This window comes from Ctenopharyngodon idella, chromosome 13 (assembly GCF_019924925.1).
Source record: "Ctenopharyngodon idella isolate HZGC_01 chromosome 13, HZGC01, whole genome shotgun sequence".
NCBI classification, from domain to species: domain Eukaryota; kingdom Metazoa; phylum Chordata; class Actinopteri; order Cypriniformes; family Xenocyprididae; genus Ctenopharyngodon; species Ctenopharyngodon idella.
Window position 1 is genome coordinate 2,131,356 of NC_067232.1, and position 72,089 is coordinate 2,203,444.

At 36.3% G+C, this 72,089-nt stretch overlaps 1 protein-coding gene and 1 long non-coding RNA gene across 12 annotated transcripts in view; both read right to left on the minus strand.

Moving 5' to 3' along the window:
* Positions 1-20,051: 20,051 nt before the first annotated feature.
* On the minus strand, positions 20,052-34,060 carry LOC127525095 (uncharacterized). The gene is made up of 3 exons (XR_007933250.1): positions 33,867-34,060; positions 32,522-32,631; positions 20,052-20,856 (listed from the first exon to the last, which is right to left on the minus strand). It is a non-coding gene; the product is annotated as an uncharacterized LOC127525095 (long non-coding RNA).
* Positions 34,061-46,632: 12,572 nt separating this feature from the next.
* The window catches only part of LOC127524980 (probable E3 ubiquitin-protein ligase HERC1), a 75,775-nt gene continuing 50,318 nt past the window's right edge, over positions 46,633-72,089 (minus strand). For 6 of the 11 annotated variants that reach the window (XM_051917098.1, XM_051917099.1, XM_051917100.1 and 3 more), the window contains 30 exons: positions 69,885-70,134; positions 69,512-69,728; positions 67,998-68,260; positions 66,600-66,727; positions 66,319-66,443; positions 64,936-65,151; positions 64,726-64,853; positions 63,936-64,135; positions 63,208-63,322; positions 62,862-62,993; positions 62,675-62,776; positions 62,380-62,553; positions 60,259-60,564; positions 59,844-59,909; positions 58,746-58,871; positions 58,512-58,650; positions 57,292-57,473; positions 57,055-57,210; positions 56,833-56,955; positions 56,150-56,252; positions 55,839-56,008; positions 55,588-55,726; positions 54,944-55,110; positions 54,511-54,680; positions 53,086-53,251; positions 52,917-52,993; positions 51,799-52,051; positions 51,555-51,707; positions 50,022-50,327; positions 46,633-48,207 (listed from right to left, as the gene is read on the minus strand). In XM_051917098.1, coding sequence (XP_051773058.1) covers positions 48,022-48,207; positions 50,022-50,327; positions 51,555-51,707; positions 51,799-52,051; positions 52,917-52,993; positions 53,086-53,251; positions 54,511-54,680; positions 54,944-55,110; positions 55,588-55,726; positions 55,839-56,008; positions 56,150-56,252; positions 56,833-56,955; positions 57,055-57,210; positions 57,292-57,473; positions 58,512-58,650; positions 58,746-58,871; positions 59,844-59,909; positions 60,259-60,564; positions 62,380-62,553; positions 62,675-62,776; positions 62,862-62,993; positions 63,208-63,322; positions 63,936-64,135; positions 64,726-64,853; positions 64,936-65,151; positions 66,319-66,443; positions 66,600-66,727; positions 67,998-68,260; positions 69,512-69,728; positions 69,885-70,134 — 5,038 coding nt within the window. In that variant the 3' untranslated portion in view covers positions 46,633-48,021. Of the gene's footprint in view, positions 48,208-50,021; positions 50,328-51,554; positions 51,708-51,798; positions 52,052-52,916; positions 52,994-53,085; positions 53,252-54,510; positions 54,681-54,943; positions 55,111-55,587; positions 55,727-55,838; positions 56,009-56,149; positions 56,253-56,832; positions 56,956-57,054; positions 57,211-57,291; positions 57,474-58,511; positions 58,651-58,745; positions 58,872-59,843; positions 59,910-60,114; positions 60,169-60,258; positions 60,565-62,379; positions 62,554-62,674; positions 62,777-62,861; positions 62,994-63,207; positions 63,323-63,935; positions 64,136-64,725; positions 64,854-64,935; positions 65,152-66,318; positions 66,444-66,599; positions 66,728-67,997; positions 68,261-69,511; positions 69,729-69,884; positions 70,135-72,089 lie in introns of those variants that run through there. The other 5 variants (XM_051917105.1, XM_051917095.1, XM_051917103.1 and 2 more) reach the window with 3 other exon arrangements.

The window sequence follows — 72,089 nt, forward strand, 5'->3', positions numbered from 1 at the left end:
GTCCAGTGGTGGTGTGCTTTACACCACTGCATCCGACGCTTTGCATTGCACTTGGTGATGTAAGGCTTGGATGCAGCTGCTCGGTCATGGAAACCCATTCCATGAAGCTCTCTACGTACTGTTCTTGAGCTAATCTGAAGGCCACACAAAATTTGAAATTTGGTAGCTATTGACTCTGCAGAAATTTGGCGTTTTCTGCAGACTGTGCGCCTTAGCATGCACTGATCCCGCTCTGTGATTTTACGTGGCCTACCACTTTGTGGCTGAGTTGCTGTTGTTCCCAATTGCACTTTGTTATGATACCACTAACAGTTGACTGTGGAATATTTAGTAGTGAAGAAAAGGATTCCAACAATATAAGACACTTGAGCCTACACCTAACAGTTCAGGAGTTATGAGTGATTTCATACTTTTCACCGCTAAACCGCCCCCTCAGGCCGATCGGGGTGAGTCTAGGTGACAGACTGGGTGAGTACTACCAGCCCTCGAAGTTTCAAGTCTCTATGACTTACGGTTTGGTCACTTTTAAGGGAGAATGCTGATCCTTGGAAATTCACAATTACAGTAGGGTTTCAGCGCTATGCGCTGGAACCCCTACATACATTTATTTATATTAAAGGTACACAAAAACAAAACTGCATGAATTTGTGGAACAACATTGATTTGGTTGTGCTTTGGCTCTTATGTACACAAACTCCGGTGAAAACCATCCCGACAGGTCTAAAATAAAACACTTATTATAGGCTTACCATAGTGAATCAGGGTATGACAAAATACATCAATTCTTCCTCCAAAATGTGTTTGACTCATTTAAATTCTGTTAATTTTTAACAAAAAAAAAAAAATTGTGCCTTTAAATTCCTTTTTTTTTCTTAAGCTGCTATTCATCAGAAAGAACAACCCAAAACCCAACATTTTTATCATTTATTAATCAAAATAAAGCGTTTCACTCATAAACACGTCACATGGAAGTAAAATGGGTTGTGAAAGTTTCAGACATACACACAGATAGATTCATTATCGTCAGAATATGAATATTTATAGGAATGCTAAAGTATCTCATCTGAATTTATGTGGATGTAAATAACCGCTGGCAGAAAGTGAATTAGCGTTAGCCCCCCTCACCACCGATAAACACAAGCCCTTGATTTATTGGTTTCCAGTGCAGCTGAAGGTTACCTTTGTGTAATGGAGGATGCCGCTCAGTAATCTTGTGTCAGGTGACTGTAATTGCATTATTTCATAATAGCTATGTATCGTAGATAGGGGGCTTTGATAACAGGAGTGAATTAAAAAAGATTCATATCTCCAGATGTATGGGCTTATACATCGGAATTTCATTACGGCACTGTCAAGACCTTGATATCAATTTATGCAGTTTCCTCCAGCCAATCACATTATTAAAGTTTATTGAATAACAGAGGTTGCTGGGGAAATTGTTTGGGGTTAAAACATTAAGCATGATAATAGATGAAACAACAATTGTTCTTAATCAAAATACAGTATTTTAGTAGTTAAAAAATAAACGCAACACCTCCGTTTCCATTTTATTTTGGTTGCATGCATTTCAAATATTAAGTTTAAAACATAATATATAAAAAGTTTAAAAGATTTTAGATCATTTCGGTGGCAGAAATATCGGTGGTCCTGCAAAAAACTATTCCATGAATTTTGTCAACGAAACCTGCATGCTTGATAATAATAATACATCTTTAAATATTAAAATGTGAAAATTCTGTCTAGAGGAGTTTTAAGCTAACAATTAGCAGTTGCATTATAAACTTAAATTCAAATCAATAAATGGAAACAAATATTTGAATCAACAAAATAAGACCATCACAGTACAAGACAGTATAAAGTATACCTTTAGTGATCAAATTAAATTTAAGATCTAATTACTGTTGTCTCTGGACTTTGTGGCTTAGGCCCCCAGTCAAATTCAGTAGGTTTGCTCTAGAAATTGCCTGTCTAAAATCCTGATGTGTGGGTATTTTGTTCAGGGAGACTTAAATGATTTTTTTTTTTTTTTTTTTTTTTTTTTTTTAAACAAATCTTATTTTGGCTTATTTTTTAGGACAAAAATGCCCTACAACAAATAATGCCAGAAGTTTTTTTTTTTTTTTTTTTTTATGTTCAAAAATAATTATGATGGTCTATACAACACTGGAAACATAGCTTACTAGGGAAACATATTTCTTTCTACTTTTTCCCTGCGTGTTGAATAAAAACACACATTATTCTTTATCACAAAATTCCATACTTCTATTTTTAAAGATTTTTTTTTGTTATGAAAGCACGATGAACACATGAATTAGGTTTTCAAATGAGGCAAAAAGATAAATAGATCTCAGATATCTGATATCTCAGTTTAAGCCGGATACTAGTACAGTCTGAAAGCAGAACTCATGCCTACAGCTCTCAAGGTGACATTCTGCTGTGAACACACCAGTTTGCTCACTGACAGAGGTAGTTTTGTCCGCTGCCCCACTGGGAGGCTCTGGTGCGGGCAGCTGGGTTTGGATACACAGAAGGTGTATGAGGGAAATGGATGGGTTTGACACCAATGAAGGGCATCTGTAGAACAGATGAGGTCAACTGATCAGTTGACCAACTTAGCAATACAGGAAAACTTGATTTGCATTTTCACTGCTAGGAAAAAGCAGTACTTCCAATGCAGAAAAAATGTTTGACACAAGTTTAGATGTTAAGCTTTGGTTCTGTGTAAAATAAATGCTGTATCCAAGCCATTTTTGCTGTTGTCATGGCACAACATGCATCCACGCAATTCAAAATGCAACACTGGTACTGTATCTTTTCCAGTGAAAAATGCAGATATGACAGTTCAAAAGGTGTACGAAGAAAAACAACTAATCATAATTCAGTATGCAAATAAATGCAAGAAAAAATACCAGTTGAAAAGCAGATTGTGAGCATTGCACACTATTAGATTTTGAATGCTGAACATTCAATGTAGCCTAAATCTGAATTTAAAAATAAATTAAATATATTTCTTTAAAAAAAGTGACATTTAAAAACTTTATACAGAATAAAAATAAAGAATATTTTAATACAGTGCTGCCTTTTTAAATTGTATTTTTCCCATATTATAAAAAATCTACTGCAGAAGACAGATTTTAGCATCAGATACTTTTAATTATTTTGAATAAGTTTTTGTTTGTATTTTCCATTTTCATTTTAGTTAAAGTTTTAGTAATTTTCTTCTGTTTTTGTCAAATAATTATTTTTTTTTTTTAAGAAAAATGTCTGTATAGTTATTAATTTTTATCCCAGTTTTAGCTTTAGTTATTTTATTTTATTTATTTTTTTTTTTTTTCAGTTTAACACGTTATTTCCCTCATCCTTTAGCTTGCGTTTAGCAAGTTTAGCTTTAGCAGACCGTTTTGAGCTCTCTCATTCGCACATGAACAGACAAAAACACAAAATTCCATCAAAATGCCTGTTTTGTCGGGTATCCTCGTAAAGCACAGTCTTAAATGAGTTTAATAAAGTGAGAAAATAGGATGCAGATCTGCACCATGTGTGGCAGTTCTTAAAGTGACGGCAGCCTAATAAACCTGCTACAGTCTGCCATTAATGTTAATCTAAAAACAAAAGAAAAAGAAAATCACTCTTAATAACTTTTGTAGCTTTAACAAGAATTAATCAAATTAATCTATATTTTAATATAGATTATGCAGTGAAGACTGAAGTGTTTGATAACTTTTTTCAATTTCTGGATATTTCCTACCAGTTAGATCAAATATTTAAAATATGCTGTCTTTATGTTGTTTCTGTATTAATTTGAAATTATTACAATATAAAAACATATTGAAAACTTTAATGTTAGGTGTGATTAATTGCAATTATTACAGAAAACGTGCGATTAATTAGTTCTTTTATTGATTGACAGTCATTATACACACACACACACATATATATATATATATATATATATATATATTCTCGAGGTGTCATACATCAACTAAGCCTAAGCTTAGTTTCTGATCCTCACATCCTAACTAGCATTAGTTGCACCAGAAAGACCTGCCATGACCTGTGCTATGCCAGGGCTGTGGTTCAGTATCCGTAAAGATCATGCTATAGTGCCCTTCTCATCCAACAGCATGTCTGCACTGCAAGAGAAAAATGCAATACAGCTAGAGAGCTGCCATCAACAAAGCTGTGCATCGAAAGGCACGTTGATTGTAATGGGAGCTTTTAGTTTTGCTGCATTATGTTGCAATCTCAGTTTAGACGAGGTGTGAGAGGTTAAAAGGATATAGACAGCATTGATTTTAACAGGAAAAAAAGTTTAATGCAGCACCAGCAGAACATCAGACATTCTCTTGAAGCTTCTTCAAAAAGCAAAGCCAGTTCTGATCTCCCATACTGAGATTTCTCTCATAAGCATACTTTTCTTTCAGCATGGCTTTCTGTGAGACGTTTGCTCCATACTGGCTCTCTTAATTAGCTGGAAAGATGTTTCTGTGATCACTGCTTTATATGTCAGACTCATTAGTTTCTGCCTGGAGATTTGTTCTGCTTGTGAAATGCATGGTTACACTTTTCATATCTCTGTATTTTATTGAGAAACAGCCGGAAACGAAATTAGCAGAGAAATATCAACATTAAGTTCAATAGGGATGTGTGAGACTAGTCAACTAAATGATACTGCTACTGCTAGTCGACAATGGAAATACTAGTCTTACTTATGTTGGCTAAATTTTATTTGTGGAATTCTTTTTAAAAATATTGAGTTTGTACTTACTGGTCTTGCACGGCCTATTGATTCAATTGATTTTAATAAACATGTCTATATTGGTTAATGTTGATTAAAGGTGCAGTATGTAGGATTTTTGTCCGCTAGAGGCCTATTCAAAACAAAGGCGTAGCTTGATGACAGCAAGTTTGAGCGCGGAATCTTGGGATATGTGGTCTTCACCTCAACGAAATAGGGATAGGACTCGGGAAGAAATCATGTTCATGTATGCGATTATTAACGTTATTGTAGTATGAAGCAGAGCAGGACCGAGTGTTGTGGGAGCTGAACGAGGCCGCTGGAGCAATTGCGCAACACACGCCTCACAAACAGCGAAACTTTTGTTATGTCACAGTTGCCGGCGCCGCTTCCACTTTTCCGGTCATGAGTATGAGGTAATGCAGCTCTGTTTATTATATTAGATACATTTGAGAGTGTTGAAAATGATCTTATAACGTTACTCTGTGTGTTCGCTTGGCGGCTGCTGTGAGACACTTGTTTGAGACACACTGCATTAAGATAGATCGATTTTAGAATGACATATTAAATACTGGATGGCTTGTGTTGATAAATGGCGTGCAATTCATTTTAAAATGTATTGTATGATGGAGAAAATTCTGTATTACTGTTACTAAAAATAAAGCTGCATCTGATTATGCTATGTTAAACATTTGGGATATTGTAAGTACTCAAGTGAACAAAATATATAACACTGGCCTAGTGGTTTTTGGATATTTTACTGCAAAAATCTTACATATTGCACCTTTAAGTGAATGCTTAAAGGGATAGTTCACCCAAAAATGAAAATTACCCCATGATTTACTCACCCTCAAGCCATCCTAGGTGTATACGACTTTCTTCTTTCAGCCAAACAGAGTTATATTAAAAATATCCTGGCTCGAAGCTTTATAATGGGAGAGATTGGAGGATGAGTTTTTGAAGCCCAAAAAAGTACATCCATCGGATCATAAAACGTAGTCCACATGGCCTTCTTAATAAAGGCCTTCTGAAGCGAATCGATGTGTTTGTGTAAGACAAAAATCCTTATTTAAAACTTTTTAAAGTAAAATAACGAGCTTTTATATAAATACAATATAGGTTGGTCTAAATCTGAGTGATCACTTATATCAATGTGATATATTTCGTCAATGTCAGGAAACACGATTCCTGGCTGCATGTCAATATCCATGGATCAATGGATCTTTGGTTAGTTGTAAGGAACACTATATCACGTCCAACCTTTAGTTTTAACTAATAATTGTTTGTTTTACTCACTATTTCAAATTGATTGCTTATACAGACTGTTTTTTGACTGTCTTCTCCAATTTTCATTTAAACATTATGGGCATTAGTCGTGGCACACTAACTATGATCCATCCAAAATGTGGATTTAATTAATGCCAAAAAGTGGAACATCACAAAAACCATTCGCAATTAAAGCAGCGATTTTAACCCATAAAAGACAACAAAATCGTCACTTCTGGAGGAAACTGATGCAAAATGAAAATAGTAATGGGTGTGAATTTAAGACATTTCCTAAAAGCTAAGTCTGTTCAAGGAAAATATTGACCTGCATTAGACTAATAGATATTTATTGATTGTGCTTCATTTTCTGTTATTTGCTCCAGTGGATATTTAAAAGCTCAACCTCCTCTCTCACTCAGAAATTTGACACAAGGTTACTCCACATGGATCCATTTCCAGATCTTGAAATGGAGTCCTAAGCAATTTTTCAGGTTTCTGATTTTTAGCACTATTGTCGCATAAACGGATTTCCTGTAAACAAAAGAACTAGTCTATCCCCAGAGCACGGTGTGGTGTTCCTCATCCATCTCGCCCTTTTCTCACTTCACTGAATTTGGCTTTTCCTGGAATTTATCTCACAATTCTCTGCGGAGTCATTGTAGAATCTTGGAGACCCGGAGCAAACATCTTCTGTTATTAAAAGTTCTGACCAAAGGCACTTTAAAGTAGCACAATAAGCCCAAGAAATCTGGCCTGTCTGCTGAGATTTAAAGATTTGAAATGCAACTCATAGCAGGAAAAATAAATAGCCTGTTCTCCAAAAGAATGACCACTGTGGACTATTAGGAGTCAAAACACCTTTCTAGCAAAATGGTTTATTTAACTGCATTGCTACTATGGAAGTTGCTATGGAGAAAAGTGTCTGCCAAAGGCATATAAAGGTCTAAATTACCACTGCATACTGTTTATAAAGTGAAAATGGGCCGTTTGGGAGTAATGGTTGCAAAAGGAGCTATTTCTACATGATCAATGACTTTTGTCATCAGGTTAAAATATTCAAATGATATGTTGATTTGAGTAAATAATATTTTTTACTAGGATAAAATCAGGTAACACTTTATTTCGATTTTATAGATTTATACTAACTATAAGTAACTTTGCAACTACATGTCAACTAACTCTCATTAGAGTATTAGTAGACTGTCTGCTTATAATATCTGCTAACACTTTATTTTGATGCTTCAGTAGAACAGACATTCTACTGACTATAAGTAACTTTCCAACTACATATCAATTTATTCTACTAAACCAAACCCTAACAGTCTACTACAGTCTTTTAGTAATACTCTTAGTTGACATGTAGTTACAAAGTTACGTTTAGTTAGTAGAATGTCTAAAGGGGATCATCAAAATAAAGTGTTACCTAAAATAATTTGAATTAGATGAAATGCAATTTTTTTAGGTTATACCTGAAAAAATGTTTCCAGGTATAACAGATCCTGCAACCTGGATGTAAGGAATCAGGGAGCATTCAGGAGCGTGTTGGAACCAAGCTTCCTATCGAGGTAAAACCAACTCAGCAGATATGTGCTTTATGACTTCAGCAGTAAAATGACACTCTTCATGTGGTGGAGGCATCAGGTTCAATAGCTTCTTCGTAGGTCATGTAGGAGCCCTGGTTCCCTGATCTCTGTCTGATAATGAAGTCTGTGGAGAGAGATAAGTCAATCAAGATTAGCTCTATGAGACTCTCAGCGCCACCAGCCAAGAGCAATTCTCAGGGCAAAGAGCACAGAAGGAACGAGAGGTTTGTTTGTGATTCCCTCAGGGTTTTCTAGTAAAGTGACTCATCGTTCACAAGCTAATGTGAGACAAGAAAATTATATATTTATCAAGGTACTAAGGGATTGTTTTTGAGTCAGAAGTTTGGAAACGCCAACTCATTCTTTTTTACTATTTTTTTTTTTTTTTACACTTTTTATTTTTATTATTATTTTCTTTGTTTTCATGTTTTATGGGGATTTTCATAATGACATAATGATTTGTATAGTGTACAAACTGTATATTTTAACCCTAAACCTACCCCTGAACCCATCACAGAAACTTTCTGCATTTTACATTTTCAAAAAACATCACATGATTTATAAGCTGTTTTTCTCATGAGGACCAACAAATATCCCCACAAGGCCAAGGATTTCAGATATTGCCATCTTTTTGGGGACATTTGGTCTCCATAATGTAGGGTTTACATGGACCACACACACACACACACACACACACACAAATGATCAAATGAGGAACAGGTGTAAATAATTAATGAAACAATGAGCAACCCAATTCAGAGGCTGCATTATTCGAAGTCCACAAAGGGCCAACCGAGCGTTGTATAATGGGACGGTCTAGCCTATGGAAGATTGCTCTTGTCGCTTAGCAAATGTGTCAGTGTAACATATATAGTCAGTTTTGGTTTTGTATTCATTGTGTTCAGTTCCTTCGCTGGTTTATCTCCATGGTCGTTGATTGAGTTATGCAGGTGTTCCTTGTTAAATTAATTATCTCTGTGTGTATATTAACCCTCAGTTCTTTGTTCATCAATGTTATGAGTGGTTGTGTTTTCTCAACCTTCACCTGAGTTTGCTTTGTGGATTATAATAAAGACAACTGCTTACATCGTGCGTTTGTTTACAACTGCTTCATCGTGCGCTTCGTACAGCCACAGTTGCTGACAGTCGACTGCCGTTGACGAGCGGCAGTAACGTTTGTACTGAACTTTTTTTTAAGTTATATTCAACTGTCTGAAATCAAAACAGGGTGTACAACTTGTCTAAAAATATATGTTCAACCTGGTCTATTTACAATATGTACATAATAAAGAATATAAACTATATAAAATCGCATCTTAGTAAGATATAAGTCAACATTTAAACCGATTTAAAGGTTTTTATTTTTACATTTGTATGATATTCAGTTCAGTTTATTTATAAAGCACTATTAAAACAACAGAGTGTTGACCAAAGTGCTGCAAAATATTACAATCAGCGTTGGGGGTAATGCATTACAAGTAACTTGAGTTATGTAATCAGATTACTTTTTCAAGTAACTAGTAAAGTAAGGAAACACAGGAAGTAGTAAAGTAAAGTAGGAAACACAGGAAATGACAATAACAAACTAAACGTACTTGATAATGAAACAGAAGACACTACAGTATCGTGACATATACATACATACATACACACATACATACAAGCAGAAGCCTTCAGATCAGGGGTGTCCAAACTCGGTCCTGGAGGGCCACTGTCCTGCAGAGTTTAGCTCCAATTTACTACAACACACCTGCCTGATAGTTTCCTGTATGCCTAAAAACCTTGATTAGCTATTTCTATTATTAGGTGTGTTTAATTGGGGTTGGAGCTAAACTCTGCAGGACAGTGGCCCTCCAGGAGCAGGATTGGACACCCCTGCTTTAGATCAAAAGGTTTCTAAGACCATGATAAATATAAATTCAGTCAAGTGTGTCCAAACATTTGACTGGTAGTGTATATGAGAAAAGAATTTCAACCTTTTACCTTATGTGCTTAAAAAAAACACTTTAACGCTCTAATGAGGATCCAATTAGCTTCAAAGAGTGGAGAGTGTTTTCATCTTTGTAGAGTAAACACATTTTTTATTCAGATGATAAATGGGTAAAGTGCTACAAGGTTAACTAAAGGTGTACCGATTTAGAGAGATGAACTGAGACTTCGATTATATTACAAGTGTGATAATCAATTTCTCTTCTCTAGTGAATAGTGTTCGTGTCACCTTTACTGAATTGACCTTAACAGTACTAAGAAGAAGCACTTACTCCCTTAGAGTGAAAATATCCACCTATTTAACCCAGTGACACATTTACTCCTGTTTGAAAGGTCGACTAACAGGGAATGTTCTCAAATCTTTGGCTAACATTCTCGTTAAAGGATTAGTTCACTTTCAAATGAAGATTACCCCAAGCTTTACTCACCCTAAAGCCATCCTAGGTGTATATGGCTTCTTAGATGAAAAATCATATGAAAAAAGTCATATTGATATTTTATCACATTGATAAAGTATCCACTTTCACTTAACTAAGACTTAATTTTATTATCCCATCTGCCTTCCTGAACAAATTTTTACAAATGCTGACACAAAGAGACCTGATCCCATTCATCCTAAAGCTATTTTCCTGTCTCGCATTAATGTGTAAAAATAGCATCCACCAAAAACAAAGGAGTCTAACATTAAAAAGCTTGTCAGGCTATTGAAATCACCTCGGCTAATGCAAAAGAGGTTAGATTAAGATGTTCCAGTGAGGCAGGCAGGAGGGAGATATTTAAAGAGAGAGTAATCAGTGAAAATACATCCAGTCACCTGGAGGCAGGAGAACATGGTGTCTCTATTTGAGACATCATGCTAGCTTGTTGCCTAAAATACATTAAAAATACATTACTAGCCTCTTTTAGTCAAAACACACCCTGTTTCTCTGATTCACAGGGTTCAGGGACTTATCATTTTAATCAGCAGTAGCCATTATCTCCTCTTTCTCAGTAATTATGTTTGTATCAAAATTGTGTGGCAATCAGAGCATGTTGTATAAACTCAAGCCCTTATGTCTGAGAAAAAGCACACCGTTGTACCGCATCAAGATTTGAAATAAATATAACTAAATTGCTGTCTGTTTTCAACAAAAAGCTTCAGAAAAATTAGAATATTTATTTATTAATTAAATTAATTTTTTATTTAAAGGGTTGAAAATTCTGTCATTAATTACTCACCCTCACGATGTTTCAAACCTGTAAGACTTTTGTTCATCTTTGGTACACAAATGAAGATATTTTTAATGAAATCTGAGAGATTTCTGTCCCTCCACTGACAGTCTATGAAACGCTTCAAAACGTTCATAAAGAGATCATAAACTAATCCATATGAATTGAGTGATTTAGTCCAAATTTTCTGAAGAGATTTAATCGCTTTATATGATGAGCAGACTGAATTTATATATAAACTTTGATCAGCGAACATAAACAGAAGCTCAACCGAACCTGCTTGATGCGGGAGAACAAACCTCATTGGTTCTTGTGAAAACTGATGTGTGAGTTGATGAATGTTTATATGTGAATAAAAGCCTAATTCAATCTGTTCATCATATAAAGCAATCGTGTCTCTTCAGAAAATTTGGACCAAACCACTCAATTCATATGGATTATTTTTTACGATCTCTTTACTGACTTTTTAAAGCGTCAAAGAGGTAGTTGCATAGATGTCAACGGAGGGACAGAAATCTCTCAAAAATATCTTAATTTGTCTTCTGAAGATGAACGAACGACATGAGGGTGAGTAAATGATGACAGAATTTTCATTTTTGGGTGAACTAACCTGTTAAATAGCTTGATTGCCCATGGTTCCCATCCACTCTCTTTATATTAAAAAGAGTGGCCAATTACAAAAAATTCACCTTTTGTATTCCAAATAAATGACTGAATTTGAATTTTTGGGTGAGCAGCTATACCTTTAAAAACTAAGAGAAACTTCTAGTTTTGCATAAGAAGCACATTTTCTTTTCCCCTTACAGTCTTTTCTGTACCATCTGTCAAGTCTGTGCACCTTTCTACTTGTTTTTAGCCATTTTTGACATGTATATGCTTAATTACTCTGCCATCTGGATATGCCAAAAGCAATAATTCATAGCATTCTATACAGCTGTATGTAGATGTATGCAGCATCACGTGCAGCTGCAGAGCTAAACATGACAGTTTATAACAGCAGCCAACTGAGTGAACCAGCGTGGAGGTGCAGTGCTAACCGTGCTGAATACCCTCCGGGCTGGCTGGGCCATTTTGCCTGGTATTGATTTATTTTCCAGTCCATTCAGAGCCAAATACAACTAGAAAGGCTGCATAACAGCACGACTCCTGCTTGTGGCAGTGATGGATGCTCGGGAAAACAATGAGTTTCATATAAGCATTTTTTCACACACAAGGAAAATATACACTGTGACTTATCATGAAATATCAAGCCAATTTCACTTAAAATACAACAAATCAAAAACAAAACTTGAGTCTAACCTAGTAAATCACTGTAATATATTTTCCCCTGGGTACTTTTTACAATCTTGACACAAAAGCTCCACACCGACTACTTTTACAGGAGTACTATGGTGCAAAGATGATATAAAAAGGCATTAGCATAGTAAAAAATGACTGACATTATTATTCATGGTAGTCCATGGCACATTAAAGAACACCATGCTTGAATACTGTTTGTTAAAGGGGGCATATCATGAAAATCTGACTTTTTCCATGTTTAAGTGCTATAATCAGGTCCCCGGTGCATCTACCAACCCAGAAAACATGAAAAAAGGACAACCTAGTAACTTTGTTTTGGTAAGCCTTTCTCTGCAAGCATGTGAAAAAACGAGCCACACAGATTTCGCTCCCCTGTAGGAAGGGGATCTTATTATAATATTACCGCCTTTTAATCTGCATGTTTCCACCCACGGCACCGCCATTTTGTTTTCGAAAGTGAGGCAAAGCTGCAGATGAAGAAAATGTAAGTATTTTTAAGTAATGCAATGTGTTTCTTCGCTTTCCCTTGGCCTCCATACGCTGTATTACTTTATGCTAGCACAAACAGAAGTTGTGTTTGACAGAAATGTATCGGTGTTACTTATGACTCACCAACAAAACGGCTTATACTACTAATGTGATGTCATTTTACGGCGAACTGCTTCACAAACGAGGGTCAATTCAACACTGGATTTGCACAAAAGATTAACTTGACGGCACATGCTAATCGATGAGTTGAATCAACTCCACAGCAACTACATAAATTTATCCACTAACCATTCAGAAACATCCAGTTGAGTCCATCCATCATTGTCTGACTCCGGTTTGAACAACATAAGGCTTAACACCATTACTGACAATCGTCATTTTGGCTGCATGAGATTCTCCATCTTTGTTGTTGTTGAGCAACCAAAGCGCGAGGTGTTAAAGCTCCGCCCTCTTCTGGAAAGGGGGCCGGGAGCAGCAGCTCATTTGCATTTAAAGGGACACACAAAAATGACGCTCACAACCAAATAGAGGCAAATTTGACAAGCTATAATAAATGATCTGTGGATTATCTTGAGCTGTAACTTCACAGACACATTCTGGAGACACCAGAGACTTACATTACATCTTGTGAAAAGGAGCATAATAGGTCCCCTTTAATATAATATGATGAAATGAAATGAAAAGACAAACCAATCATGTAGACAAATCACAATGTCACTATTTAAAATCTAAATGTCATTAGTTAATGCTCAATTGCTGTCCATTCAATTTCGTAGGTCACTTTCAAGAGGACATGTGACATTGAACGCCAGCTGCATAATGGTGAATAATCCAGAGTTTTAAGTGCCCTGAGATTATGGCTTTATAAGCACATGGGCTTCATGGGGTTTGTTTTGGTTTCTTTGACCAAATCGGTGATCCTATAATTTGGTTGCTTCCTAACAGAGCTTCCCCACAGCTGGCGGTTTTATTTTTTGTTAAATATGATGATGATGATTAATTTTCCTCCTGTGTCTGGGCTATACAGAGGATTACGCATCTGGTCAAGACCGCAAGTCAATCCCCAGAGGCCTAATCTCAAAAAACATGAGTCAAATTTAAAGCTTTATACGGCCTTTCAGCTTATTGTCCACAAGATGACTTTTAAATTTGAATAAAGAAATCGAAAATATTTAAAATATCTCAACCTATGAGTATTCAAGGCAATGTCTCATACATGATCACATTGACAAATTAAGCTACTAAATATAGTGGGGTATGAGACATCAAATTGTGATAATATAACTTGTAATTTATTACAAGAACAAAAAAAATGCAAAATAGAAGTAAAATATAAAAGCAGAAATATTTTTTTTTCTATTTTATAATGTGACACATTTCTTGTACAATTCATACTGACAGCACTGACAGACATTTGCATATTGAACAAATGCAGCAAGTGTTAATTTAACCTGAACTCAGTCAAACAGCAGAAACAAGCCTCTGCTAAATTCAGTTTCTTATTTTGAAATTTAAATGTAATGAAAAAGACAGAGGAACACTACAAATTAAATAATAATTAGACGCTTGTGCATAATAATTAAAGCAATTAAAGACCTGTAGGCTTGAATTAAATGGTGACTCAGTAATGAGTTGTGTGTTGCGTGTTGAGGACTTCAGCGGCAGCATCTGTCTGGATTTAGCTGGCATTAGTACAAAGCTAAAGGAACTGCTTGTTCAGTGTGACCTAAACTGCACTATTAAATACATGTTCAGGGTTTCCAGGTCTGTGCCAAGCCAACCTCAATGACATGCCAACATACGCAATACTGCTGTTTTTTCTTTTTTTTTTTGTCCAGATCACATGACCAACTAAAAAGAGTGGTACAGCAATAATGTATGGAAACAAGTTAACTTTTTTAGCACTTTGGTTCCATTGTCCATCGGTTTTTGAATGGGTTTTTGCCTGAAATAAGGTCTGTGGTGAACACAAGCTCAAGATAGTTTCATGTTTTATCCTATGACACAAAAAATACATTCCCTTGGGATTTTTTCCAAAGCTTTTACTTGTCTTTTTACTTGATTGCTAACAAGTGTCTAAATGGGACTACAGAGGTTGTTGGGGACATTAAACATCATCACATCAAACAGTAAAACTCAGTCACGACTTTTTCAGCGACATTGGTTCTGGAAGTATTTTCTCCATTCATTTCTCCCATAAGGATTTCAAAAAATTATTTTTTTTAAAGCGTTTTAAGCCATGAACCAAACAAACCAGCTATGAAGGGAATCATAACATTACAAACTTTGCAAATTTGAAGCAAAAAAGTATTTGAAAATCAATTTGAAAATACAAAGGTACAAGACTGTGTACTTAACGGCTGTAGTGATGGGAAGAACTACAATCCCATGAAGCATAGCAAGCAGCAAAGTCAAATTAAAAACAATAGAGAAATATGCAACTTCTCATTTAAAATATGCTGATTAAATATGTAAAAACAATATATTTTAAGTTTATTGCATATAAATTCAAATATTTAAGTATCTTGAGAGCAGAGGTCCCGTCACTGTCCGTCATTTTGATGGACGGGAGAGTAAAAATTCCGTCATAATCAATTATTACCCGTCATTTAAATTTTAATGAAATTAAGACTTTTAATAGTTTATTTTTTCGTCCACATTTTCATTTTTTTCCACGAGCTTACAGGATATGCAAACAGGCCTAGGCTACGCATTTATTTATATTATGAAAAGAAAGTTGAACGAAGACTGTGCGTCACTTCAGTTTTCATCTTGAACAGTTGTCGCGGATCGTAAGTAAACGCGATCATCCCTTCCTCTTTAACGTTACTACTTTACAGAACGAAATAAACATGAATGAACATCAGAAAATATGTTGCAAGATAAAGTAGCTTACCGAAATCTGTATCACGTCTTAATCAGTTCAATCAGTGTTGGAAACAATGTCACGTAACATTATACCTCAGAAGAGCTATTCGTTGACCATAAACTTGATAGTCAGCAAGAAAAATAACTGAAATAACTAAACAAATTCATCATTTTCATTTTATTCTGGAGACTGAACTCGCGCTCTGCTGCCACACTGGAGCGAAGTCACCACCAACTGGACAGGGGTGGGAATTACAGTTACAAATTACATTAGCCTCAGTGCAATCTGTCAAAATGACGGACGGCCTTCAGATTTTTCCATCACTGCAACAAACAAAAAAAACAAAACAAAACAAAACAAAAATCTGTCAGTAACGGAAAATTTTCGGTTAACGCGACCTCTGCTTGAGAGTGTAGACCCCTGTAGACTTCATTGGAGCTAACAAGATCTTTTGGCACATTTTGCTTCTTTCGACTCTCTGATTGATGAAATTCCCTGTACAGCATCATGGGTAATGTAGTTTTTCACCACAAATTTAGCTGTTAAACATGATATTTTTAAAACTAAGTTGAAATAATGCAGGCTAATAGCTTTGACAGAAGCAAAAAGTGTTGGTTATCAACCTCATGGCTCACAATAAAGATGTCTTTAAAGGCAGGAACACACCAAGCCAACGCCGACGAACTAGTGGAGATGAAAGCAGACTGCGGGGTTGGCTTACGTCGGCAGCGTCTGGGTCCAAAGTTGGCCTGACACACCAAACCAACGCTCGACAGCCGACGGCCAAGTAGCACGTCCGTTCTGCGCCTGCGTAAGATGAAATGCCTTTCTGTACCAGCAGGTGGCAGTAGCTGAACAGCCAATCAGAATGATCAGATGGCCCGACGGACTGACTGAGCTCAGACGCCGATTCAACATGTCAAATCGGCCAAAAAAAGGACCAACTTCAGCCGACGGTGCGGAACACACTGAGAAAACTTAGTCAGCCGACGAACAAAAACTGCCCGACGGACGACCGTCGGCTTGGTGTTCCTGCCTTAACGGTTTAGAAGCTATCATTAAAAATCAGTTACCCTGTGAGTTTTTACTTTCGGAACCCAATTGTTGCACTCTATATTACTGGACACTTGTGCTCAGGGAATAAATTAATCATCCCAGAGCGCAACATAGTGTGGCCCAGATCCGGCCCACATCTGGTACATGTGGATTACACATGGACCAGATGTGGGTCGGATCTGGGCCGACACTATGTTGCTGTCAGGGATGGCTGACTGCAAAGAGCAAATTTATTCAATGCCATTGGTAAATAAAAACACTGCTTTTGTGCTTAGTCCAAGATGGCTGCCATACTGATACAGAAGCAACAAAAACACTGTATTATATTATTTCTGTTGTGACTGAATTTGCACCATGTTTTTCAACATGAGCTAAAGGTTTAAGACTTAGTTTTTAGTGACCTAAGAGCATTGCGTAATTCCGTCCATCGTGCTTTCATTGTGATGATCTGTAGTGGTTTGATTACAGTTTGGATCGGTAGGAGGATTGAGCTGGAAGCCGGTGAGTCTGGCTCTTGTTTTGACAAGGATTAAAGGCTAACGTTTACATGGGCTGAAATAAAAAAAAAACCTGTGGGGTGGGGGGTGCATAAATGCATTTGATGAAGATTAAAAAGATTACCCGAGCATAAAACCCGTAAATTAGCCTGTACTGTCTTTTGCAGCCGGTGCTGCCGTCCTCACGGCTGTGCTCAGAACGCTGCAAATTCACATGAAGTGTTTATTAAATTGCTTCCTCTTGCTCACAGAAAACTATTACATCATGATGAAATCCTTGTTAAGGAATGGCTGAAAATCTGCCATTTTAATCAGCCAATGGCAGACATCACTCTGAAGCAATATGATACCTTGTATAATTGCCAGGATGCTCCGCACTGGCTTGTGCAGCACTGAGGGATATTAATCATGTAAGTGAGCAGTAATGTTTACCTGATGATTTAAGCCGTTTCGTGACTCCTGATTATTAGGACATACATTAACCCTGTGATGACTGAATGATTAAACCATAAAGGAAAGAAAATGTTCCAGTTATTTAATAAGAACAGAATCAATCCCAAACGATTTTGGTAAAATGTATGAATTATTACACTAAAAAATAACAAGAAAAAAACTATCCAAGCATATAATCATAGCAAAATGTACAAATTATAAATAATAATATTGCCTGTTACCATCAACACTGTAATTAAGCATTTTGAATATATGATGACATAAAAATATGAATTAAGAAGTTAATATTATAAATGGAAAATGTATTGAAATATTATAAATGTCATATAAAAATATAGGGGCTCCAAGTTGACCAATAAACACAAAGGGAATCCATGGTGGTGTGGATGTCACATGATTAAAAATGTCAAATACATATCATGCATTAGAGGATTTAAGCATGGTAGAACAGTCTTTGTTTGGCCACCAATATACACATAAACACATCATTTTTAAACACAGCTGATGTTTTTATAGATTCTATAGTAAACTGTTAAATGTGTTTTCTATATAGATGATGCAACGGAAAAACTCCTGTATTGAAATCAAACCACCCAAGTTTCCACCTTCAACACAACAAAATGATGATGAACAAATAGATGCTGTTAATTATGGAAATTAATGCGTAAGGCTTAATCCACAGCCATTTCATTTACTTAGAAGATTGGCAAACAATTACTGTTACTGTGGCCCAATCTTAGCCCTTACTAACACAGATGTTAAGAGTAAAGGTGCGTTCTCACACTGACATCAATTAAATAACTGGAGGTCACAGAGTCTCTGTATCACTGCTCATTTGCATAAAGTTAAACTGTGTGCACCTTGTCACCATGCCAACGGGTGCTACACTCTAAAAAATGTTGGGAAATGGGACAAACCCAGAGATTGGGCTGTTTTAACCCATGCAGTGAATGGGTTGGTTTAAACCTGCTGAGTAGTTTTATTTAACTCAACTATTGTTTAAGAATTACTGTATTTCTTGTGTTGTTTTTAACCCAGCATTTTTTAGAGTATAATATTTCTGGATACTAACTGAAAATTGGTCGCTGCAAATCGCTATCTGTACCATGCGTCAATCTTCTGGTCTCTCTCTTGAATCCAACACGGAAGTAACTTAAACTGCAATTCATTGACTGGCCACTAGAGACAGGCTCCAAAATGGAGTCAATCCCATAGACCCCCCATGTTAAAATGCCCAACTTTACAGCAGAAAAAAAAATATGTTTACAGCCTGGTACAAAAAGTGATTTTGGTCTATATAGCTCATTTCATGACAACTGTGAGGGGGGTGAATTTTTTTATAACTCATCTGTTTAAATTATATTAAGCCTTAAAGTTCTGCATAATTAAGGGTGTGGCCACTTGAGTGACAGGTGGATTGCCGCTGCTCACTACTAGCTGTTTGTCTGTTAGCCGTCACGTCACCTCAGATAATTCCCGCCTCTTTGCCCATTTTCGGTTATCCAGGAGTGACGTGCGGCCAAGATGGCGGCAGCCAGCTCAGCCCACTTTGGGATTCAAGAATGCTCTTCAGAAGCCTATGGGTGACGTCACAGAAACAACGTCCATTGTTTTATATAGTTTATGGTCTGTACATATGCCCCTTAGGTGCATGCTTGCACTAAACAAATAAAAGCAAGTAAATCAAATGAAGTCATAGAAATGTCTAAACTAAATTACTAAGGTGCCTTTTACACTAAAAAAATGATCTGTTCAAGTTGGGTTGAAAATGCACAAACCCAGGAGTTGGGTTGGTTTAACTCAGCGGCTGGGTTAAATGTTTGCCCAGCCTGCTGGGTAGTTTTATTTAACTTTAATTATTGTTTAAAAATTATTGTATTGCTTGCTTAAAATGAACCCAAAGTATGTTAGTAATTAACATTTATTAATATGTTTAATAAATGAACATTTGTTAATAAGTTTAATGAATAATAACTAATCAATAAACATTTATTAAATTGCTTATTAATAAATATTCAGCTTTTGATTATTATTGTTGCCTCTAGTAGTAATTATGTGTCTGATTTTTAATTTCCAACCTATTTTGGGTTAATTTTAAGCCAGCCATATAGTAATTTTTAAACAATAGTTGGGTTAAATAAAACTGCCCACCAGGTTGGCCAAATATTTAACCCAACTGCTGGGTTAAAACAATGCAATCGCTGGGTTTTTCCATTTTCAATCCAACTTGGGTTGTTTTTAAACCAGCACTTTTTAGTGTAGGTTACATTTTAATTTGAGAGTCCACTTTAGTCATTCTACTAACTATAAGTAACTTTGTAACTACATGTCAACTAACACTTCTTAGCATATTTGTAGACTGTTAGGTTAGTAGAATAAGTTGATATACATATAATGTCTTTTGGGGGACCATCAAAATAAAGTGTTAGCAGATATTAAGCAGACAGTCTAATACTCTATAATGACTGGTAATTGAAATGTAGCTGCACAGTTACTTATAGTTAGTAGAATGTCTAAAGTGGATCAGTGAAATAAAGTTTTACCCATGCGTTTTTAATAATTTGCGAAACAGGAAAGTATCAGAAAAATTGTATCTTCTCCCATTTTCCACAAAATTGTATCTAGATTCCATTGCAATTGCCTTTCATTTGTCTTCAAATGGTCTGTGTGAACCTGTGCGCTTCAATAGAGCCAATCCGGGTCAATCGTTTTGGGTTCAATATAATGGCACCTTCTAGTGATCCATAATAGTTTATGAAAGCCCGGCAAACATGGTTTTGATAGGATTGAAATGTGAAAGAAATTACCACAATGAGCTCTGTTTATGGAGAAAGCTTTTATAAATCTGATAGAAGCATGCATGCTAACAGAGCGTGGAAAAGCGTCCTGCGCTGGTCAGCAAAGCCCGGAGCATTCATTTCCAGTCCAAGCACGTTCAAAACCCCTCTGATCAAGTCCAGGCTCAGCACTCCACTGTAAACCTGCAGGTGCTCACAGGTTCGTTCGCATGCATGTATTCATGTGAGGCTGCACTGATTTATGCAGCCCTTGCAGGAGGTTCATTGTTCAAATAGTTGTGAGCAGGCAGCTGCCTGGTCAGATAAGCCATTAGAGATGAGAACTCGGCCGAGGACAACACGGACACTTTTCTGACTAATGCATGAATTCATCACTTCTCATTGCACTGATGTATTCAAAGCCAGACCTGAGAAAGAGCTGCGATGCTTTTCTTCCCCATCCTCTCGATTGCTTTCCTGTCATGACATTCCCAGGGAACAGAAATGAGTAATGTTCTTAGGAACTGACCCTGCCTTCACATGCTCTGTCAACCACAAACGTCATCATACTCATGTGGTTTGATACAGCAGCTGGTTAAACGGCTGAGTCAGCTGAGGACCCCCAAATGAACTGCAAGAGAAAGAGCAAATTGGGACATTTCGGTAAAAATGGCAGTATTTGGTTTTGTCAAATAAATAAATGGAAAACAGAGATGGAAACACTTCAGCCAAAATGGCCTAATCTATTTCAACCATGTTTCATTTTATTTGTACTATTGCATTATTTAACATATTCTGTCTAAAGTACAGCCATTAAATACATTATAAAAATAAATGAAAACAAAATATTCTGTCCTTTATGCAATAATTATGGTATGATAGATGACTTTGGGTGAATAATTTACGACTGGTCACCAGTTAATGTGACTTCATGTCAGTGTTGAAAAGTAAATTTATATTATCCTACTTTATTTTCTGACTTACATGCAATAACTTAAAGTAAAATACTTAAACAATAACTAATTACTATATACAATAAAAATAAAAATAAAGAAATAACTTAAAGATAATAATAATAATAGTTAAACATTAACTTACTATAAATAATATTTTATTTATATATTTAATTATTTTCACTTGGTTGACAGCATATGAAGGCGGGGTGAGAAAGGGCTTCACCAGACAAGAAAACTTCCAAACATTGCAGATGACAAACATTTTTCAGAACAAAAACAAATTAATGCCTTGATAATAACTGCAAGCGAGGAAACAAGATGACTGAGGGCGAAAGCCGAGATTTGAGATTCACGCCGGCACTGACTCTGGTAGTTTGTCACTTGGGTGTTCCAGTTTACGTTTTTCCTTTGGGATGGATGGGATGAGTCATTTTCTATTGTATTTATAGCCTGCTGTTCGACTTGCTCAGCAAGGTATTCTCTCAGCTTTGCTGAGTTGGTTACAAATGTAAGTCCGATAACAAATGGGATTTTGTGTGTTAAAGTAAATCACCCTCCCAGTGTTTAGATGCCTATGGCAAAAGGCTGTCTTCTTATAAGATAATTTTAGAAAATTCCACTCAATGATAGTGAGCTGGCTACCAATACCAAAGGCTACTGAGTAACTAAAGCAGTTCAATTCAGTTGACTTAATGATTTGACCCCAAGCAACCAAACTTGAATGCAAAAGACTCTGAAGATTCAGAAACAGAAACACTGTGGTTTCTAGCCTTCTGTTAGTTGTAAATATAACTCTGCCATCACAGTTTTATGATGAATGGCTGCCTTCTTTGCAGTGTATATTATACAAAATCAGATCAAGATTGTAAGACTTCGTTCGAGATGGTGAGATCTAAAGAATTTGTATGAAATGGCGACTAAAAAAAAATTCACACGAGATGACAAAAGTGTAAGAATTTCTACAAGATGGCAATATCCTAAGGATTTGTAAGTGATGGTGAGATCGAAATAATTTACACGAGAGGGGGAAATCATAAAACTTCATATGAGATAGCAAAATAGTGTTAGAATTTGTGTGAGATGACGACATCTAAAGATTTTTTTCTACAAGAAGGCGAGATCAGAAAGAGTGGAAGAGATGGCGAAAGAGTAAGAATTTGTACGAAATGACGAAATTGTAAAAATGGTGAAATCGTAAGAATTGCCAATATTGTAATAACTTGTACGAGATTGAAAGAATTCATATGAGATGGCAAAATCTTCAAAATTATGAGATAGCAAAAAAAGTTGACGAGATCTAAAGAGTTAGTTCAAGATGCCAAGATCAGAAAAATTTTGAAGAATTTGTACAAAATGGCGAAATCGTAAAAATTTGTATGAAATGGCAAGTGTAAACATTCATATGAAATGGTAAATTCTTAAGAATTTCTACAAGATGACAATATCATAAGAAGTCATACGAGACAGCGAGATAGAAAGAATTCATACGAGACGGGGAAATCTTAATTCGTATGAGATAGAAAAAAAGTTAGAATTTGTATCAGATGACTAGATCTAAAGAATTTGTACAAGATGGCGTGATCTGAAAAAAAAAAAGTTATATGAGATGGTGAATGTGTAAGAATTTGTACAAAATGGTGAAATCGTAAAAATTTGTAAGAGATGGCGAAAGCAAGCATTCATATAAAATGGTGAAATCGTAAGAATTTCTACAAGATGGCAATATTGTATTAAATTGTACGAGATTGAAAGAATTCATATAAGATGGAAAAATCTTTAAAGTTCTTGAGATTCTTGAATTTGTGTGAGTTGACGAGATCTAAAGAATTAGTTCAAGATGCCAAGATTGGAAAAATTCATGAGATGATGAAAGTAAGAATTTGTACGAAATGGCGAAATTGCCATACAGATATACTGTATGTATGTACACACACTTACCAGCCACTTTATTAGGTACACCTTAGTACTGGATTTGACCTCCTTTTGCCTTTAGAACTGCCTTCATTCTTCATGGCATAGATTCAACAAAGTGCTGGAAACATTCCTCAGAGATTTTGGTCCATATTGACATGATAGCATCACACATTTGCTGCACATCCATGACCTATTGGTGCTCTATTGGATTGAGATCTGGTGACTGTGGAGGCCATTTGAGTACAGTCAACTCATTGTACAAAATACAATGTTCAAGAAACCAGTTTGAGATGATTTAAGCTTTGTGACATGGCGGCTTATCCTGCTGGAAGTAGCCATCAGAAGATCGTCCACTGTGGTCATAAAGGGATGGACATGGTCAGCAACAATACTCAGGTAGGCTGTGGTGTTTAAAAGATGCTCAGCTGAATGTTGCAGCAGAAACTGAGACTCATCAGATCAAGTAACATTTTTTTTTTTCTAATCATCTATTCATCATCTAGATCAGCAGTTTCTGAAACACTCAGACCAGCCCGTATGGCACCAACAACCATGCCACGTTCAAAGTCACTTACTTTAAATCAGCTTTCTTCTCCATTCTGATGCTCAGTTTGTCTTGACCATGTCTACATGCCTAAATGCATTGAGTTGCTGCCATGTGATTGGCTGATTAGATATTTGTGTTAACAAGTTGAACAGGTGTACCTAATAAATTATAAATTATAAATGAATAAATTATTATTATTAGATATCTTACTTCATTTAGCTCATCAACCAAATGCATGTCAGTATTATTCACATTATGGAAAATATTTACTACTGCAAGTGTTTGGACTTAGCCCATAGCAAACCTAGTCATATCTACAGACTAGAATATCACAGACACTTTTTACACAAGCAAGGTTCCCGCATATTTTCTTCAAACTATGAAAAAATCAAGCTACATTTTCAATTAAGTTTGCTGCCTCTTGTTGTAGTGAAACACACACTGCAGCCTCAACATGAAGTCATTTTAATAAGGTAGTCAATGCTCTGGAGTAAACGACTGAAGGTATTCACAAACATCAACACTAAATGTCTTTTTCATGCACTGAAGCTCGCTCTCTCATTTCTATAGATGTAATATGCATTTTGGACTGTCTGGCCTTTCCGTGGTAAATTTAGAGACATGTCAGAGTGTGGTGTGAAGTTTCAGCGGGGCCGTGTTATGGATTAACCTCAGAGAGACACATTAAAAAATGATAGCATGGGGTTTGGCAAAAACGTCAGCATTATATAATCAGAGTAAGAGAGAGAGAACTGAGAACGAGAGGAAAGAGTGGAAGCCCAGCGGCTCGAAACTTCACCTCTCTCTCCAACCACCTCCTAACATCAAAGGATTCGCTTTATTACTTCAGCTTTGATTAAATCTGAGTGTTTTTTAAAATTCCACAAGGATACTTTAAGCATGTGTGTGTGTTAACATAAGAGAATTTCATGGATTTTATTTGAGAAATTAAAATCAAAGTTATGTTTTACAGTATGTTCAGTGCAAGTTTAAATCAATCAAGAGCATTTGCTAAGTTTAAAATAATTTTGACCCTTGTTTTCTTAAAAAAAAAAAAAAAAAAAAAAAATTGGTGGCAACTTTGGAGAATCCAAGCTTATTTTATACAAGCACAAAAAAGGTAAGCAATTTTTTTTTTCACACCAAAATCAAATTAACACATATTATTTACATCTTGTGGTTATATTAGGGCTAGGAATTGATTGCAAAAAAAAAAATAGAATCCTCGATTCCGAGGCCTTTAAAATCGAGAGTCGATTCCAAAGGTTTAAATCGATTCCATCAAGGGGAATCAACTCCTCAAGAGCCTTTTTCAGTACTACAGAGCTAATCATTAATTCGCCTTTCACTCGATAATAGTGTTTGGAAGTCCGATTCATTTCCACGAACAGTTTCTTTCTGACTGTTTCAATGAACCAGTTCAAAAAAAAGATTAGTTTATGTCATTGCGTAATGACGACACTAATGACAAATATTGAGTAACCTATATCTTCCTATATTTTGCACCCAAAGCACAAATATTGACGCACAAACATTGATGCACTGACGTGGCAAAGTCTATACAGAGCCAGCGGTGCAACAGGTGGGACCACACCGGGCTTGAGGGGGCCCCGCGGCGAACGGACCATTATTTAGCTTAAAGGCACAATGTGTAAGATTTTTGGATTAAAATATCCAAAAACCACTAGTCAGTTATATATTTTGTTGACTTGTGGACTTACATTATCCCAAATGTTTCCAAGAATGTTTAAATCCAGAGAAATAAGCAATTTTAACCAGGACACGGACTGTGTCCGTGCGTCGCCTATCAATGACATACCTGCGTTACCCTCGATTTCCGATTTTTTATTTTGTAGAAACCATGGAAACACCAAAGACACTTTAATATATTTAATATATGAGTTTTTAGTCAGGTGAGCAGCTGTTTGGATACATTCATCAATCGAAAACTAATCATGTTATATAGCTCAACACAGTATGTCTTATTCTTTAAATCACATTTTCTTGATTTACTGTGAGTACCATGTTTTACCATGAATAATATCGATCTAGCTTACTGCAGTGTCTCATAGTAGCCGCCAAGCGAACGCACAAGGTAGCATTATAACAAATTTCAACATACAAATGTGTCTAATATGATAAAACAGCACTGCGTTACCCCACATTGAGCTTAATTTGCAGCCAGAATATTCCTTTATTATAAGTTTCTGGCCTTATTATAAACAATTAATCAGTTATATATAAAGAAAAACTGTTATAAACAAAATACATCATTTCTGGGAAAAAAAAAAACTTTTTTTTTCTCCTGTCTCTCACTCTCTCAGTCCCTCTTGAAACCCCATGGTAGGGAACATATGATCACTCCGTAGGGTGCGTTAATATAAAGCTGTGTAGGAGTAAAAATAAAGCAAAAGGAAGGTGTGAATTCCCATGTTTCTATGGGTTTTGCAGTGTTTTTTTTCTTCTAATCAAATCTGGGTTGTTATGCTTCTGATTCAGAGGTTATTTGTGGAAATGTACTTAAACAGTATGATGAAAATGTCCTTTCTTTTGTACTGTAAGTATTACATAAATAATCCCAGTACATTGTGGGTAGGTACATGTTTCTTTATACAGTACGTAAAGGCACATACGTAATTTTGGTATTTTTCCCCAATGTTTTCTATCTTCACATCCTCTCTCGTTTGATCTGATTTTATTCCTTTGCTTCTCGATTTGAAAGTGCTGTTCCAAAAAGATTTTCAGCTCTATGAGCACTTCCTGTCGCAGAGAACATTACAGAAACACTCACTGGAGCAGCATGATTCATATAATGGCACAAACAATTTCACATTAAGGAAGACCACCATTAGTTTTTATGACATAATCATAAAGACAGAAATGAAAGTATTATTATAATAAATAAAATAGAAATATTTTTTAAATATTACATACATATGATATTAGATATATACTTTTATATAGCCCATATATACATGTTATATATTATCAATTAATTCTAATTATATACATATATATATATATATATATATATATATATATATATATATATATATATATATATAAATGTGTGTGTGTGTGTGTGTGTGTATATATATATATATACAGTTGCAAGAAAAAGTATGTGAACCACTTGCAGAATCTGTGAAAATGTGCAAAATTTTAACAAAACAGAGAGATCATACAAAATGCATGTTATTTTTTTATTTAGTACTGTCCTGAGTAAGATATGTTACATAAAAGATGTTTACATATAATCCATAAGACAAAAAAAAATAGCTGAATTTATTAAAATAACCCCATTCATAAGTATGTGAACCACTGATTCTTAATACTGTGTGTGGTTATCTGGATGATCTACGACTGTTTTTTTGTTTTGTGATGGTTGTTCATGAGTCCCTTGTTTGTCCTGAGCAGTTAAACTGAGCTCTGTTCTTCAGAAAAAATCTCCAGGTCCCAAAAATTCTTCAGTTTTCCAGCATCTTTTGCATATTTGAACCCTTTACAGCAGTGACTGAATGATTTTGAGATCCATCTTTTCACACTGAGGACAACTGATGGACTCAAACACAACTATTAAAAAAGGTTCAAACATTCACTGATGCTTCAGAAGGAAACATGATGCATTAAGAGTCGGGGGGTGAAAACTTTTGAACAGGATGAAGAGGTCCAAATTTTTCTTATTTCGCTTGAATATCATTTTTTTCATTTAGTACTGCCCTTCAGAAGCAACAGAAAATACTTGCATGTTTCCCAGAAGACAAATTAAATACAATTTACTTTGATCTTCAAATTCCAAATGTTTTCACCCCCATCTATTAATGCATCATGTTTTTTTTCTGAAGCATCAGTGAATGTTTGAACCTTTTTTAAAAGTTGTGTTTGAGTCCCTCAGTTGTCCTCAGTGTGAAAAGACGGATCTCAAAATCATTCAGTCACTGCTGTAAAGGGTTCAAATATGCAAAAAATGCTGGAAAACTGAAGAATCTGCAGGACCAGGAGGATTTTTCTGAAGAACAGAGCTCAGTTTAACTGCTCAGGACAAACAAGGGACTCATGAACAACCATCACACAACAAACAAACAGTCGTAGATCATCCAGGTAACCACACACAGTATTAGGAATCAATGGTTCACATACTTTTGAATGGGGTTATTTTAATAAATTTAGCTATTTTTTTGTCTTGTGGATTATATGTAAACATCTTTTATGTAAAATATCTTACTCAGGATAGTACTAAATAAAAAATAACATGTATTTTGTATTACCTCCCTTATTTTGTTAAAATTATTAACATTTTCTGCAAGTGGTTCACATACTTTTTCTTGCAACTATATATATATATATATATATATATATATATATATATAAGTTGTGTCCACTCAATTGTGCTCCTTCCTGCAAAAAAATAAAAATACCTATGAAAAATTTCAGTCAAGATTCAGGCCCCACCATTGCACAGAAACTGCACACGTTAAAATTACAAGTGAGTGACTTCAAGCTTGAGACCAAGGCTGCATCTCAGTGCTAGTTTTGCTTGATCTTAGCGCTGCGTTCAATACTATAGATCATACTCTTAGATAGACTACAAAATTACACTGGTATTCAGGGACAGGCATTAAGGGGGTTTAGATTGTACCTTTCAGACCCTTATAATTTTGTTTATTTAAAAGGGGAATTATCCAAGTTAACGTCAGTAAATTATGGAGTGCTGCAAGGGTCTGTGTTAGGCCCTCAGCTATTTTCAATATACATGCTGTCCCTTGGTAATATTATTAGAAAACATGGAATTAGAGACAGAGAGAGAGAGATTTTAGAGAGCGTGTGAAAGAAAACAATGAACATAATGTGCTTCAGGGCATTTAAAACAGTAAAGAGTTTGTGTTTCAGACACTGGGGCTGTAATAAGTTCAAACTGTTCTTTCTTTCCATCAATTTGTTGTTTCCTCTCTCTCTCTCTCACACACACACAACTTATACACCTCCGCACAAACCTTTATAAATAAGAACACACTTACAGTCTCGTATATCGCTGACTCAGAGTACTTTTCGAGCAGATGGATTTGATAAAGCACAAAAACTACCGAGTTCATCCAATATACTTGTAAATAGGCAGAAGGATTGACAGAGCAAGAGAGAGAAGATATGACTGGGGATGTGTGGAGGAAAAACCACTACCACAAAGTGCAACAAAGGCAAAATGTGTGAAAGGAAAATAAAGAAATCAATAAAGCCTTTATAGCAGACATTCAAATAAAGCTTGAGAGTGAAAGGAATTAGGGAGCAATCTCAGCCCTCACACTTAAACACTAAAGCAAGAAACAGCAGCTGTAGGAGGCCGCCTTGCCACATTTAAGAACAGACACTGGAAAACAATTTGGAATGAAGCGTATCTGCAGCAGAGACCTGCCTCGACAAAACGCAGAACGCACATCAAAAAAGAATATCGCACGGAAGGGAACATTAACACTGCGTCCTCCATCCCTGGTAATTTCATCATGCTGAGAGAGAAATATTCAAAGCCTTTCCAATCAGTCTGCAGGTACATGACAGAAGACTGAACTGTGGAAAGTGCTGACTGTGATCAAGCAGCAATTTTTACTTTAACAATCTTTGATAAAGAGGAAAGCTGAGGGTTGTGAGTGAATCTTGAGTTACTTTGGACCAAACAGAGGGGTCATCCTGAGGTCAAAGATCGAGGTGAGAGGTCATGACAGACCAAAACAAATGCTGAGATAAATCTCATTACAACATTTGATTAAATTCAAAAACACAATGTGCTTATTAGAGATTAAACAAACTACCATTCAAAGGTTTAGGGTCAGTAAGATTTTTTAATAAGCCTCTTATGCTCACCAAGCCAGAAATTATTTGATCAAAAATACAGTAAAAACAGTAATATTGTGAATTATTATTACAATTTAGAATAGCTGTTTCCTATCTGAATATATGTCATTTATTACTTTGATGGCAAAGTTGAATTTTCAGTCTCATTATTATAAATGTATGTTGATTTACTGCTCAAGAAACATTTTTTTATTATTATTATTCCATTGTTGAAAACAGTTGTGCTGCTTAATATTTTTGTGGAAACCGTGATATGTTTTTGTCAGGATTATTTGATGAACATCCATTTATTTAAAATAGAAATCATTTGATTTAACATTATAAATGTCTTTAATGCCAGTTTTGATCGAATAAATGCATTCAAATATTATTTAAATATAATTAATTAATAGTAATTATTGTTATTTAATTTAATAGTTATTATAATTAAATATGAATTATTATTTAAATAATATCATATATTCTTACATCTAACATCTTATTGACTTCAAACTTTTCAACAGTAGTTAGTAGGCAAGAACTAAACTAAACTAACTCATATTGATCAGCCACAAATATAAAAATTAGACCATTGGGTATTTAACTAACATTAATAAATTGACTCGCTATGGTAATTCACCATCGTTTCCATGATCTCACCTATTAGAAACATAATTTTCTATATTATCACCATATAATGCAATCAAATATAAAAATGAATATTTTAGGAACTTGATAAAAATGTTCAAATTGAAATCACACTGACGTATGTTGTAGAAGTGTTTACCATCATAAACTCAAGGCAATGTTCTCACTAAATCAATTTTGAATGGGATTTTTCATTTGGAGATCAAATGATCTCTTCAGGAAGCTGTATATCAGATGGACCAGAGTCAAAGACAGAAACACTCATGCGTTTGTGCAGGATTGATGTGTCCAATTTCCAGTCGGTCAGAGTGGCGATCATCAGCAGTGCTGGATCAGACCCACAGGGATCAGAAGTCTGTCACGCTCGTACCGACAGCACCGTCACACTCCAAAAAATTCTAGACAACAAATCCTCACAACTCACACTCTGTCTATGATTGTGCCATATGATGATAGATGAAACTTTAGGACAGAATCAAACTCCAGAACCACCGCAGAGCTGCTTTAGGGTAGTTTTAAAGGGTTAGTTCACCCAAAAATGAAAATAATGTCATTAATTACTCACCCTCATGCCGTTCCACACCCGTAAGGCCTTCATTCATCTTCGGAACACAAATTGAGATATTTTTGATTAAATCCGATGGCTCAGGGTAGAACCACTGCACTCACATGAACTGTTTTAAATATGTTTTTAGTACCTTTATGGATCTTGAGAGAGGAAGTGTCATTGCTGTGAATGGAGGCCTCACTGAGCCATTGGATTTAATCAAAATATCTTAATTTGTGTTCCGAAGATTAACGAAGGCCTTACGGGTGTGAAACGACATGAGGGTGAGTAATTAATGACATTATTTACATATCACATTTTTGGGTGAACTAACCCTTTAAGCTCATATGTCAACAACCACAAACTGTTACATACAGTATATTCACTGACCATCCGATGCACATACTGCACACAAAACTTAGCTGAAATAACCAGTTCTCATTGGCAACTAGAGACACACAGGGATTTTATAAGTCTGTCTGGAAACAAAGTCATTAAAAAGTTAGTCACATTGTTAACAGTTTATATCAAATCTTAAAAAGAACTACTTAAAAAAAATGGATTTTACAATATTTCTACTATAAATTCTTACAATTGAATACACATATTAAATACATTTAATCCTGTGCGACATAAAAAATATTACATATATGAATAAATCTAAACATACTTATAATTATAAATCTTCACTAATATAATTATATATTAATTATTCATATAAAATATAATTATATATTATAAATTATTAATAATCATTTAGATACATTAAAATACATGGATATTTAAATAATTTTACTGTGAATTTATATATATATATATATATATATATATATATATATATATATATATATATATATACATAAATAAAATTCACAGTAAAAGTATTTAAATATTCAGGTATAATAAAAGATTATTAATAATTAATATATAAATATATACATTAGAATATTTAAATATTTTACTGTGAATTTTATATATATATATATATATATATATATATATATAGTCATTGAGGAGTATACAATATATAATTAAAAATGTGTAAAAATGATATATATATATATATTAATTACAGTTAATAATGAATTATTTCTAATTATATACATTATATATTCTTGCAATATAATCATTTTAGATATATTAGAATACATGAATATCTAAATATTTTACTGTGAATTAAATAGAGAATAAATTAAAAAAAATTTAATTCTGAGTATCACAAAATAAATTATAGAAAATATTTATTGTTGATCAAACAAATTCTAAAGTCTATATATTTTCTGCTATTGTGGCAAATGATTTCAGATAAATGGCACATAAAAGCAAAGCTGTAAACATGTTACATGTCCACAGTCTTTTGCTTTGTATTTAGAGGGTTTTTGCCCATAGATTAGGATGCAATGTGTACCAGACTAGATACTGACAGACAAAACTTTGCAATGTTTTGCCAAATTACTAGGATTTAGGGTGACTGAGTGAGAGAGGGGGAGATTCATCTCTTTCCCTCTTCTCTCTCTCTCTCTCTCTCTCTCTCTCTCTCTCTTTCTGTGTTCCCCTCTTTTATTTAGACCCAGCGGGAGAGAAATCAAGTTCACCTTTAAAACAGCAAGACTTGTGGCCTCAAAGCGTGCGCTGCACGCCTATATATATGCCAATAACAACCCCAGCTAACAGACACGGCCTCAAACTACACGCTCACTCTCATACGCACACGTCATTGTAATTCAGTGACCTTTCCTAACTCATTTCAGTGGTTCGTACCTCAGCCCATTCTTTTTCCACACTCAAACAGAAAATAATGCTGTGGGTCAAAGACATGCAAATTGACTAGTGCTGGAAATAAAGTCTGTGACTGTACCTTTAAACACAGCTGTGTGATCGCTGCCTGACGCTGGTGTTTGCTGAGGTCAGACTCATGCAGCAAACGGCACAGGAAACTCTGAAGGAATTCTAATGACATCCCAGGAACTGTGGGCACAGACCATGATGAATAAAATAAATAAATAAATAAATAAATAAATAAGAAAGCAATTAAAACATTTTATTCAATATTTATTTATTTATTTATTATAAAAAATATATTCAACTTACGGAACGACGCAACTTAGGGAAGGCGTAGGAAATACAGCATAAGCTATTTGAAGAATACGGAAGTGCGGTTTTGGCAGAACCACTTGAAGGCGATCATTTGTTTATATAAAGCGCATACATTTACAAATTTTTTAGAAAATGACTGATCGTTTCGCTAGATAAGACCCTTATTCCTCGTCTGGTATAGTTTAAAGCCCTTTGAAGCTGCACTGAAACTGACATTTTTACCTTCAACCGTTTGGAGGCCATTGAAGTCCACTATATGGAGAAAAATCCTGGAATGTTTTCTTCAAAAACCTTAATTTCTTTTCGACTAAAGAAAGAAGGACATGGACATCTTAGATGACATGGGGGTGAGTAAATTATCAGGAAATTTTCATTTAAAAGTGGACTAATCCTTTAGGACCGCACATGCGTATTGGCTCGTCCAGCCTGAAAAATAAGCTTTTCAAACGCGAGTTGAGCATAAGAAACAACATTTATGGGACAGTTCATGTCCGTTTTCGTCGCTGATTTGAAATATATTATTTATTTGTGAGTTCGCCAAGCAGTTTTTGAGATTTCAGGATTCCCCCATTCAAATAGATAGGATTGGTCTTGAATGCCCGAAATAGAAATATGGCCGCCGTGAACAGACTTTCCTTGAAAGGGACTTTTATTTAAATAGGCAAATGCTGAAGAGTCTATGCTTCGGTCATTATTGCAGTGATTATTATGTTCCTAGCATGTTATATGTGTTACCGTGCCTGTTTAAGAAATCATCACAATCCAAATTTCATTACTGACAAGACCAAAATTATTGTCCGTCACTTTTCTACGAAACCCAAGTAAGCAGGTGTAGCTACATGTAAACTCAATGCGGAGCAAATGAGGTAAAAGCCCACACGGGGATCCTGACAGCTGTCATGAGGTAACAGGAGATGGAAGAGTCATTTGTCAACATCAGAAAGAATGACAAATGGAGACAGAGAGCCGGGAGAGGTCAGTCCACCTGTCAATCACTACAGTAATTATCCCAGGGGACAGCGAGGAGTGGGTGGAGCTCAATAATATACTGTGGGAGATTTCTCGTATTCCTTTTTTTTCTAGCTCAAAAAGCTTTGTAACATCACCTGCTTCATGTTGTCTAATCCATCTCTTTTCATTCTCTGGGTACAGCAGATCCAGTGGGGATTAGGTGAACCAGAACCTGCCTAGCCAATGACAGCGCGGAGAGAGTGAGAGACGGGCCGTGCGAACAGTCTGTGACCTTGTGCTGGGAAGAAACACGCACAACTGCAGCGCAATCTCAATCAACACACTGGCCCCTACTGGAAAGGAGAGGTACAGCAGTGATAATTGCTCAAACTGTGAGCTGTTACACACTTTCATTATTCATGCTGCAAGATGTTCAGATCAAGAATGAAGAAACACCAATAGTGGCAATATATAAGAGGTGACAAACAGTAAATCACACATACATAATATTTAATATAAGCTAAACATTATGTGCGATGAATGTTGTGATAGTTTTTTTATTGTCAAGAACAGCAGCTTCATTGCTATGACATATCAGGGTCATGCACAAAAATAAGCATACAAAAACATACACTTACAGTATATATGCCTATGTTGCATATTCGGCAAGTTAACTATAGGTTAATCTATTGCACAGATCCACATATAGCACTGTAGTGGGTGATATTCTGATAAGCAGAATGAAATATGATGCTGATATATTCTATACAAATAAATCATCAACGTCCAAATTAATATATACACACACATTTTCTATTTCTGGCCCTCTGTGCATTCTTGCCGCCTCGGCTCTATAAATAAAATAAGGAGTTCATTATGCATTCTATGGGAATATCTTAACAGTTCTCAGCAGGAGAGTCGACAGAAGTCATAAATCTGGTCAGATCTCAAACACACACACATACTGGCACATAGTGGACACACCGTATTTTATATATAAAAATAAAAACTTTTTTGAGAGACAAGGAAAAATTCAAAAACAAAAATAAAAACATACGTAGTATGGCCCAAATGGGTCACGTGAACACTATGGTTCTCAAATTAAGATATTTTTGCTGAAATCCGATCAGGCCTGCATAGACAGCAATGGTACTTCCTCTCTCAAGATCCATAAAGGTACTAAAAACATATTTAAATCAGTTCATGCGAGTACAGTGGTTCTACCTTAATATTATAAAGCGATGAGAATATTTTTTGTGCGCCAAAAAAAAACAAAATAACGACTTTTTAACAATATCTAGTGATGGCCGATTTCATAACACCGCTTCTTGAAGCTTCGGAGCTTTACGAATCAAATAAGTGGTTCGTACAGCGCCAAAGTCATGTGATTTTCAGCGGTTTGATACGCGATCTGAATCACTGATTTGACTCAAAAGATTCATAACACTCTGAAGCAGTTTTGAAATCGGTCATCACTAGATATTGTTAAAAAGTGGGTTTTTTTGTTGTTTTTTGCCGCACAAAAAATATTCTCGTCGCTTTATAATATTAAGATAGAACTGAACTCACATGAACTGATTTAAATATGTTTTTAGTACCTTTATGGATCTTGAGAGAGGAAGTACCATTGCTGTCTATGCAGGCCTCGCTGAGCCATCGGATTTAATCAAAAATATTTTAATTTGTGTTCCGAAGATGAACGAAGGTCTTATGGGTGTAGAACGACATGAGGGTGAGTAATACATGACATTATTTTAATTTTTGGGTGAACTAACCCTTTAATAACTTGTATATTGATAAATTTGCGAGTCTGAAATCGGTTCTCAACAGTGTTGGGGGGTAACATATTACAAGTAATCCGAGTTATGTAATCGGATTACTTTTTCAAGTAAAGTTACGCATTACTTTTAAATTAACAACAAAATATCGGAGTTACTTTTTCAAATAAGTCACACAAGATTTCCCATTTATTATCATTTATTATTAATTATTAGGGGTGTAAGAAAATATCAATGCACGTCAATGTCGCGATATTAAGTTTGGCGACACTGTATCGATATTTATTGTTTTATTTATTTACTTACTTATTTACTAGATTCGTGGCTTTGTGTTCGGTTTAATCCCAACCGCTAGTCGCTATATGTCAGTGTTATCTCAGAACGTAAATTGACGCGGAGAAGCACAAGGCGCGTGCATCACTGGCGTTAGCATTAGCAAACCCAGCTCACAAGACGATAGAATTATTCTGGCTCCCGCCGCGGTGTACAGAGCTCATGTGGACTCATTTTGGTTTCAGCTATAAAGAAACCACAAGGAGATCGACAAGAGTCATGTTGCTTGCGAAATAGGCCTTGTTAAAATCCACTACTCGGGAAACGCATTGATTCTGAGAGCTCACTTAACATCCCGACGCCATCCACGCTGCTGAGAGGCGTTTCTATAGAATATGTACTGCACGCTGTCCTCTCAATAACAAAATAAACACACAACAAAAATGACAGCAGAAAGAAAGCATCTGATCATAGCGATGTGCATGTGTTTGCACCAGCTCTGTTCAGCACTTCAGTGAAGGCACGTTTATTTAAATAGCACTTTATACAATAAGACTGCTTTAAAGCAAGCAGCTTTACAGTATTAAATATGAAAAAGTCATGCAGTCATGGAATGGACTATGCACTTTCTGTTGTTAAATACTTTAGAAATTAAAAACTGCTATTCTGTGAACCTTTAAAACATGCACACCTGAATAATCCTGCAGTCACTTTACTAGGCTATTTTCCCTTTACTTAGATTGCACAAAATAGTGATTTGTGATATAAATGCAAACAATACTGTCTTGATTAAACAAAATAAAGTTTTTTTTTTTGTCAGGTTTTATGCATATGGTGTTCTTTATGACAGTTTTTTCTAAAATTAGATCCTCTTTCTAAAAAACAAGAAATATCGCAATGTATCGCCTTTCTTACAGTATCGCAATATATCACAATATATCGTATCGTAACCCCTGTATTGTGATTCATATCACCAGATTCTTGGCAATACACAGCCCTAACGCCTCTCCTGTCTCTATGTTGAGAGAAATTGGGAGTAAGTGCTCCAGATGTCTTTGCTGCATGACCTTTGATGATCCAATTCAACCATACCAATAAGCAAAATGACTTTAGATAAACATCACATTTTTTTGTTTGTTTTTGTTTTTATTGCTGAAGTGTTGAGCTGCGTCCAAAATCGGATACTCTTGAGTAGGTACGTATTTTTAGTAAGTAATTACTTCACAACTACTAAAAAAAAGTATGTTCTGTATGAATATAATCTGGACGTACTACATTCACCATGTTGCCATCACATGACCTACAGCACCAGTTGCGTCGCTTCACCGCCATTCACAGTTCCTCTCCCGTGGCCTCATGGGATAGTAAAGTGTCCATTGTATGCACACATAAGAATCTCACAGGAAGTAGTACATCATCCAGGTACTTTTACATACTCTGTGAATTCGAACATACTTCTTTTGTCACATGTTTTTCGCCTACGATATAGTAGGGAAGTTTGTGATTACGGATGCAGTCCCAAACTTTCTTCTCCTGCATGCTATATACATTGTTTTTCAACGCAGAAGTAAGGTGTTTTCTGTGAATGTGCAAGACTTCCGATTAAGAATATCAAAGTGCAGTACACTGTAAAACTGTTTGTGCTACAAACCAACATGTTTAAAATTAAGACAATACATTAAAATAATATGGTAAGAATTAAGAAATACCAGTTTGCAATATCAAGTATAGCATAACGAGCCACTGTTACCTGAAAAATTCTTCTGCAATCCTGGCAGCTGAAAGGTTTGTTTGAGCAGCACCCTCTACTGTACAGGTGTGAATTTGCATTCCCTTTAGCTTGAGGTTTATTCATTTCACTTATTGTGTGAAAAGGCCTTTACATTTGCCAAAAATAAAACTTTTACTTAATTCATTTAAAAACAAATAAGCCCAGATGAGAAAAAGTAACACAAAAGTAACGTAATGCATTACTGTCCATAAAAAGTAACTAGGGCTACATTCAGACTGTCAGTCCAAATCCGATTTTTGTGCATATCTGATTAAAATCTGATCACATTTAGGAAGTCTGAATGGCCAAAAATCGCATGAAATCCATTTCGAGCTACGTTCATTTGTGGTTTTAAATCCTACTCAAATTGCATTTCTGGAAATCTGTTTCAGTCTGACCACTCTGATTGGATTTTGTGTGGTTTATGTGACTTTCTCACGCCACGTAACGTAAATGTCAAACGTTGTTATACTGTAGGAAACATGCTGAAAGTCACTACAGAAACAAGGTTTTGTAGTTTCAAAGTGCCGGAAATAACAATATAATAGAGACATGTTTTGAAACCAGCAGAGACGACTGCATAGAATAAAGCCACGCATACCATAGGGGAGAACCGGGACGAAAGTAACAAAGCGATTTTTTCAGAGCTCTGACTACATTTGCATTTCAAGTAATGACAGCACGTTTAGCACGCAACCCTTGATGGAGCTGCCAAATATCATGTGATTTCGTCATCGTTTCCCGCGGTTAGGTCCGGAAAACAGTTTGAGTATGGTAAATAAATTGCTGAAGCGGTCATTTTTTTTCTAATTACAAGTTGTGTTTCTCATTTCATGTGTCACAATAATGATCCTGAACACATCCTGAAGTTTGACTTGTCAGTATTTTTCAGTATGAAAGTAAATCGGGTTTAAATGTCAGATGTTCCTGTCAGGACGGAAGTAACACTTGTTACTTTTGTCCCGCTGCAGTGGCAACAAGAGTTTATTTTGTCCCACTGCTAATGTGGTGGCTTTCTCTGCGTTGCAGCATTTATTAAAACATGTTCATGTTGTATTGTACTAGCAGAATATGCCAAGAGTGAGGATCAGAAAGACAGACAGAGGTCTGATTCAGCCAGATGTTTATGAGAGGGAGTTTCTGGACATATCTGTTGCTGATTTCTGTATGTCACCATTTATTCACTCAATCTGTTTACATTTACCATAGTCACATTTAGTTTTTAGCCATACCTTAGCTTTTCCACACCCACCTATGTATTTGCAGTGTTTCTATTTAGATGTTTTTATGCATATTTTGAATTTATGCATAAAAACAGCTGGATTGGAAACAAGACTACTGCTACATTATGTTGAGAATTCATATTATGCTAATTTAATTTAATTTTCATATTGTTCAAACTGTTGAAAAAATGTTTTATAAAATAAATTGACATTGCCCTCCAAAAAATATTCTAAACAATTCAAGTTTGTACTGTCGGGTTACTTTTGAAACATTTGATGAAACTGAAATTCTCAATTTAAAATAAAAATGTAATTTAATAATTTTTTTTCCAAAGATAAAGGACAAAATATGTTTGCAGTTACTTATTAACAAGGTGATAGTCAGGTATATTTAATAAAAACAAGACTAACACAAAAAAAATCTAGCTTGTATTGTTGTGTTACTTTTGACCCACCTGTGTGTGTTACTTTCGTCCCACCTGATGGGGTCGAAAGTAACAATGTGCAATTTATGTTCAAAGTGAAATTATACTGAAGCCGTTCTACATTTGTACAAAATACCGCCTGGTATTGATAGACCACACCTGTGAGTTATTGACCACAGCAAAAATATATTGCTGTCTAAAACATTATCTTTTAAAATGACATTTTTGTGAAAAATGGTACTTTCGTCCCTGCTCTCCCCTACCACATAGCCATTCATAACGCAGTAGTCCAGCGCACGGTGGACTCACAATATCATGTTGTAAATAAGACAACATCTGTATTGAAAAGTTGCAAACCCCTCCATGCTGCGGTTGTTGTTGTTTTTGGCGTATGCCTACCAACTCAACGTCATTGATTTCTATGGCAATGCAGATATCCCTGAAAACGAAAGAGCAGCATGGACACACAAATCGGATCTGAAGAGTTGCGACACACAATGTGGACGTCAATAATTTTAGATCAGATTCCAATCAGATACACAAATTATCAGAGTTGGACTGACAATGTGAATGTAGCCTAAGTAACAATAGTTCCTTTTTTTTACAGAGTAACGCAATATTGTAATGCATTACTTTTAAAAGTAACTTTCTCCAACTGGTTTTGGTTCAGGCCCAGATTATTCATTGATTAAGTTGCCAAGTTGTCTAGCATACAAAATAGAATTTTGATATTTTTATGGTCTCTGCAGCCAATAATTCACCTCACAAAATACAGTGTTTGACGCAAACCATGTTTATCCACCTTGCAAATAGTCTGGCTCATATTTTCAATATCTTGCATCACTGTGCTCATGGTTTTTAATTTTTCAATGCTGGAATATGCTTAACTTGACTAGCTTCTACTAAGTGAAAAATAAATTCACACCAAAAATACAGTTCGTATAACAAAATATATGTAAATGTTTTTTTCTTAAATAATTAAAATTGCTTCAAAAAGTTATTTTGCTATCCTAACTACGTATGAACAACTAAATGGCATTTTATTATTTGCATTTAGCTTTGTATTTTTGCTTGCAATTTACAAGCCTCAGATCAGACCAGTTGAGAGCCACTGCCAGATTATCTGATACATTATTAGTTAATTTATGTAACAATTTCGGGTGTGCTCAGACAACCACATGATCCACTGGTGCACAATACCAACAGCAGCCATCATCACATTCCCACAGATCAAGAGTGACATGCACGCACACATGCAGTTGACTCCCAGTGCACGGGTCAGTTATGATGCATCCACTGTAAAGGCTGAATGCAGCTTCTTACAGTGCATATAACAGAGCAAATGCCAGACTTCATTTCTCCTGCACGCACAAGACTTTCCATTATAACACTGATACATGTGAATGTTTATTATGCAAATGCATATTATCTGAGTGCTCTTGTGCATGCTGCAGTGGTGAGCATGTGTGGCAGAGATGATGATGCATTCAACATTTCACAGCATCTTCTGCAGCAAGTAAACATTAGCTTATGTGACCGCAGAGAGTATCAAATCACCTGCGTCACAGCGGACTGTGTTGCCTTGGAAACAATGGGAATGATGATGTCACAAAGACATCACAGTTCACATAGTGACCGCTCGTAGCACCATCCAGTTGTGGCCTGTTTTTTAATCACAACTTGCACAGAACAAACGACAAAGTCATTTGTTACAAACAACCAACCACATAATCCCCTTCATCTGTGCAAATAAAATACAAAGCAAATACAACTTAAAACTAGTTTGAAGTAGTTTATAGGGAACCAAACAGTATGTTCAGCAATGCCTAAAGCACTGTAAACTTGACCAAGAGCTCTTCTGCAGTACTGTACTACTGGAAATGTACTTATTTAGCTGCAACATATTCTTCCTTCCAAGATTCAATGCCACCTTTATAAAGAGTACAGTGGCAGTACCATGGTATCAGATGGGAATACAATGGTACTGTATGATTACCATAAATGTAATTTAATTACATTTCAGATAGAACTATGATGGTTGCAGCATTCTTTGCAGTCCCTTGTAGTTTCATCTAAATGCTATATGGTGCATGAATATTAAACTTTCTATGTAAGAGTACTGATAATTGATGGATGAATGGATGGATGGAGTGAATGACAGAACAATAAATGATAGAGTGAAAAACGATAGATAGATAGATAGATAGATAGATAGATAGATAGAATAAACAACAGATAGATAGAACAGATAGAACAATAAGCAAGAGTGAAAATGATAGATTGATAGAATGAACGACAGAATGAACAACAGATAGATGATCGATCGATCGATAGATAGATGGAATGAACAACGGAGAATGAACGACAGATAGATGATCGATCGATCGATAGATAGATGGAATGAACGACAGATGATGGATGGATGGATGGATGGAATGAACAACAGATAGAATGATAAACAATAGAGTGAAAAATGATGGATGGATGGATGGATGGATGACAGAATGAATGACAGATAGAACGATAAATGATAGAGTGACAAACAGATAGATAGATGGAATGAACGACAGATAGATAATAGATAGATGGACAGAATGAACGACAGATAGAACGATAAATGATAGTGAAAAACGATAGATAGATAGATAGATAGAATGAATGACAGATAGAACGATAAACGAGAGTGAAAAATGATAGATAGATAGATAGATAGATAGATAGATAGATAGATAGATAGATAGATGGAATGAACGACAGATGATGGATGGATGGATGGATGGATGGATAGACAGAATGAACAACAGATAGAATGATAAACAATAGAGTGAAAAATGATGGATGGATGGATGGATGACAGAATGAACGACAGATAGAACGATAAATGATAGAGTGACAAATAGATAGAATGAACGACAGATAGAATGAACAATAGATAGATGGAATGAATGACAGATAGAATGAATGACAGATGATGGATGGATGGACAGAATGAACAACAGAATGATAAACGATAAAGTGAATAGATAGATAAATAGATAGATAGATAGATAGATAGATAGATAGAATGAACGATAGAGTGAAAAACAATAGATGGATGATGAATGACAGAATGAACGACAGATAGAACGATAAATGATAGAGTGACAAAAGATAGATAGATAGATAAATAGATAGATAGATGATCACATTTGCATCTCTCAATCAGGGACAGCTGTGATGAGCTCCTTCTAAATACAGTATATGGTCACATGACAAATATTAACGGTGGAACACATCTTACCCCACTATCCCCTATGCTATACTGTATTTGCATTCAGTTTATGCAGAACTCTGAACTCGGATCCTGTAGTGTGTATGATTTAGAAATGACTCTGATATGCTGGAGTGAATTCATTTCTCTCATCTGTATAATTGGGAACTCACCCAGTTCTGTTTCCCCGTGTGATTTCAAAGTTTCATATTCCTCAGCGTTATACGCTGCTTTACGGTACGCGGCCTCTTTCGGTCAAACGTGGGGCTGACTGCCGAGGGTTGGATCACAGATTTGATTCAGACACCCTAATGAAACTTCTTTTTCTTTCTTTTTCTTTCTTTCTCTTGTCTGGTCTTTCTTTCCGTGCAGTTCTTGGTCAGCAGTAATATTTTGGTTTGACATTCTCCAATGCCCTTTCTAAATTTGTGCGCTCTGCCCGTGATAGATGAATGACCCTATAAAAACAGCCCTGAGTTGACGACTCCACTATCCCTGGACCAGCTGCAAGGCTGCTGACTGCGGCGGGAATCTCTCACAGGTACATGCATAAAACAGATGCCTAATAAGGTCAGCCAACACGCTTTCCCTCTGCACACAAACATTCCTGAGGAATGGGCTTCATGGATGCTGATTCAGCAAACTGGGCATACATTAAGTCACAGTGATAGCGGTACAATTAGGAGTTGTGCAGGGTCATCAATTAACCAATGACTATGTAAGCTCATTTCCACCACTGAATAAAATAAAAAGCGAATTGCGACTTTTTATCTCACAATTGCGAGTTTACATCTCACAATTTTGACCTTTTTTCTCAGAATTGCGTGATATACCTCGCAATTGCGAGTTTATAAAGTCAGAATTACGTGATATAAAGTCAGAATTGCAAAATATAAACAATTGCAAGTTATAAAGTTTGAATTGTGATATAAACTCGCAATTGCGTTTTATTACGTCAGAATTGCATGATATAAGGTTGCAATTGGACTTTATAACTCTCCATTGCGAGTTTCTCTCTCACAATAATGAGAAAAGTCAGAATTGTGAGTTTATAACGCGCAATTGTTAGTTTATGTGTCAGTAGTGTCAGGTTTAGATGACAGTTCCAGGAATGTCTCGTGCATAAATCCTTTACCTTTAATATATATATATATATATATATATATATATACACTAAAGTAAATTGCAATTATCATTACAGATAAAAATAAAGACTTTGTTTTTTAAATTGCAAAATAATTGAAGCATGTTAATGTACAGTTACACTTTCCCCCATTGGCAGTTGCAATGCCTGATTACTGAATTAACCTCTGCACAGATTTTGAAAATGACTTGAGTCAGCACACCTTTATAGCTTTACTTATTAAGGTTAGTACACAATAGACCAATTAAAACACGAATCAATCCAAAGTTATAACTAAACTGTCCAAAACCCCTCTTTAACAAGCACCCACAAAACCCTAGCATATTGGCATTAAGTTTTGCTCTGACATTTTGTTGTAAAAATGTAGTTGGAATTATGACCATCTGCCTAATATGCTGTTGGTCCTCCATGTGCTGCCAAAACAGCGGCAACCTGCCGAGGCATGGACTCTACAAGACCCCTGAAGGTGTCCTGTGGTCTCTGGCATTAGCAGCAGATCCTTCAAGGGTTAGTTCACCCAAAAATGAAAATTCTGTCATTAATTACTCACTCTCATGTTGTTCCAAACCGTTCATCGTTCATGTTCAGAGCACAAATGAAGATCTTTTCGATGAAATCTGACTGTCCCTTAAGTTGTTTCACAACTGGAACTTTGACGCTTCAAAAGGTTAATAAAGAGATCATAAAACTAAATCCATATGAAGTGGTTTAGTCCAACTTTTCTGAAGAGACTCAATCACTTTATATGATGAACAGATTTAATTTAGGCTTTTACTTACATATAAACATTGATCAGCGAACATAAACAGAAGCTCAACCGAACCTGAATGACGCAGTTCTCGTATGCGCCAAGCAAACATGCTTGAGCTTCCGTTTACCACAACTGATGTGTTCATCATATAAAGCGATTGTGACTCTTCAGAAAATTTGGACTAACCTGCTCAATTCATATGGATATGATCTCTTTATGAACTTTTTGAAGCATTAAAGATCCAGTTGTGAAGGCTGTCAATGGAGGGACAGAACACTGTCAGATTTCATCAAAAAGATCTTCATTTGTGTTCTCTGAAGATGAACGAAAGTCTTACGGGTTTGGAACGACATGAGAGTGAGTAATTATTAACAGAATTTTCATTTTTGGCTGAACTAACCCTTTCAAGTCCCACAGATGTTCAACTGGATTGAGATCTGGGGAATTTGGAGGCCAGGGCAACACCTTGAACTATTCAACATGTTCCTCAAACCATTCCTGAACATTGTGTGCAGTGTGGCAGGGTGCGTTATCCTGCTGAAAGAGGCCACTTCCACCAGGAAGTCATGAAGAGGTGTACCTGGTCTGCAACAATGTTTAGGTAGGTGGTACATGTGAAATTTACATCCACATGAATGGCCGGACCCAGGGATTCCCAGTAGAACATTGCCCAGAGCGTCACTGGGCACACCCAAATAAGGTTCATGACAGAGTCTATTATTTGGTTGTACACGTTCGTTAAGTAGGTGGTTCTTGGCGATAATAAAGGCTAGTTTATCCTAACAAACACTAAATTTCAATGGTGGTTAGGCTGTTGATTGCTGGAACAGTGTGAACTAGCATTGTATAGACTAGATTGTATGTTATTAGTCAGAAGTCTGGCTACCTCCAAATTTGTTGATCTGAACACTGAAGAGCTTCACATAACAGCAAGTTAAGATCTCAAGGCCATGTCATCAGCAGAAGACCGAGATGATGATGATGATTGAGGCTCTTCAGGATGGTTCTCCAATCGTCTCTTTAGACCTGCATGAACACAAGCACTCTAACACATCAAAGCAGTTGAGATCAGTGTCTCTCCCTCCTCTTTCTCGCTCCCTTTGATCCTCTCAGTCATCAGTGGCGGGTTTCGCTTCCTCCCATAATTCATTGGAGCAAGTCAAGGATGCTCATTATCACAATCGCTTTCCTCTTGTCTCAGAGGATGGGTGGCATGCTCAATTTATCAAAACGATAGCATCTCCGGAGAACGAAATGCCCCTCTTTATGCTAACGGTGGTCTGCAACTTTAGAATGGTTTGGCCCCTCGTGCCTGCGTTTTCCACTACATTTAGCTTGATTGTACCGCTTCAATACTAAGAGTAATCTGATTAGGTTTTGTTATGGGATGCATATGAAGAAAGATGGAGATAAATGATTTGTTTGTCTGAAAACAGTATTGTAATTGAGTAAAGAAACTAAAAATAAGCTTGCACTCAACCGAATTATCGCAGCATGATAAGACCGAGCTCAGCTGGATTCCATTCGGCCATCTGATAGACCCTGCTGTTAATTGAATATAGAGTCGAGTCAGTGGCAGGGGGCATTTTTACAACCCCATTTGTCCAAAAAACCATGGGAGGATGGAAACTGTAAAAATCTCATATGCATTACTTAATTATATATATTGGTAAACAACGAAAGAAAAAAATTGAGCTTAATTGTCACAGATTCTTTGAAGAAACCAAAACCTATGAGTGAAGAAAGTTATGATATACTGTTTTACACTTTGAAGGTTTTTTGGTAACATGAATTTTAAGGTGACATAGTTACACGTTACAAGTACTTACTATAGTAATAACAGTAAATTATGCATAATTACAAGTAACTAACTCTGACTTTCACTACTATCTAAAATATTGGTGTCATACCTGCTTGTTTTTGTTTCATGGCTGGTAAACATAGTTTTGGCCGGTAAATTTTCTTAAGTCACCGGCCATTGGCTGGTGTGAATACAAGTTAGTTTTAGGCCCTGTATATATACTATATGTGTGTATGTATATGTATATGTATATGTATATGTATACACACACACACACACACACTTCACATGCATCCAATCCTTCGGATGAGTAGATTGATTTAGAGAGGAAACGCAGGCTTTTTTCCCCTTGTCTTGTCTTTGGAAATGAGAGACAAAGATTGCAACAGAACATCTGGAATATAAACAGAAAATCATGGCAGACATAAACAAAAACTAGCCTGTGCATAATCAAAAAGAAAACATTTACAACCAAATTAAAATGATTTACCAAGCTGACACAAAAGTCTGTACACAAAATTTAATTTACAGTACAGTGCATCTTCCATCTGAGAGGCCATCGTCAGAAGATATCATCCAGTTTAAGGAGACTTTTTGAATCATTCCTGTTTTATGGCTTAATCTGAAATTTAAGCATCGTAAAATGCCACCATATCATAGCCTAATGAATCAGCCTTAAAGAAATCTTTTGTTGTTCAAGTTAGTTCTGGATACTTCAATAAAAACAATTCAGCCAAGAGCTTTATATCAGTAGTGACTCAGGATAAGAGAATCTCTAGATAAAGGAGTTTGAAATCTGTAAATATTGTAGTGAATAAGATTTTCCTCTTATGCTAAAGCGCAATGCATACAGGTCTAAAGTGCAAAACAACGCAACAGCCCTCATTCTTCTCTTTTCCAACACAAAAAGCTCACTCAGATAAATATTTTCGGGGGAAAAAACAAATAATAATAATTTAGCAATACTGTAAACCACCACATACAGAAGTAGGAGGGAATCTCCTCTGTCAAACGCATGTTCACCATATGAATAAAAACAGTCAAAACATGTTTTACATCCAGCACTGAGGCACACAAGCCCCAAAACACATAACACTGATGATCAATCAGCATAGCGTAACATAACCAGCACTCTTGCTCTGTGACAATGCACAGACGAACACAGAAATCACCAAATGTCTCCACACGCTGTTTCACAGTTGCAAAAAAAGGCTAAAATTCATTAAACCCTATTTAATGTACAGCATCAGTACAGTATTTGGCAAATAAAAGTAGGGTTGAGTGCACACGTGCATGGCATTTGCAAGTATACATTCATTTAAGATACAAGCTAGCTCCACACAAACACCCCAGCGCCCCAAACGACGATTGCTCTGAGGCTCATTTCCCAGACTAACAGTACTTTTCTCCCCCTCACTGAGTCAGAAGGTATCATGTATAGTACAGTACAGTAGTTTAAAAGCCTTTGGCATAAACTGGGACAGGAAGCTAGCTGCCAAGTGCTCACCCACAAACCGACCCCAGTTTTTGTCGCTAACGCCAAGAGAAACCTCGCGACCATTCCAGGCACAGCGCTTGTAATGGTGTTAGTGTAATATTTTTTAGAAATTCGTTTTTAGGAAGTTTCCTGCAACATTCAGAGACACGAATATGATACAAAAATGAATAAATAACTAAATGAATTGCTTAAATATTCTCCCTTTGACCTGGTGGAAGAACTGGCGTTTGCAGTGCATTCTGGGTACTGCAAAGAGTACGTACATGAGGCTTTATGACTGAGAATTGTATTGCATGTATGAGGAAGAAGTACAGCCGGAGGCATTTATGATATTGTTATTTTGTTGTGTTTTTTGTGCTTTGTAGCATGACAGCGTCTGTTTTTGCGAGCACCGCCTCAGTATTCTGTGTCAGAGCCGTCCGCTGGGTCAGTGTTGCGTGACAGCATGTAGTTGTCCATGTCTATGGAGGGGCAGTTGTGAATGGAGTAGCGTAGGCGCTCGGCTAATATGGCCTGGCTTGTGTAGGGAGGAAGGCGGAGCTGAAAGAAGCACGTCTGGGCCGTAGGAAGGCCGTTCATAGGCTGTTGAAAGAACATAAAGAGAAAGTAAAGACTTGGGCTTCATCTTAATGCACACACTACTATTAGGCATGGCAAGTACATACAGTATGCTGACTACGCCTTCCAGACTGAGCCAAGCTGATTAATCTGGCGATATCTGCCAATATTATCAGTGGTTAATAACTTTAAACCTTTCAGTAACTTCATTTTAGTTACCAAATCTACTGACAACCTTTTCATATAAACAAACATTAATAATAATAATAATAATATAAATAAAAATAAATCAATTAAAAAATGTAATTCCTTATATATATTTATACAACAGTTCTTTCTGGTTCTCCAATCTCATTGGCTGAGAGCAGTACAATATTCTACTGATAACAGCACTCCTACCTTTTCACCGTTTGTATCACTCCACTTGAAGTGACTGTCATGGCGGCCGAGCAAATCCACCATATTTTTTTTTACAAATACTACACTTGTTGTACCACGAACTGTAGTTTTAAGGTGAGAATGTAGTTGTTTAGACCTAAAATTTGTGACTCATATTTAATCATAGCGCCTATTTTACAATTTGTTTAGACGTTTTCGGAGATGCGAGCTCCAGGCCGTCAGCGGCTGTTCAGTGCTCGTGTACCCGCTGAGAACAGCTTCATCTCAGCCAGTGCTTCGGGGATTCGCCGCTGTCTCTTATAGTGGTTAAACATGAGATATAATTCATTTTTGGTACATAAAACAGGCAATCTTTGGTCTTATTAATCTATTATTTGTTCCAGAGCAAATCGAACTGGGCTACGTTAAATTTAATAATATTAAGGCAATATTTAACTTACGTCCTGTAGAGCACTGCTTTTGTACATTTGACTGAATTGTACAATTGTGTTTAACTCCTATTGTCATTTATAATGGCTATTGTTGTTCATTTAAATATTGTTGTTCAATAAATATTATTTTATATAAATAATATGTTGTATTTGATATTGAGAAAGCAAGGGTCTATTAGAGCGTAATATGGATTGAGTGAAAGTTACATTAATACGGCATTAAATGGCGGCAAACTTTACAAGTGAATGAGTCAGTTGCAAGAGACTTTATAATTGAAAGGGACTTTTAAAAGGACGTTGTTTTTGCGCTGTTAGGGAAAATTCCCTTAACTGTAAAAAGTACAAATGCAAAGATCGCTTTCCTCAGCGGACATTTAAACAGATTTTTATAATGGATATAATATTATGGACATCGACCTGAAGAATGAATGTTATATCAGACACAGGTAATGCTCGCTCAGGCGATCTCTCTCTCTCTCTCTCTCTCAATAATACTGCACAAAATACAATGAGTTTCAATAGAGGGTCTCAACATTCCTTCGTTACTAGTTCTAAAGTGACATTTTAGTAACTGAGGCTTGGTCAAACTGTCAACTTGAGATTTGAATCCGTGGTGGAAGGAAGTAGTTCTGCACAAAAGAGGGTTTTAAAGACACTCCGTTGTTATTTCTTATTTATTTACACACTCGTGCCGTCGAACTGTTGTAGAAATGCAATATCACACTCGTAGCCGTGCATTATGGCTATATATCAGCACGCTGTGATTACTGAAGGATCATGTGACACTGAAGACTGGAGTAATGATGCTTAAAAAATTCATCTTTTCTATCTCAGGAATCAATTAATTAATCATTTTAAATGATATTAAAATAGATCCAAATCAATAAACGCATGCATAAGACACTTATTTCAAACAATCTTACTGAACCCAAACTGTATATATTTGAACAAAATATTTAAATAAAATAATATTTAATTATAATACTGTATACCTAACAGTGGCCTTACCCGATCAACTTTGATGATCTGAAACTTTTGTGTGATGTCAGCCGGGTTGGATGGCAGTCTGGAGCGTCCGGACACAAAGCGCAGGAACAGGACTCTCTCTTCATTGGTGAATTCCTCGAGGCTCTGCCACAGCCAAACAATGAGTTGGTGGCTGTCAGTAACGTCACGGTATCGTACCACCTTCTTCAGCATCTCCACAGAGACCTCGGGCAGGCCGCACACCAGCTGTTCCAGCTGACGAGCCGTGAGCAGGGAGAGCAACGGGACAGGGATGATGGAGGACATGCCCTCCCTCACTGCTGCCACCTATATAAACACAGATTGCTGCATTACCATTGCTTACGCTCTGTTACCATGCAAGATCAGTTTATTGGCATTATTACATACTGCAAAGCCACTAACACTGCTTGATGGGGAGTTAGTTGTTCTCATTTAACTCTACACTCAGAGAGAGTCATTCTTTGAGTTTTTGTGGCTTTTAGTTCATGTCTGTTAGCTTGAAGATTATCTATATGCTAATATACTCCAAATATTGACAAATTCCCTTTTAGCAGAAAAGTGCACTCAAAAATGTAGACATTTCCAGGAAAAGGACAAAATAATGATGATTCACAGGTGTATGCACACTTTTGTACAATAAAAATACTACACCATTATGAAAAGACTAATAATGTTTCTCCATCGACAATCATTGTAAAGCTAGTGTGCATTTTGACTAAATAAAATGTCATTATATTATTTCATAACATTTGTAATGAGAAGTGTTTATAAATCCATAATGGCACCCTGCAGTTTTACACCAAAATAAAATCTTGATGGTTCAATGTTATAAAAACAAAATATTAGTATTGTAATTTTACAGTTGTACTGTAAATTAAATTATTATTTTTTATTAAATACTAAATGTATCTTACAATGAAAAAGTATTACAGCAGTAATATATTTATTATTTAATATTTATATTTAATAATAGCAAATAATAATACAATCACATTATTAGTATTATTAATTATTAAAAAATTCAAATATCACAATATGATTTTTTAAAAATTATTATAATTTTTTTTTATTTTTATTTTTTGGCCAAATTGTCCAGCCCTACAAACCTTTAAAATCACATTTAAAAATGTTTTTTAAAAATGTATCCAAAAAAAAAAAAAATCACTTATTTTTTCCCTCCACAAATGGTTCAGCCCTAGTGAATTCCCAACATACTATTATCTGATTATTTTAATAAATTTTTTAATCATGCCACTTTTTCAACATTATGTTTTAATGAAAATTATTTAATTATCATCATGGGGCGTCTAAAGCTGGCTGTATGCAAATCATGCATAAACAATTCTTCTAAAACCTCCTATTGTGTCTCATGGAAGTAAAAAAAAAATTGGATTGAATTTGAAAAACAATAATGAATTTGGAACAATAATGGCAGAATTTCCATTTTTCGGGTTAATTGTGGCTTCAATTGAAAAATTCAGCGAATATAATCCAATTCTGTAATTTCAAAGTGTCCAAAGGAGAGGCAGATACCTGTCTGTCCATCTCATGAAGTCTGTAGTACAAGGCTCTCTCCACATAATCGTTCCTGTTGGAGAATGTCAGGGGGAGGTTATGCCCACCAGGAATCACTGGAACCAATGTGCCATCAGCACTGTGAGCCACAAACGAGTCCAGAGGGATCATCTACAAATCCAGAAAAAAGAGCAGAGAGTGAGAAAGTGTTTGATGTCTGAATGGCTGATCTCTGCTAGTCTCTCAGGGCTGTATGGCTTACCACTGTGAAGTTCTCTTCATTGATCACGCTGTTGTCCAGATGCAAGATGCCCTGAAGGGAGCGGTACGTGAGCAGGTCCACCTCCTCCAGGTCGGCGGCTCCCAGAGGAATGCAGCACATTTGTTTCCACACCCATGGTGCCAGGTGCAGATCCAAGGGCTTTTTAGTTCGAATGGCCACCGCCATTAGGATCCCCAAGAAGCGAAACTGCACCATGTGATCATCCGAGACTGCTGCTGGGTTCAGCAGGAACCTGTCCAGACAATGGAGGTTAGCAGTCAGGTTAGCAGTTTTTTTTTTTTAGAGCCAATAGAGTGCTGCAGGGATGACATATTTTTGTAGGCCAAAACCGAGAAACAAGTTAGCATTTTAGCACTTCCGGTTCCAGCATCCTGGGTTTTTTGAATGGGTTTTTGGTTAAATGCCTAAAATAAGGTCTGTGGTGAACACAAGCTCAAGATATTTTCACATTTTATTCTACGACATACGAAAAAAAAAAAAAAAGAAAAAAAAAATCACAAGGGTGTCTTACTGATGTATTTTAAGTTTTACTTGTTTACATCTTATTTCCACTTTTCAAATATTTTTTGCATTTTTTTATAGAAAATAAATGCTATTCCGATCTGATATGTGATGGGAAAAGGGAGAAGAGGGAAATTGGCAAATGGCGGATTCGAACTCGGGTCGATCGAGTCAAAAGCTACTTCTACGAGCCACAATCCCTACAGCCTATGCCACTGCAGACGTTGAGTGGCACGCATCTTTTTTAATGTTGTGTGGCCCAACCAGACATTGGTGGGAAGAGTTAGTGTAAACAGCCTTTGCCAATGAGACAGGCGTGTAAATAGACTCTCCATTTAACTTTTTACAGCGGTCAACTGTAGGCTAGTTGTGTTCATTTGAGAAGATTATCATGATGAACAAAACATGTAAGAATCATAAACTTTTTTTTTTGGTCACAGAGCTTATTTTCTACATTAATCCAAAAGCCAATGGAAAAATCCTATGTCAAGGGAACCAGGGTGATTCTAACTTTCGGGTGGTTGGCCTACAAAAAAACGTCATCACTGCAGCACTCAATTACATTCTGCTTACACATCTCAGTGTCTACAACGTACCGGTCCGTGTTACTACCAACATCTGCAGTGCTGTTCGGAGTGTGAATAAGGAGGTCAACCACACCAGACTGCAACTCCTGGGAAAAGAGAATTCGGTTTTGAATGCATGAATGAAAAGTGACCCCCTTTAGCGTGTGTGACCCACAGAGGAAGAAAGAGTTGGAGTTACCTGGCACATCTCAGTGATGGTGTCGTCAAACACGCCCCCGGCATCATCCGCCCCCTCTCCAACCAACTTCACCTTCCATGCTCTGGAGGGCAGACGTAGCTCAGTAGGGTTCAGGTTCACCACCTGCTTGGCGATCTGCACGAAAATGGGCTTGCTAGAGCGTCCCCTGTGAATTTAGAAAAACCAAATCTGTAGCTCAAAACACAAACACTATTAAATATCCATCTATACATTCTCTACACTTCTTGTGTTCCTCTAATTCAGTGGTTCTTAACCTTTGACTCCAAGGTTCCCTACTGTCCACAAGAATATTTAAAGGCCCCATGAATTTTATTATTTTTTTGACTAAAGGATAAGAATTTATTAATGAATTTAACATTATAAAAATGCCATGGAGTTATAAGACTAATTTACATGACTTTTATGTAATTATATAATTATATAATATATTTTTCTATTATAATATAATAATATATTATATAATTATATATATATAAATATATATATATATATATAAGCCATTAAGGGGCCAAGCACAAAGAAGCAAGCAAGAAGTAAAATGACCAGTAAAATATAGCATTTTATTTCATATTTTTTATTGTAGTTAGTGGCAATTTCATATTTTGTTCAGTTATAGTGCTACCAACAGGCGCAATCCCACCACTTTTTTTCATGTGTCCTTAGAGTGTGCCCATAAATAAGTGTCCAATTTGGTGAAAATAGTTATAGATGTGTATATGTATGAGAACATAAAAATGACCCATGCACGGCTTTGATTGCATTTTTTTGCCAATTACTATCAAAATTTTGACATTTGGGCATTAATGTATAGCCAACAACCTACATTTTCAAATTTCCTATGGTGGTTTTGTCTCGATCGGACAAACGGTTTTGAAGATATTCGCAAACGTTGTTTTAACGCTAAATCGCAAGGCAGAACCTAGCATGTTAGATATCGTTGGACTCGGCAAGGATTCAAGGAGATGACTCCCATGAAAATAAGTCAACCACATAAATAGTTATGAGCATATGAATATTTCATTTCACCACTAGGTGGTGCTGTCTCTAAACTTTTCAGGCTCCTTTAGGGCATCGTGCTGATGACCCATACCGAGTTTCGTAATGATACACTAATGTGTTCAAATTATACAGCATTTTGCTACAAAATGCAAAATGGCCGACGCCGATATGTTAAAATCGGATATCATTCAACTCATTCGACTTATAACTTCTGAATGGTTTGGACAAAAGCAAAAATAGCCATATTTGCTATCTCCGGACCAGTAGGTAGGGCTGTGCCGAAACGCAGCATGTAGCCTCAGGTCATGCTTGTGATGACATGTACCAAGTTTGGTCTAAATACGCTAAAGCTTTGCAGAGATATAGCCTCGCGTCCAATTTGTGATGCTCTTCTCATTCTCGCACCTGGTGGAGATCCGTTTGACTGTAATCTGAGGGCCGTAGGTCTTTCCTTGGGTCATGGTTCTGCCGATAGTGCGAACAAGAGGAAGGGTGTTGACTTTCGGGGACAGGAGGCCTCGGAGTTGGCCTTGTACGATGGCAGCGGTACCTGAGCTGTAGCGGGAAGCATTCACCTGGAAACCAGCCAGAGAGTGACACAGTCAGACAAAACTCCTGCTTGGATATTGAGCGACAGAGACCTATTACTCTGGAGGTAAAAAACAGGAACCGTAACAAGGAACACTTTCACACTGGACACAAATTCAGCTGAGCTTAGAAAATGATGAAAGGTTCTTGGCAGGGAGTCAGAGTACAGTTTCTTTCCAGTGAAACATCAGCACACAATGCAGTGATTGACATGAATGTGTGTTTATGTTTTATTATTGATTATGCGTACCTGACTGCGAGGGTCGAGGTTCAGAAGCCTCCAGGACTTGTACATAAGATCAGAGAAGTGGTACAGCACTCTGAGACGGGTGTTTAGCACTTCAGGGCTGCAGTCTTTAAGGGCGTTATACTGCGGGGGCACGGACTGGGGCAAACCGAGCTGTATCCCTGAACAACCTGCAAAATACATAGAGTTGTTGACATGAGATGCAAAAACAAATCTCACATCTAACTGCTGAGGAACTGATCCTAGAACAGTGCGGTTCACTGATAATGTCAAAGACTGAGGAGATGTGAAGCTGAATTATGCCAGGATTCAGCAGAAAAATTTTGCATATCTGAATTGTGTATATTTCCATATATATATAAAATTACTGACCCCAAATGTTTGTATATTTACTACTGAAATTTCTGACTTTTTTTTTTTTTAGGATTTTGTTGATTTCCATGATGCTTCCAGGCCTGAAAACCTCTTTTTTTTTTTTTTTTTTAATTATTGAATTTTTTTCCTCATAGAACCAAAAGGTGCTAGTTTTGTGGTGCATATGAGTGAACGTTAACGTAGCTGCTTCCCATGAGGAGCAATTCAAAAAGTTAACTTATGAGGTTCCAAACCAACCCACAAGTATTTGTTTCCAAGCCTATGGTGTGTACCTGAAGCTCTGGTTGACAGAGCTGGTGTGGTCCAGGCCGAGGTATGACAGCGTCCAGCAGAGATCTGCCTGATGTTCTTGCCCTGTAGAGCTGTAACCATAGTGGGCTCTTTGACAGGATTGGAATGGCCCAGACCCAGCTGCAGTGCACACATAGAGGACATAAGCTCAACTAAATATTCACCCAGATCTATAGAAAACATCACTGCACATGATGGTAAAGGGTCAGTGCACTATTTCAGCTGACTTTACCTGGGCCTCACAGTTGCAGCCCCATGCGTACACGTCTCCAGTGTTGGATAAAGCAAGGATGTGCTCGCAACCCACAGCAATGTCCTCAATAAACACGCCCTCCAAAGCAGGAATGATCTGTGGACGGTTGTGATTCTTCAGCATGGCGTCTGGCAGGCCTATCAGACGCTCTGTGAAAACATATACACATCAGGGCTGTCTCAACATCATTTTGAAAAACACGCAGTCAGCTTTATGTTCAGACATCTCATTTAAAAAAATGCCACATTTACACACAAACACATTTGGATGATGATTCCTTGAGGGTCTACCTTGGCCGAATGTGTAGACGTGCCCATCTTTGGCCAGAACCACTGAGAAATGCGTTCCACATCCAACCTTTTTGACGCCTTTATTGCAAAGAGCCTCCACTTTCTGTCAAATAATAGAAACACAGGACAATCAGCCAATGGACAAAACACATACACTACTGTTCAAAAGTTTGGGGTAAGTAGATTTTCTTTTAAGAATTTAATATTTTTATTTGGTAAGGATGCATTAAATTGATCAAAAATGACCGTAAGGGCATTTAAAAGATTTCTACTTCAAATAAATGCTGTTTTTTTTTTTTTTTTAACAGTCTATGCATCAAAGAATCCTGACAAAATTATATCACGGTTTCCACAAAAATATTAAGTGGCACAACCATTTTCAACATTGATGATCAGCAGCAAATCAGCATATTAGAATGATTTCTGAAGGATCATGTGGCACTGAAGACTGGAGTAATGATGCTGAAAATTCAGCTTTACCGTCACAGGAATAAATTACATTACAAAATATATTAAAATAGAAAACAGTTATTTTAAAAATTGTAATAATATTTCACAATGTTACTGTTTTCACTGCATTTTTGATCAAATAAATGCAGCTTTGGACTTTTTTTTGAAAAATCTTACCAAACCCAAACTTTTGAAAGGTATTTTAGCCAGTGAGAAGATCAGTAGGACGGTACCTGTGGGTAGCACTTCACTGTGCATGGCCCGATACCCAGTTTACCATAATCGCCGTCTCCGAAGGCCCAAACGGTCAGGCCGTCTGATGACAGGACCAAAGTATGATTGATACCACATGACACCTAAACACGAGAGGAAAGGTCATCTACACTCATCAAGCATTGGGCAAAGGTCATATACGTGCACATTAACATCAAAGTCAAAACAAGGCAAAGTAGCACCTGTCCAATGTGGCATCCATCTAGTGCTGTAACCCTCTCCGGGACCATCTTGTTCGAAGTTGATCTCTGACCCAAGCGTCCAGAATCTCCACTACCAAAGGTGAAGAGTTTTCCATCTGCTGTGACGACAGCTGAGTGTTTGAACCCACACGCCAGCTGAGGAGGGGAAAGGATGTTCAAATGAAAGCTGATCATGTGATGGTTTTAGTGATTATTTTGGACAGTAATTTTCTATACCTGCACAACTTCCTCTCCCTGCAGAGCCTCGATCTGTTTGGGTCGTCTTTGCCGTTCACTGTTCCCGTGGCCGAGTTTCCCATAATCCCCATCACCCCAACTGAACACCTCTCCAGTCTCGGTGAGAGCCAGTGAGTGTCCGTCTGACCCGTATGAGGTCACTAGCTGTGTCACTACGTAACCTATTAGGGAAAAAAATATATATATTTATATACATTTGTTGCTAACCAGCTATTTAAATGTTGTGAGCAGCAAGCTCATTGGCTGCAGATGCGACATGAACCAATCAGCTTGTGCCCATAGTTAATGCTGCAAGTATCATCAGCTTTGCATTAAGGACCCATCAGCCTGTGCCATCTAGAGTTTCATGACAGAACTAGGCATATTATATATATATATTATATATATATATACACACATACACACACACACACACACATACATACATACATACATACATACATGTGTAAGCAATAAGGTACGAGAGGCTGTGCTGTATCGTGAATAAGTCACGGCTGAATCGTGACTTATTCACAATACAGCACTAGCCTCGTGTACCTTACTGCTTTTATAAAACGGTTACCACACAATACAAATATTAAAGCCAAAAATATGTATCAATGCAACTTTCATAAAGTAAAGTTTCACTAAAAGCCTTCCTTCCGCCGGAAAAAATAGTCCCTGACCGTGAACAGCAACAGAAGTTACATTATTACACCATTAGATGGCGGCAAAGACTGTCATTCATGATTGTGTCAGTCAGTAGCGAAGACTTTTACATTGAAAAGACTGAATTGTTGTGAACACGGAACAAGACGCAAATGCTTTGACTAGCGTTGTCAGTCATGGAAAAACCCCTTAACTGTTAAAAGGACAAGACAATACATCGGACATTTAAACAGATTTTTTATTATGAACATAGGACTGACCTGAAGGAAAATGCTAAATCTGAATGCAGGTAATAAACTCGCTCACTCGATCTCTTTCTCACAATACTCTTCTACGTAATACAGTAAGCTTCAATGAACAATATCAATTGAGAACAAACAGTTTACATTGCTAAGAGTGGTTGCTAAGGGTGTTGTGTAGTGATACACAGAACCGATGGGTGAAGCGGTCATAACCGTGTTTTATCATGAATAAAACACAGCTATTGACCAATCAGAATCAAGGACAGGAACTAACCATTTATATACATATATATATACTGTTTACATTACCCTGTAAAGCTGAGATGATAGTTGGGGTGTAGAGATCATCTGAGTTACCCTGTCCGAGTCGCCCATAACTGCCCTCCCCTACAGCCAGAACTGTACCATTAGCCTGAACCAGGAATGTGCAGTTCTGACCACACACAACCTAAAAGAAACACACATCAGACATAAATGGAGAGGATAACTCTTTCTCTAAATGAACATGCCAACTTTTGCATGCATTTTATTTTGGCACTCTACCTGCTGAGTCTGAGAGAGGGAGGGCGCAAGGGTGGGCACCGATGCGCTGGTTCCAGCATCCGCCAGCTGCCCATGACGTCCGTTACCCCACAGGTACACCTCACTTTTACCACCCTGCTGCCAGTCCTGTAAAACACAAACAGAATTTTATTACATTAAAATAAGATGTTTACACTGCCCCTATTATGCTATTTTAAAGGTTCCTAATTTCGTTTTGAAGGACTCCTGCAATAGGTTTACATGTATCCAAGGTCAAAAAACAGTTTAATTTTCTCATAATATATACTGAAGCATCACCTCACATTTCTCAAAGCCTCTGAAACAGTTTGATAAAGGATTCGGTCTCTCAAAACCCTTCCTTTTCGAAAGCCTATTCTGCTTTGATTGGTCAGATGGCCCAGTCTGTTGTGATTGGTGTACCCCGCTTACAGTGCGTGTCGGAAACGAAATGTGTCTTCTCTACATTTTGACGACATGAACCAAGCTCTTCCAGGTCTCAGCAACAACTACAGTGTTTGAGGGCGGGTCCAAATTGTTTTTTTCTTTTGGGAGAAAATATCCAATCCAAAAATCCATTTGTCGTGCACTTTGATCTCTGAAACCTTGCAGACCTTTTACCTTTACAAACAGCTATATTACACACTAAATGAAAAGTAATATCAGAACAAGCATAATAGGGGCACTTTTTTAAATCACAACAATTTTCTTTATACACAACAAATTACAAAAGCATTATTCTTTCAATCTCAATGTACTGATGCGAAATAAGACCATGTCCATTAAATAGCCAATTCAGCAAGCTGTAAAGATAAAAAATGCACAGAGATATGCTTTAAATGAGGACGAAAGGAGTTTTATGTAGAGACAGCCAGGTTGTGTGTGCAGTTAGCTGGTAGCGCTTGTGTGAGGTAATTTATAAAAGATGAATGAATAAAAACACGTGAAGAGCGATAAAAAACTGCCTGAAAGAACAATGCTGAACACAAAGACTATACTGACAGAGACGAATGAGGAAGATCAAGGAAGATCCGGATGTCTTAACGCACGCTTTCACATATCTGCTAAACCTCACACACGTTCAGGAACACACAGACTTACTTCAGGTCTGCTGGTCGCCCAGGACATTAGTTGTTCATCCATCATGAAGCTCCATTTACTGTTGTCCTATAAAGAGAACAAAAGACACTGCATACATTCTCATATCAAAATAACCTTTAAGAGGAAATATGTACAAAAGTACAAGAGTCTGTTTTTAAAGGTATTGAATGAACTTAAGGAAGTGATTGAAAATTATTTTATAGCTTTGTACTCGCTCATCATATAAATTTTGAACAAAAAAAGTTACATAGTGTACCTTTAATATTCCAAGGGTCAGTGTAATGGTCAAAAATGGTCATAAATAAGTAATTTATGACTGTTTTTGCTGCAAAACAGTATAAAATATTGTTCCTTTAAATATCCAATTTAGCTAAATTACAGATTTGACAAGGATCATCTTCATTTTGCTTCTTACCAGAGGTTTGGTGAACTCCGTTGCTCCAGAATGATGGAACTCAGGTGCGATGAAGGCTTCTGGGAAGGGCGTGCCACGAGCAAACGCCTCTGCGCTCTTTACTGTGGTTGAATATGTGGAAAGCCAGTTCCACTCTGAGGGGCAGAAGGATCCAGGGGCCCCATCCTGATCCGGCCCTGTCCCGCTGTGGTGAGGAGGTCTGGGTTGACGGCACAGTAACTGATCCAAAAAGAGACCCACGGCCAGTGTGGCCAGACTCTGAAGAAATGCGCTGTGGGTCAACTGATCGCCTGCCATCACATGACTCTGAGGAGCAAGACACACATGAAGGAATATGATGTGATATAATATCTATAATGTACTGAGAATACCTTTATAATGCATCACATACACAACCTGTTAAAAGTTTGGAATAATTAAGTTTTTGAAAGAAGTCTCTTATGCTCACCCAGGCTGCATTTATTTGATCAAAAATAGAATAGAATTGTGAAATATTATTATAATTTAAAATAACTGTTATCTATTTTAATATATTTTAAAATATATTTTATTCCTGCGATGGCAAAGCTGAATTTTCAGCATCATTACATAGTTTGATCGTTCATGATCCTTTAAAAATCATTCTAATATGCTGATTTTGTGCTCAATTTTTACTGGTGCTCAATTATTAATTATTGTTTAAAAGAACAGCATTTATTTGAAATAGAATTCTTTTGTAACATCATCGTCTTTAGTGTAATATTTCATCAATTTAATGTGTTCTTGCTGAATAAAAGTATTAATTTCTTAAAAAAAAAAAATAGGCCTACTTTTATTCTTGTATATATTTTTTTTTATTTTGAATAAAATAGTGGTTTTAAATTGTAATAACATGTCATAATATTACTGTTTTTACTGTACTTTTTGATCAAAACAGTATTTTTGAACATAAGAGACATGAACATTCCTAACTTTTTGACTGAAAGTGTATAAACTAAAAGCTTCATGGAAAGTTTCTTTGATGGTTTTTACAGAGCTGTTTTTGAATATCTAATCTATCTGTGATGTCTTCATTCAACATAACTTTAATGACATAAAGAGGAATATTTAATGTACTTGGGCTGTTTAAAAAGCTCCAATGAAGCAAAAATAGGTGGCACTGAGGTGATATTGAGCTGCGGTTCATTTATCAGAGCAGAAGCTGCAGTGTGAACTGAGTGACTCTGGTCTCTCCTCACAGGACTGCAGTTTAACCAAGGACAATAATGAGCTGTTAATAGAGGCTGTTAAGTGAAACTGGGCAAAGAGTCAATTTGCTAGCAGAACAAACAGCCTCAGCAGAAACTCAGATTCAGACTGGGTCAGAGTTAAGGCAAATATGTATGTGTCAGTTATTATAATATATTGAATAGTTATGTCATTTCTATAGTGTTCTAGAAAACTTCAAGAGTTTAGTGTTGCTGTGTCATCTCATTTTAACACAAAGCACAAATATGATTACAGATTTCCCTGTTTTACGAGCATATTTTATGACCTAAATCTACCCATAAAGGCCCTGCAAATTAATTTAATGGACAAAAACAAATGTAACGCAGTGTCAGCTCACAGGTAGAGCTACCATACTTAAGCACATTAAAGATAAAATGCTTAAATCTACATTAGAGTATCAGAAAGCTACAAAACAATTCTCACAACGCAACTTCTGGAACTTGACTCATTTGCATATAAAACCTATGTATCTTGTCTAGTATCATCATAACTATTGACATTTTCTTTTCTTTCCATTTCCAAGTGTTTTTCTTTGTCATTTTCAGGCATTTTTTTTATTTTGTATGTGACTATATTTTGTAAATATCTTGTAAGTAAGTTGTTCATTGTCAGCATTTATTTTATTTTATTTATCAAGAATATTGGACATTTATTGGCTGATATGAATTTTAATTTGTATTTTGCATAAATACAAAATCAAATAGTAAATTGCCAATATTCAATTTTCTCCACAAAGTACCAAAGATTTATACGTAATATCAGCAATTTATCAGTTATCAGCCATAACACAAAGAGAGCAAAATATACCTCATTAAATGGACAATACGTGTAGTGAATTTTGAATTTTCAGTTTTGATGAGAAAGTGTATGTACCTTCTCATAGCCGTACTGCTCCTGAAGCAGTGTGGGAAGGCGCTCAAGAAAGACAGCCATGCAGGGAGCACGATTCAATCCCAGAATGCCCTGACTGCGTAGAACTGAACGGCAGGAGGCCAGAACGTGATTCTGAGAGATCCAGTCTGGAGTACAGCGAACGAGCAAAACATCCTGAGATGGGAGAAAAAGATGGGTACAAGGATTAAACATTACTTGCACATTTTTTTTTATTTTTTTTTTTATTAAATGTTAATTGAATTTCTGAAATAAATGTTCAAAACGTATTTGGTACCTTTGATCTTCCAGAACAAGCAGTCACCCCTATGTGTGGTATCCAGGTGGTACAAACCACAGAGCCCATCCCTGTAACCACAGTCTGCAGGACTGAACCATCCTAGAACAGAGGGGTGGAGTGATTACAAAAACATGAGTTTTGTAAAGCTAATAAAAGACATACCAATAAGAAGCGTCTGACTCACCCTGAGAGACCAGATGTTGAGCACCCCTCCGATTCCTCCAGACACCAGGGCAAGTCCACTGGGGCAAAATGACAGCGTCTTTACCGCGGTAATGTGTCCACTCAGTCGGAACACACATTTAGCATTACCCCGCTGAAACAAACAAACACACACAGCTTCCTTAAACTGTGCTAACAAACTCCAAAAAACTCTATTAGCGACAGAGTCAATCTAACAGAGTGAAAGTGAATTAAAAGGTGAGATTAAACAGGTAATAAATAAGAAAACTTAATTTACTCCAGGTAAATTATCTCCCCACAAAAAAAAAAAAAAAAAAAAAAAAGAAAGATAAATATATAATTCTGACCTTGATGGCACTGCTCTTGTCTTGGGTGGTAGATAGGGTGAGAAAGTTGGGCACTGAAACATTAGTGCCCCCTTGAGGAAGCGTCCACACATACAGGAGGCCATTTTGACATCCACTGACGAAATGAAGAAAGGAAAATCTGAACACTTAGATGATAGATTATACACCTGTGCATCCTTGAGTACCATGACAGCTAAATGTCTATATATCCTAAAAATACTTCATGAAGTACTGATTTAAAGCTCTCAAAAAGCTCCTCTGAGATATTTGTTACCCATTCTTCAAGTAAATGGTGTGACGAAATAATAAAAGTGCCACATTATACACTTTTGTAGCACTTTTTAAATCCACTTATAATGTTAGTCCACGTTTCATGCACCAAAGCTGTCGTAATTTAATTTGACACCTTTTCCTCTATTTTCCACCTTCTCTAAGACCATTAGGTTGTGCTTTTGGACCTTAAAGTCGGCATGAAGTAAAATTTGCCCTACCTATCCATTTTCAAAATGCATGTTATAGATCTTAGTATAAACAATTCATCCATGCATGTATCATTTTTATTGTAAACTGTAACGTTTAATCGTAACGTTGTAACTGTAACGTTGGTTCCCTTTCGCAACACCACTAGCAAGTTGAAAAATATTGAAATGGATGGGAATATGTTATTGTGCACTACTTCTGAACATATATGCTTGCTTTAATGATTAATAAACACATGCCACACTCACACTGCCATCATAAGACGAGGCTCCGCCCCTCTCCCAGGCAGAGGGCACCACTCGGCCGTGTTGACGATGCCCGTGTGGAACAGAGAGTGGAGGGTGACCCACGCGCCGCTGGCACGACCCCAGATCTTCACCACCTCGGAGCGGCCAACAGACAACAGCAGATGTCCTGTAGGGTCCCACCTGAGTGCACTCACACTCTCCTGAAAAAAAGCAAGAGAAAAAAAAAAAAAAAAAAGCGTGTCACTCTCAAAAAATATGGGTTTGGGTATGTGTTGTAAAAGTGTGTGTGTTGGGTTTCACACAGTGTATCCCAAAACTGTCTAAGCTGTGTAGAGTTGAGACATTTAATGTTTTTATTAAATCAGTTCATTTGAATGGTTTATTTAAAAAAAAAAAAAAAAAGTGTAGAATTTGTAGAATTTTATTTAATGAATAACATTTATTTTTGTGATGAAATAAACTATGGTTCAAAAGATTCTTTAATGTTTTTGAAAGTTGTGAAATTGTGAAATATTACTACGATTTAAAACCGTTTTCTAATTTAATATATTTTAAAATGTAATTTATTCCTGTGATGCAAAGCTGAATTTTCAGCATCATTACTCCAGTCTTCAGTGTCACATGATCCTTCAGAAATCACATTAGTTTGAATCACATTAAAAGCATAGTTTCTGCATAACAGTCGGTGGTAAAAAATTGCCACCATCACAGCCCTATTTAAACGTAGTACCTAATCAGACATTATGTAATTTTGGACACAGCTTGTGTGTTTTGATGACTTCTTACTCACAGGAAATGCTGTTAGCAGAATGGGTGGGTCAGTTTCATAGCTCTCTGCTGTTGCAAGGAGAATTTTGCCATCAGGATATCCCACAGCAAAGGGTTTATCAACACTGTACCAGGCCAGACACTGAGGTGCTGAACAGAAGGAAAAGGACAGTTCATTCACCACAGAATAAATCAAATTAAAAGATCTTCAGCACTTTTTTATGCCACCAACCTTCTTTCCTGTGGCAGTGAGTGAGCTCTGTTTTCTCCACCCTCAAGTGCTCTGTGACCTCCAGCCAGCAGAGGGAGCCATCCAGCCGGCCCACCAGTAGACTCTCAGGAGGGCTGACCTGACTACAGGCTTCCTGACTGAGGAACGGAGTGGAGGTCTGTACCCACGAAAGCGCCGTAACCCAGGACGACTGAGCCTCTATGTGTGCCTGAGTACCTACAGAAAACCAAATAAAAGGTGTTTGTACTATAACCAATTTGTCCAGGACATATTCAGATGAAGATTATTAGTCAAGACAAGCATCATTAATAGAGATAATAAAATGAGTGAAAAACATCCCATAGAAGACTCTAGCAACTGCATAGCAACTACCCCCATCACTCTAGCATCTTCATAGTATCACTTTTTTGGCCAAAAAAAAAAAAAAAAGTCAAAAAACTGTTAATTCATATTTTAATTTTAATATTATTTGTTTAAATAAATATTTAATAAATATTTTCCCCCACCCACATTCAGTTACATCCAGTGTGGTTATTGTGACCCAAAAGTAAACCTAAAAAAAGTATTAAAAATACAGTTGAAATAAAATAAAAAATAAATATTAGATGAAAAATGTATACTAATATTTTGTTAGTTTATATTTTTTATTTCCAGTTTCATTTTAATTTCAGTTAATGTTTTAGTAATTGTGTTGTATGTTTTTGACATTTTATTACTATTATTATTATTTTTTTTTATGTCTATATAGTTTTTATTAATTTTTATTTCAGTTTTAATTTTAGTTATTTTAGTATATAAAGTTGAACTAAAAAAAACATAAATGTTGCCTTGGCAACTAGCTAAAATAAAATAAGTTTAAGCTTTTGTATATTTTAATTTATTTCCGTTATCGTTCATTTTATTAAAGTTACAGAAATGTTTTTTATGGTTTTGACTTTAATTTTTTGCTAACTACAATAACCCTGACTTAAGCTTAAAAGGCAATTAGAAATATTGTCTTGGCAAATAACTAAAATAAGTTTGAAGTACTAAAGTTACTAAAACAAAAACTTAATTAAAAATTAAATAATTCAAAATATTAATAAATACTATAATGGTATTTAAATAATACTAAAAATAACACTTGTTACATCAGCAGAAAGGTTGTTTCAGAGTCAAAGAAAGTTAATTTGATGCTAGATTATGGATAACATTTTTTTTTCTTTGGAATAACATACACTGATGTATTGTGCACAATAAGACCAGGAATAGAGATAATTTTGCATTCATACTCTTACAATCAACTATAAAGTACATTATACCTGTTGGATTACACATAAGACTTGGCAGCAGTAGCGCTGTAACTGTGTGTGTGGATATGTGACAGTGGGATGCTGATCTGACCGTTGACAGTCCAGATGTTGATGAGTTTGTTCTGGAAGGCGGCCAGTAGAGTTCCCCCTGCGCTCCACAATACGGCAGACAGCAGATGAGATCCCATCGACCCATCTGAGCTTTGAGCATCCTCACTGCAGGGAAGACACACACAAACACAGAGCTGTCAGAGCCCAAAGCATCCATTTCTAGCTCATTCTACAGAAAAATAATTTCCCATCAGACCTATGAAACATTTGGATTTCTCCCTATTCTAATCAAAGAGATGAAAAGCAAGGAGCCTGTCTCACCTGACGCTGCAGGTGTGTGTGTGCTGCAGCTCTGTTGTGTTTGGCGTTATGGCCCACAGTCGAACCGTTCCGTCCTGTGAGCCGGTGGCCAACAGACCTTGTTCTGCATTCCAGCTGCAGCTGCTCACCTACAAACACAACAGCCAATTAGAGTCAAGACATTCTGTGATGCCCTGGACAAAGTTCACAGTAAGAATAGCTCTTTTAATATTTAGAATATATAAGAATAGCTCTTTATATATAAATGTATATAGAGGTCAATGACGTGACGGGTCATTTTTTTTGTCCAAAGGCCTTAATAATAATAAAAAACAAAGATATGACATCCAAAGTATGTAAGGTAGTACAACTTGATCTCTTTTAATGAATCCAAAAGGTTTTAATTATATTTTCCTACATACTGTATAAAGGTATTTTAAAGATTTTGAAGTGTCAAAAGGCCATTCGGTTTAACTGTCCAAAGGCCAATACAGCCATTTAATTTGTGATTAAAATATCTTAAATTGTAATAAATGTATATATTTTTTATTCTGGCATGATTTTATAACATCATATATCAACATAGTGCAAAATGGTATTAAAATTATGTGTAGAAGTCGTTGCTTTGTTCTGAGAAAGAATGTCCGGAAAAATGAATTTCATTGATGTCATTCGGAGTAACCGATATAAAGGGACCATTTTGGATCAAGTCATGCGGTCAATATCATGTGACAGGATGTGACATCATTCAGACACCTGCAAAGGACCACATGGTCATGAAGCAAAGTAACTAACTCTCTTTTAACCATTTGAAAAATTCATGTTTTCACTTGCTCATACGCATCTCCCGAAACATCAGGTCATTCGGTACAACTGATATAAAACATGGAAAATGTTTTTATTTTTTATTTTAAAAACTTGTACTAAATATAAAATGTTTGATTGTCCTTTTGTTAGCTAGCTAGCAAGCTGACTAGCTAGCTAGCTAGCTAGCTATCAGTCTGTTAGCATTGTTTGAAAATATTGTCATTTGGTATAACCAAAAGTGTCATTTGGTAAAACTGAAATTTTGGTTAAACCGAATGACTTTTGGTGACAAATTTTGTCCATCTTGTAAAAAATGACAAAAGCAGTGTTAATTGATTATAAAACCCACATAATCTCATTGTTAACACTTAATAAAACGTAAAAAAAAATGTCACACTTATTTATCAATTAAATATATATATGATTTTATATGATTTAGTAATCTTTAGTAACATTATAAAAGTATTTTGATCAATTTAATACATCTTTGCTGAATAAAAGTAGTATTTCTTTAAGAAAAACCTTATTGACCCCAAATATATAGTTAAATCCATACAGTACATTTAGACATCTAGCATGTTTCTTTAAGTGTTGTATCTACGTCCTCTTTACCCTGTTCTGATGTCCTTCCAGCTTCCTTATGGGGCACTTGCGCAGATCTCCAGCCATGTCACTGTATGTCTGGGGTCTGCCGGTGTTATCTTTCTCAGAAACTGCCAGGGCCTGGACCAGCTGTTGTGCCGCCCACTGACGATGTCTGCTGGTCAGCCTGGCCGACAAGGCACAGGCAGCGAGTGCATTAGCCAGCTCCAGTGGTCCGACCCGCACCCCCGCTTGAGAGAGAGGCAGACCTGAGGGTGGAGGGCTTCCGCCTTCTGTCCAATGACATGTGGCATTAATAAGGATAAATTAATAGCAAACCATTTATTGGCATTTATAATTGATATATGGGTAGATAAGTGAGTCATTAGAATCAAAACCAGCAGGGTTCCCAAAACTTTGGACCACTGTTCATGAGTTTTCCAGTCATTCATGATTACTGGAAATTAATTTATTTGTTTATTTATTTATTTTTGTAAAGACTGCATTCTCAAGGAACACTTTCTAACCAATGACATATTTTAGAAATAAAATACTTAAATTTACTATAGAACTTTACTTTAGTACTTATGACTTTTCCATTCATAATGTTAAATATCCCTGATACTTCAATAAACAGTTTAAGTAGTTCATAAAACATCAAAAAAAAAAAAAAAAAAAAAAAAAAACCTGAATAATTAATTAAATAATAGAAAAATTTAAAATGAAAATAAATGAATTTTTTTTTAAATATCCTGATACTTGCAGGATTTCCATGACAGTGGGACTTATGAAAAGTGTGTGAATGTTTTATTAAATTACTGAAATTTTAACTTAAAATGTAATAAAAGTATAAAATTAAAATACATAAAAATTGCAGTATTTCCCTGACAAAATAATAATTAAAATGTAATAATCAAAATGTAAAATTAAAATAAATAATTAAAAATAATTAAATTAAATTACTTAATAAAAAATATATAATTTATTAAAATAAATGTATTAATAAGTGTATTCATATTTTATATTTTACTATAATTTTCTGTGCATGACATGTGGCCATTTACCACCATCAAATGACCATAAATATGCAAATGTGGTGTTAAATTAGTGAAATAATAACTTAAAATGTCAATTGTTCGATTAATCATTTTAGGTCCAAAGGGTTTGGCTGACAATAAAGTTTGGGAATCCTTGGTCTAAACTAAACAAAACGTTTATGAAACATGAAATACAAAAAAAAAAATAATAATAAAAAAAAAATAATAATAATAATAATAATAATAATCATAAAATAAAATATATATATAAAAAAATTAAAATCATAAAATACAGGGCTGGGGAAATAAATTGATTCTCGATTCGCGATACAATGACTGGATCGATTCTGATATTTTCCGAATATATCGCGATTCTCTCTGGAATCGATTCTGAGCTTAGTTTTCAACAACAGAATGGCATTTATTGTGTCGAGAATCGATTTATTGTCCCAGCCCTAATAAAATATATGTACCCGTTTAGAATTCTAGTGTAGAATTTTTCTTTACCCTTTGATTCAGCGGATTCGCTTCTTTCCACGTTGTAACGGTATCGGACACCTTTCTCTGTCAGGAGGGACACCAAACTCTGTGTGACCAGGAAGGTGGGTGGGGTCAGTTCTCTCGGCTCCTGCAGCGCACCCTTCAGGGCGGAGCTTTGCCTCATTCTCTGCTGCGGATCAGTGATAGCACTGATGTTCATCCCTGTAGCTGCTGCCATGAGATCCTGAGAGGAAGGACATGCAGGTGAGACAGCATGATTAGGAGGAAGACAGGATGATTAAATGAGCTTAACAGAGAGAATGATGAAGAGCGTAGCAAGGATAATGAGGTGAGAAACATTAGCAGAGGAGTTGAGAGGAAGGAGAGAGAGTGTGTGTACCTGAGTGCAGATGTCCACTAACTCTCTGTAAGCAGCAGGACTGTGGGACACTAAACTGCCGATAGCTGAGCTGAGGAAGGACAGAAAGGCGGAGCCTGTGCGATCGCTCACAGAGCCACGCCCCACCCCCTGCTGGTCCACGCTTGTGTGGACACGCCCCCCTGCTGCCAGACACATCAGTCGCACCAGGATACGGATGTCAGCCAGACCCAGAGCTTCCAGACCACTGGACTGATTACACACTGAACTACTGAAACACAGAGGGACAGAGAGAGCTTTGAGAGACATAATGTACATCGTAATGTACAATGACATATACACATTGTGTATAAAAACAGACTATGCTGCGATGTAATGGACATAGCAATAGATTATCTGTTTTGTATTGTTATTTACATCCGAAATACAGATTACTGCAAAAGAAAAAATGAAGGGCAGGGACTTGGTTCTATCCATGTGGTGTTGATTGGATGGAGACAGATCTAAATGAGAACATGTAGTCGTTTGTAAGAAAGGAGCCGAATAAATGCCTGAAGATGACACACACACACACACACACACATACATATACATACATACATACACACACACATATATATATACACATACAGGTGCTGGTCATATAATTAGAATATCATCAAAAAGTTCATTTTTTTATTATAAATTATTTTTAAAAATGAAACTTTCATATATTCTAGATTCCCCACATGTAAAGTAAAACATTTCAAAAGTTTTTTTTAAAAAATTTTGATGATTAGAGCGTACAGCTCATGAAAGTCCAAAATCCAGTATCTCAAAATATTAGAATATTTCCTAAGATCAATCAAAAAATGGATTTGCAAAACAGAAAAGTTCAAGTTCTTTAAAGTATGTTCTTTTGTGCACTCAATACTTGATCGGCAGGACATATTACAGCAAATGACTTGCTCCTAGCACAAATTACTGCATCAGTGAAGTGTGGCATGGAAGTGATCAGCCTGTGGCACTGCTGAGGCACTATTGAGCCTTCAGATCATCTGTATATTGTTGGATCGACTGTTTCTCATCTTTCTCTTGAAAATATCCCATAGATTCAGGTCAGGCATATTGGCTGACCAATAAAGCACAGTAATATCATGGTCAGCAAACCACTTGGAAGTGGTTTTTGCACTGTGGGCAGATGCTAAAGTCCTGCTGGAAAAGGAAATCAGCATCTCCATAAAGCTTGTCAGCAGATGGAAGCATAAAGTGCTCCAAAATCTCCTGGAAGATGGCTGCATTGACTTTGCACTTGATAAAACACAATGGACCAACACCAGCAGACGTCACAGCCCCCCCAAATCATTATTGACTTCAGAAACTTCACACTAGACTTCAAGCAGCTTGGATTCTGTGCCTCTCCAGTCTTCCTTCAGACTCTGGGACCATGATTTCAACATGAAATGCAAAATTTACTTTTATCTGAAAAGAGGATTTTCGACCACTGTTCACTGTCCAGTTCTTTTTCTCCTTAGCCCAGGTAAGATGCTTCTGACGTTGTTTCTGGTTCAGAAGTGGCTTGGTAGTCCTTTTCCTGAAGATGTCTGAGTGTGGTGACTCTTGATGCGCTGACTCCGGCTTCATTCTACTCATTGTGAAGCTCTCCCAAGTGTTTGAATTGGCTTTACTTGACAGTATTATCAAGCTTGCGGTCATCCCTGTTGCTTGTGCACCTTTGCCTACCCAATTTCTTCCTTCCAGTCAACTTTGCATTTAATATGCTTTGATACATCACTCTGTAAACAGCCACCCCATTCAGTAATGACCTTCTGTGACTTACTCTCTTTGTGGAGGGTGTCAATGATTGTCTCCTGGACCATTGCCAAGTCAGAAGTCTTCCCCATTAGTGTGGTTTCAAAGAACAAGAGATACCCAGAATTTATACTGTAGGGATGGTCATTTAATGAAACTCAAATGTAAATATTCTAATATTTTGAGATACTGGATTTTGGACTTTCATTAGCTGTACGCTCTAATCAACAAATTAAAAAAAAAAAAAACTTTTGAAATGTTTTACTTTACATGTAGGGAATCTAGAATATATGAAAGTTTCATTTTTTAAAATAATTTACAATAAAAAAATGAACTTTTTCAAGATATTCTAATTATATGACCAGCACCTGTACATACATATTATATAAATAAAATCTTAATTGTCTTAACTTGTCTTAATAAAAATAATAATCT